The following is a 72089-nucleotide window of genomic DNA, read 5'->3' as shown; positions in this document are numbered from 1 at the left end:
TAAGAATCATAATAAAACCAATAAATGGCTTTGGTTTAGTTGATACCAACTCTTCTACTTAGTAATTTTTGTAATTATTGTTAATTTATTAATAATAATATTATTATTAATACTAATATTATTACTATAATTATCATCATATTAACAATATTATAATAATAATTATTATTATTATTAATATTACTATTATTGTTATTATTCATATTATTATTAATAATATTAATATTATTATAATTATTACTATTGTAATTCTTAATAATTTTATTAATATTAACATTAGTATTATTATTATCGTAATTATTATTAATTTTATTAATATTATAATTATTATTAATTTATATTAACAATTATACTTTGAATAATATGAATAATAATAATACTATTATTAATATTAATAAAATTAATAATTTTTAGTTTTGGTTTTAGATTTGTTTATATTTTTCATAGCATTCATTATTTTCTTGCATTAACATTCATTATTTTTTGTTCTTGCATCTGCATCATTAATAAAAAAAAAGTGTCTAAAAGGTTCTCATCCAGGTGAATTTCATTAATTTGATCCAAAAAAAGGAATAGGCTAGCTAGATAGTCTAGGTGTCATAATCTTTTAGCTAAAAATGTCTAATTCATCCCATGTTTCACTTAATTCCGATTCTGACATTGATAGCCTGGTTAGCATGGTTGAAAGAACTTTGAGAGAGCTTGTTGCACCTGATGTGAACATCCAAACTCTTTGTGCTCAATATCTTGAGTTAGATATATAGTGCGAATTTAAATATGATTTGATTCACCTTTTGCTAAAGTTTCATGGTCTTGTAGGTTAAGACTCACACAAGCATCTAAAGGAATTTCACATTGTGTGCACTACTATGAAACTAGTTGAAGTCTTAGAGGAACATATCAAGATAAGGGTGTTCACATTCTCCCTCCAAGATACAACAAAGGATTAGTTTTACTACCTACCACTAGGATCAGTGACTAGCTACGATAATTTGAAAAGAATGTTTCTAGAGAAATTCTTCCCTACATCTATAGTGATCACAATTCAGAAGGAGATATGTGGCATTATGCAACTGGACAGGGAGAGTCTATACGAGTAATGAGAAATATTCGAGAGACTCTAAGTAAGTTGTCCATATGCTCTTATGTTTTTTCCTCCTTTTTCGTGTTTCCTGTCATACCCTTTTTCTTTGATTCAAACATGTCCTTGTTTACCACAACCAAAATAGGTGAAATTAGAGGAACAATAATCAATATATTTTCTTAAGTTATACCTTTTGTTGACGACACCTTATCCTTGCCTTTCTTTTTCGGGATTTTACCAAACTTTCTAGTTATGAAATTCAGTGTCTCTATGTCATTGCATTCACGGGAGTCTTCCTCACTTTTCTAAATATAAAATTTTAGAGCTATTCATTTGGCCTTCTTGTCTCCACTTTCCTACTCATTCAATTTGTTCATTTCAATCTCGTGCTATCTCAGCTTTCCAAACAAATTTGTTGTTGTTAGGGTAGTCAGATCTCGTGATTTTGAAATAGTCATGACCTTGGGTTGCCATGTATTATCCAAGCACTTCAAAACCTTGATATTTAGCCCTTCTTTGTCAAAGGTCTTCCCAAGACCAATGAGATTATTTACAATATGTGTAAAACGTTTCTACACATCTGCAGTTGTCTCTTGCTTTTGCATTTTGAATAGTTCATACTCTTGTATAAGAGCGTGTTTTTTTGGCTTTTTTAACATTTAAAGTTCCTTCACGAGTTACTTCCAACATGTCCCACATCTCGTTAGTCGAAAAACATTGTGATGCCCTGAAAAATTCATCCAAATTCAATGTAAAGGTTATAATATTCTTTGCCAAGCAAACATATTAAGCATTTTTTTTTTAGTTTCAATGAGGCAATTGATGAGTTAGGTGGGCAGTCCGGATGTATTAATGAGGTAAATGATGAGTTAGAGGGGGAGCCTAGGCGTTTTATTAAGTTAATTAAAGAGACCCACCTCGGCCTCCCGCCTTGCCACATCATCCACGCTTGTTGGAGCTGGAGGTTCAGTGGTGGTGGAGACCCCTTCGAGGTGTGGAAGCGATTCAGCTTCTCTAATGGTCGCTCGTTCCTTGGGTGTCGTCGTCGTGTAAATTGGGAGCTTCACCACCTCGCCACGTCGGTCCCCGGTGCTAAACAGAGGGTGTTGGAGGTTAGGGAGAGTAGATACAATAGTGAATCATAGGTTGTGGGATATGCACGCCTTGACAGAACCAATGAGCAATCTCGCAAGATGGATGTAAGGTTAGATTCTCTAATAATGCTGTTAAAAATTGCAATCGTATATTTTGGTTAAAAAATGAGACCCTAGAAGCAACTAGAATTTAGAATGTAGGAAAGGAACTGGGTTTCTCTTGGTTGGGAAATGAGGAAGGAGTCTTAGATAGTTTAAAGTGTATGGAAGAAAGGGACAATAGGAAGGAGGTTCTAAGTAGGGGTGGACTAAATGTTTAGATGAAGAAACTAATTAGTATGAATAGTAGGGGTTTGGGAGGAAGGATAAAAAAGAACTATATTAGTGATCTTATTAGAAAGGAACAAGTTGGATTTATTTGTCTTCAGGAAACAAAATGTGAACAAATTAGTAAGGAGGGGTGTTATCAAATTTGGGGGTCAAATGAAATTGATTGGATTGAGAATGGGGCATTCAATAATAGTGGAAGGCTAGTCACTATGTGGAAGAAAAATTGCTTTGAAATGACAAGGTACATAAACGGGAATAAATTTTCAATCATTGAAGGACTATGGAAGATAGGAACGTCAATAGAAATAACGATAGTTAATATATATATTGTGTTGGTTACTTAAGGGAAAAGAGAATTATTTGGGATGAATTAAGTGAGGTAAGAAAGAGTCATCCAATAAATGTGGTGTGTAGCTAGAGATTTTAATTCTATCAGATTTGCTGGGAAGAGAAGAGGCCAAAACTCTAATGTTAGTTATAATAGTGAAATACAGAGTTTTAATAATTTAATTGAAGATTCATGTAAAAATTTTACTTGGCATAAATCTAACGGGACTGTTAAGAGCAGAATAGATAGAATTTTAGTTTCACATGAATGGTTAAAGAAGTGGCCAAAAAGTAAATAGTTTGCAGAAGGGAGATCGGTTTCGGATCATTGTGCTTTAATTTTAAAAGATATAAACATTGACTAGGGTCCAAAACCATTTAGATGTCTTGATGTATGGCAAAAAGATGTCTGTTTTAAGGAGCTCATAAGGACTAAGTGGGAAAACTATGTTATTAGGGGAAATAGGGGAAATTGTTTGTATGTTATGAAGGAGAAATTGAAAAGGTTAAAGTTCGACATAAGGAGTTGGAAAAAATCAGCCTTTGGAGATGTTAATTAAAAAAGAGTGGGTTTAGAAAAGAGAATTCAATTTCTGGATGAAAAAGATGATGAGGGGGACCTGAGTGCGGAAGGCAGAGAAGAAAGGAGATGGCTTTTAGCTGACTTGGGGCAAGTCAGAGTTAAACAAGAAGCAATTTTGCAGCAAAAAGCAAGGTTGAATTTGTTAAGTCATGGTGATTTGAATACAAAGATTTATCATTCCAATATTAAGTGGAGGAGGATGCAAAACGGGATTAGTGGTCTTAAGATCAGTGATCAATGGTGTGATGACCCGGTTGAAGTAAAAGCTAGAGTGAAAGATTTTTTTTAGGACAGGTTCAGCAGAGGGAAAGACTGCAAGTTAGATTGGATAATGTTCATTTTAAGGGTATCACAAGAGAGGATAATGAAATGTTGGTTGGAATTATTTCTAAAGTTGAACTTAAGGAGGCAGTTTGGAATTGTGACAGTTCTAAAAGTCCTGGGTCGGATGACTTTAATTTTGGCTTTATAAAATTTTGTTGGGATATTATAAAAGGAGATGTTTTGAGTGTGGTACAAAGTTTTGCAGAGGTTGGTAGTTGGCCGAAAGGTACTAGTGTTTCTTTTATTACTCTTGTCCCAAAGGCTGTAAATTCACAAGTTTTGGATGACTTTAGACCGATTTCCATGGTGGGATGTGTGTATAAAATTGTATCTAAACTTCTATCCTCAAGGTTTAAAAGGGTGTTGGATAAAGTCATTGGCCCTAGGTAGTCTACTTTCTTAGAAGGAAGGGGGTTGTAGGATAGTGTGCTAGTAGCTAATGAGACCCTTGAGGAAGTAAAGAGAAAAAAGAAAAAAAGTGTGGTGTTTAAGGTGGATTATGAAAAGGCTTATGACTCAATAATTGGGAGTTTATTTATTACATGCTAGGAAGATTGGGATTTTGTGGAAAGTGGATTGAATTGATAAAAAATTGCTTAGAATCTTCCTCGATATCTGTGCTTGTAAATGGAAATCCAACTATTGAATTCAAACCAAAGAAGGGCTTAAGGCAAGGGGATCGTTAGCACCATTTCTCTTCCTCATTACAGCTAAAGGGCTTGCATAGGTGGTTAGACAGGCGAAAGAGGAGATATTATAAGAGAGTATTGAGGTCAGGGAAAGGCAGGTAAATGTGAGTATGCTACAATATGCAGATGATACCCTATTTATTTGTAAAGCCACAACTCAAAGTGTTGTTACCTTAAAAGCAATGCTAAAGTGTTTTGAACTTGCCTCTGATCTTAAGGTTAACTATTCCAAGAGTAAGGTTGGTGGAGTGGGTGTGAACGTCAATCAGATGATGTTTTATGATTCTATTCTTAATTGTGATATTATGAAGGCACCTTTATTTATTTGGGGGTGATGGTAGGAGGGAATCATAAGAGGTATGTTTTTTGGGAAGGGGTGCTCAATAAATTATGAAGTAGGTTGGGGTCTTGGAAAGGGAAATTCCTCTCTATGGCTAGCAAATTATGTCTTATCAAATCTGTGCTTACATTTTTACCGCTATTTTATATATCCTTGTTTTGTATGTCAGTTATTGTGGTGAAGGAAGTGAAAAGGATACAAAATATTTTTTTGTGGGATTGGGGCTCAGGGAATAGAAAAATTGTTTGGGTGGCTTGGGACAAGGTTTGTGATTTGAAAGATAAAGGTGGCTTAGGGGTTATTGATATAAGAAAGTTTAAATTGGCTCTTCTGGGGAAATGGATTTGGCGACCTAAGTTTGAAAAGAGAAGTTTATGGAAGGATATCCTAGATTCTAAGTATAGTGGATGGAAGGGCTTAAGGTCCCACATTCAGAATAGTAAGGAGTCGGTGTGGTGGTGGGACATTAGGAAAGTTTGGAATCTAGAGGAGTGGGGTAATGACTTTGATGACAGAGGGTGGTGGGAAATAGGGGATGGAGAAGAAATTAAGTTTTGGGAGGATAAGTGGGTGGACAATGTTCCTTTAATGCAAAAAAATCCCTAGGCTATTTTCGATCTTCTTAGATATTGGTCACACTCTGTCACAAGTTGGGGTTTGGAGTAATAATACATGGTCGTGGAAGTTGAGATTGAGAAGGGGTCTCTTTCTGTGGGAATCTAGTCAAGTGATGACTTTTCATGGCAATTGCATTGCGTTGTTAGAAGTAATAATGTTTCCCTAAGAACGGATATCGAACCCACAAGGGACAGTTGAATAATCAAGTAAAATATTTGTTAAATATAAAACAGAACAATAAAAGTGTGTTGAAAGTGGTTGTGTTGGCAATGATTAATTAGAAAACATACAAAGAATTAGTTGCTTCAAGTTAGAAAAATAGGGATTAGGATTCATCTTTCTCACTCTTATGTATTTTGATTAGCATGATTCCTCGCATATAAAATTATTGAGATGCTTCCTAAGTATCTATTCCTCGCATATTTATAAAAACAACTTAAAATCAAACTCAGACATTGATAGCAATTAATATTTCAAGTTTATTCTTAGCACTCAAATATGTTAAGTATTATTGTTTAGGTCAAAACCATAAAAATACTTTCCAGTCAGATTTAAAATTCTAGATCAAGAATTAGAAACAAAACAATAATACTAATAATCAATCAAGAACATAATATTATATTAAAATATCACCTCAATACATAAGAGTTTGAATATATTACTCTCAATCTTAAAGGATAGAATTAGCCACACATCTTCTAACACCTTTTATTCTCTCAATTGGATTACAATTCACTCAATGGTGTTTTCCTCTCAATCATGCACACTAGGGTTGTACCTCAAGCCCCCTATTTAACCTAATTTGCTTGAGCTTAAGTGACTTCTTGCTTGGGCACCTATGGGTTCACTTGGGCAAATAAAACGTAAAGATGCCCACGTTACTGGCGCTATCTGCTCAAGCGAGATTCTACTCACTTGAGCGAGATCCACTGGTGGCATCTTAGAATTTTGTGAATTTGGGTAGCTTTGGTGAGTGTTGATGCATTCCAACTTTCTCTTTTTTAGCTTTGTATATTTTCCTTCTCTCCAATTATCTCCACTCTCCCCTATAATCCTGAAATTAACACCAAAATTGGGAATAAATCGTTCATATTCAAATTAAAATCATAAAATGTGTAAAAAGATATAAATTCATAAATTAAGGGTAATTTTATACTTATTTTAGCAATTAATACTCATAAGTGTTTATATTTTAAGTGCCTATATTTTAATATAAAATATTACTAAAATTTGGCACTTATCATCAAGCTGAACTTTTATTGCAAGTGTTGGATAACAATAGGTTATTAAGAAAGGGTGAAGGTACGACCGATAAATGGCTTTGGAGGGATATAGAATCTATAGAATTATTTGTGAAGGCAGTTTATAATATTCTTTTGGGGGAGGAGTTTGCAGTGTATGAGGACTTATTCGCAAAGTTCTGGAAACTAAATACCTTACCTTCGGCACAAATGACGACTTGGAGGGTGTTATCTAATAAAATTGTCACTAAGGACAATCTCTTGAGACGTGGTATTTCTTTGGTCTGTGAGTGTTGTCCCCTATGTGGTGTGGAAGAAGAGACGATAAGTCATCTCTTTTTTGGGTGTAGAATTTTGGGGACTGTGTCTTGAGTGGTTAGGGATTTCTTCGATATTACACTGTGATGCACAAATGCACTTTAAGTTGTTTAAACCTATAGGTTTGAAACATGCTATTGTTAGATGTTGGGGGGATTTGGGTAGGTATTATAGGTGAAATTTGGAATCATAGGAATAGGGTTGTTTTTAAGAATGGGCGAGTTGATCTAGTTGAGGTTTTTACTATGGTACAAAGGAAGACTTGGTTTTGGGTTACGGTAAAGGAAAAATTGGCTAATTTCTCTTACTCGAATTGGTGCTTGCAACCTTTATGTTGTATGAGATATTTAAGAGATTGATGTTTGGTGATTCATGTTTAACATTTTGTCCAGGTTTGGAAGTTGTGATGTGTTTTTGTGCAGGTTTTTTAGCTTTTGTATCTTCCTCGCAGGGTCGGTTTGATGTTTTGGTTATTGGGTGTTTGGATTGTTTTTGCTTGCTGGCAAAGATCTTGTTTATTTGTTGGAATTTTTTTGTCTTGTTTTGAGAATGAGATTTCTTTGAAGGGTTGATGTAATTCTATTTTGTTGTGTTCTTGTTCTGTTATGTCAATTTAGTTGATGTGTTAAAATGTTTGTTGGATCTCCAACTGGTTGGGTATTAAGAAGCTTGATTTGAAATTCTTGATATAAGGATTGGGACACCCCTAAAATGTCTCATTCTATTTTATTTATTCTTTGCCAATAAAAAAAACATTCCCTGCATATGCTAAATAAAGTGTACCAAAATACAAAATCTTAAACATCCAACCATATTGAAACTTCCCACGAAACCCTAGTTAATGATTAACAACCATGACTCATACACCAAATATTCGACTCGTGGAGCTTCTATTATTATACTATTATGAAGTCTAAACCTTTATGTTCCACAAATGAAAAACATGACATTAGAAATCATCATTTGCGCACTACCAATTTAAAACTAAGTTCATGTAACAAATGTGCATGATTGCTTCTTCTGAAATTGTTATTTCATTGCATACTCGAAGAGTTGTTGAAATTGAATCACAAAGCTCTTCACCAACCAAAATAACAAAACCTGACTTATAATTCAAAATTTTAACTATGCATGTTTGATATCTTTTTTTTCTTTATTAATTCTGATTACCTTTCTGTGACAATGCAGTGTTTTCCTTTCTCCACAAATGAGACCTTTTAAACAGACTTGTCACCAAGATCTTTGTAACTTTACAAAACGAGCTTACCAAATTGAATTAGGTTTTAATCTGCTTTTTAAAATTATATAAGAGGCTCTTTTAGATCCTTAAAATTAACACTCATTATATTATATAGTGTTAAGTTAAGTGCAAATGTTAGGATAAGAATGTATCAAAATAAATAAAAAACTAATTTTACATTTTATATCTATAATAGTAAATAATGAAGGTTTTCATTTAATTTATAAATTTAGTCTTTCCATTTTACTCTTGAATAAATATTAATATAAAAACGTTATCCTTTAATTACTTAGAAATAATTTTAAAGATAGATTTTTTAAACTTAATATATCACACTAATAAATATTTAACTTTCTCTAAATATATAATTCAAAATAAGGATATATAAACACGCTTTAACACATATTTTTACTATTATATATATAAAAGTGAAAGGTAAATCCTAGTTTATAAACTTGTTAGCTAAATTGGATAAAAATTCAAATTTCAAGACTCCGAGGTGGTAATTATGTTGATTGATGAAATGATCTCATATATAATTATTACTATGAATTAAACAAGAACTAAAAACTTTCTTTCAGTTTTTAACATTATAAACATAAATAATTTGTTAAAGTGGTTGCACACAATCACATAATTGCTCATGGAAAAGACAAGAATAGTGAAGAAGTGGGTTTTGTCCCATGATTGTGTAAATTTCCTATGTCATAAAACAATCTTCTTGTCCTTTCTCATCTTGCTAGTTTATTTTAGACACTTTCATGCACCGTCTGGAAAGTCACATCATCATCACCTTCAAATAATGGGTGTCTGTTCCCAACAAACCCTAAAAAATTTATATTGTTCTTGTACATAATGGGGTGGGAGAGGAAACTGCTGTGAATTCAGCTATACTATTGTATTTGTCTCAAAACTAAAAATACATATTTACTTTTTTTTTTAATATTTTGAAAGGTAAGAAATTTATCTCTTATTTTTTATAATAAATAAATTTTGAATAAAAAGTAAAATTAAAAAACATAATATCATGAAAAATTTAATGTGAAGACATGAAATAAAAATATTTTACCATTAGCTTTGCCCAGGTGGATTTCCAATGAACCTTTTCCTTTTCATTTATTTTCCTTTTCTCTTCATAACATTGCCCTGTGTTTTTTCATTTCCCTCTGACAAAATGTATGCTTTCTATGCAAAAGGAAAATAGAGGAAAGGAGCAGCAAGCAACTTCTAATTGTGCACAGGTTATTGATTGTTTATGTCTCCCTTCTTCTTCTGTAACGGTAAACATGTCACACAATCAAGAATCGTGTCACATTAGCCAGTTTTATATAAACTCCCTCGTGGATATCAAAATTAACCTAATTCTTTCTATTTACAATTAACAACTTCTCAAATATGAACTAAAAATACTTTATATATGTTTGATATATTTAATCATATTATTAGTGTGTTGCAAAACTTGAAAAGAAGGAAAGAATCACATTTGAGATGTAGAAGTTAGAAATAATAAGTTTTGAAAGTTGCATTATTAAGGAATATAAGTAATTTTAGTGGGGGTACTTTTCTGTGGTTGTTATGGTGAATTGTATACCAATTAACAATAATCTCTCCTAAAGAAATGAAAATTAAGGAAAGTAATTTATAGAAGTAAGTGTGAGTGTGGTGGGAAAATAACCCACCTAGGTCCTACCAACAGTTTATGTCCTATCATGGCGACAATCACATGCTATTCTGTGTTATATTAAAAAAAACTACTCCATTCATTCAAGTGAAGAATCCAACGCAAGTCCAAACTAATTTAAGGATCTTTATCTCTATAAATTAGGTTTCACGCTTACTTCAATGATGATGTTAATTTTTACATAAAGATTAAGATTAAAATAAAGAAATGGCCGAGGTGGCGCAGCCCTTTCCCTGCTCCGTCTCGAGTTCATCTGATGCCGTGGCGAGATCTGGGCCGACCCCCTTCGATCTCTTGGGGCGCGGCCATCAATTCACACGAAGGGTTCGTGTGGCGCTCCCCGATGAGTCTCGGGATGTCGCCCCGACAGAGCTCTTGAGGAGCGGCCTTGAGCTCGTGTGTCGCTCAGTCGTACTCTTCCAGCACGGTCTCCAGGGGCAAGACCGACACGTGGAGACCGTGTCGCAATTGGAGCATCAGCTCTCGGAGGCCACCCAGTCCTTGGAGCAATCTTTGGCCGCCAATGCTGACTTATCAACCAAGATTGCCAAGGAGTCGGCCGAGAGGGAGTTGGCTCAAAATGAAGCCGTCTAGGCGAGGCGGCAGCTCGAGGCCGAGAAGAGGAGGGTGGCTATTGAGGTTGCCCAGTTGAAGAAGTGGGCCGACGAGAAGCTCGCGGAGTCAGCCGCTGAGGTGCTTGCCCTTCAGACTGCCAAGGCCAAAGTCGAAGCTGAACTCGACGAGAATTACGACGAGGCCGAGGAGTTATTGAAGCAGTGCTTTGAAAGAGCCGTGCGTCAAGCGCACGTGCTATATGGAGGGCCGCCGGCTACTGGGGGGTTTGACCTTGATTGTGAAGTCTATCAGGGTCGGATTATGCCGAGTGCCAAAGTGGCCGCTCTGACTGCTCGAGGGGCTGAACCGGCCTAGACCGAAGGAGGGGAGGCCGAGGTTCAGGGTAGGGAGGCGGAGGCCAAGGAGGGTGAGTGTGTTGAAGTGCGGGATTACGTTTGTACCCCTGGTCGGGTTGTGGCCTTTTCCCTTTTTCTTTTAGCATCCTCCGAGGTTGGGGCGTGGCCTTCTTATTTTGTGTTTTGATGTATCGCCCAGTATTTTATTAATATATCGTCCGACTTTTCCTTTATCAGTTTGCTCATAAAAATTGACAAGTTAACTAATCAGGCTCCCATTGACTCAGGCGGTCAGCCATAACTACGAATGTTTAAAATATGAGCAAGTAAAACATGGGCGATCGGCCATTAGTTGCGAGTGTTAAATTCGAGTAAGTAAAATATGGGCGATCGGTCATTAATTGCGAGCGTTAAACTCGAGCAAGTAAAATATGGGCGATCGGCCATTAATTGCGAGCGTTAAACTCGAGCAAGTAAAATATGGGCGATCGGCCATTAATTGCGCAAGTTTGGTGAGCGGTCGACCGGCTCTTGCGATGTTAATCGAGCAAGTGGTTAGTCGATTGGCCGGCACTTGCGATGTTAATCGAGCAAGTGGGCAGTCGGTTGGCCGGCACTTGCGATGTTAATCGAGCAAGTGGGCAGTCGGTTGTCCGGCACTTGCGATGTTAATCGAGCAAGTGGGCAGTCGGTCGTTGCTTGCTTGGTAGAATATTTTCGCGAGGTGGTGGCAAAATATTTCCAACACTTTAATGAAAACGCCTCGTTAAAACCTCCCTGGTTGGGTGAGGAAAGAGTGCGTAATTTTATTGATTTTAGCTGTAATAGAACTTGAGGTGCGTGGCATTCCACGTCTTCGGTACAATTTTTCCTGAAAGTCATTCTAGATGATAAGCTCCTCCTTGTGCGATTTCCCGGACTCGGAAAGGCCCCTCCCAGTTGGATGAGAACTTCCCTTCATTTTTTCTTGCGTCGCTGCGCATTCTCCAGACGAGATCGCCCTTCTGGAAACCTCTCGGCCGGACTTTGGTGTTGTACCGTCTGGATGCCCGGGCTTTGCAGGCAGCCTCCCGAATCTTGCTTTTGTCACAGAGCTCACTTACCAGGTCGAGGGTTGACCGCTAGGCTTTCCTCGGGGTGAGATCGAACATATGTCGTCGTATAGTGGGTTCGGCCACCTCAACCGGGATCATGGCCTCGGTCTCGTATGTCAGGCTGTAGGGTGTCTCCTGTGTGGTAGTTTGGGGGGTGCACCTGTACGCCCAAAGTACCTCGATCAGCTCCTCAGTCCATCGGCCATTTGCTTTGCCCAGCCGCTTTCTCAGCTCGTTGAGTATGACCTTGTTGGCGGCCTCGGCCTGCCCATTGGTTTGCGGGTGTTCCACCGAGGCCGTGATGGACTTGATACCCAGGTCGTCATAGAAGGACTGTAGGCCTCGGTCGATGAACTGTCAGCCATTGTCAATTACTATTGTGTGCGGGACGCCGAATCGGCAGACAATGCTCCTCCATACGAAGTTTTGTACATTCTTTGCCGAGATGGAGGCGAGGGGTTCGGCCTCGATCCATTTGGTGAAGTAGTCGACTCCCACCAACAGGAACTTGGCCTGCCCTTTCCCTGGGGAGAAGGGGCCGATGATGTCCATCCCCCAAATGGCGAACGGCCATGGGGAGATGATGTTGTGCAGTTCTTTCGGCTTGGTGTGGTGGAGGGGACCGAACTCTTGGCACTTTGCGCATTTCTTCACGTATTCGGCACAGTCGCCTTGCATGGTCGGGCAGTAGTAGCCGGTCCTCAGAACCTTGGCGGCCATCTTCCTCGCTCCGGCGTGGTTGCCGCAGACTCCCTCATGGATTTCGACCAGGATGTACTCGGCCCTTTTGTTAGTGATGCATTTCAACAGGGGAGTCGAGTAGCCTCTCCGGTACAAATCTTCGTTGATCATGGTATAACGGGCGCATTGTTGCTTCATCGCCTTCTCTTGGTTGGCCTTGCATGTGTCGTCCGTTAGGTATTGGATGACGGGTGTCATCCAATTGTCGGCCTCGGCCTCTTCTTCTTCTATAGCCAGACACTCGGCCTCGGCCTCCGTCACACTAGGGTGTCTCAACCATATTTGTATGACTGACCTCTGATGGCTCTTCTTTTTGGTGACCGAGAGCTTGGACAGGATGTCGGCCCTTTTGTTGTCCTCCCTCGGTATGTGTTGCAAGGGTGCTTTGCTGAAGCGGGCGATACTGTTTTTGGCCGCGTGATAGTACCGTTGCAGCAAAGGCTCTTTAACCTCGAAATCCCCATTGACTTGGTCGACCATCACCTGGGAGTCGCTTTTACATGTAACCTCGCGTGCTCCCATGTCATAGGCTAGGTTCAGCCCGGCCAGCAAGACCTCGTACTCAGCCTGGTTGTTGGTTGCCCGGAATCTGAACTGGAGGGCTTGTTCCAAGAAAAGGTCGCCCGACCCTTCCAGGACGACTCCCGCTCCACAGGCTGTTTTATTTGAGGAGCCGTCCACATAGAGAGTCCACCCGCTCGAGAGGGTGGGCAGCGGTGTCAGCTCGGCCGAAAAGTCGGCCAAGCATTGAGACTTGATGGCGCCCCTCGGTTCATATCGTATGTCGAACTCAGAGAGTTCGACTAACCATCCTATCATCCTCCCTGCAAGGTCTGGTTTAGACAATATTTTAAAAATAGGGTAGTCGGTTCTTACAGTTATGGAGTGATTTTGGAAGTAGGGGCGCATCCGTCTTGCCGTGAGGACCAGTGCGAGAGCCACCTTCTCAATCATCTGGTATCGGGTCTCGGCCGAGTGGAGGGTTCGGCTGACGAAGTATACAGGTCGCTCCTCACCCTCGGTTTCCTGTACTAGGGCAGCGCTGACTGCTTCTTCCGAAACCGCCAGATACACCAGGATTGGGTGGTCGGGCCTCGGCTTCTGGATGACGGTCGGGGATGTGAGGAACTCCTTGAACTGTTTGAAGATTTCCTCGCATAGGTCGTCCCAGGCGAATTTTTTGCCTTTCCGGAACAGTTGGACCATCGGCCTCGTCCTCTCGGCCAGGCGGGGGACGAACCGGGAGAGGGCGGTCAGCCGTCCTAGGAGCTGTTGTACCTCCTTTACGCTGTTCGGACTTCTCATGTTGAGTATGGCTTGACACTTATCGGGGTTGGCCTCTATCCCCCGGTGGGTGAGCATGAAGCCTAAGAACTTCCCTCCCTCGACCCCGAAGGTACATTTTTCGGGGTTGAGCTTCATGTTGACTCCCCTTAAGGCCCTGAAGACCTCGTCCAGGTCTTTCAGATGCTGATCAAACGAGTCGGACTTCACGACTATGTCGTCCACATACACCTCTACCGCTCGGCCAATGAGGTCCTTAAAGACTTTGTCCATGAGGCGTTGGTAGGTCGCCCCTGCGTTCTTGAGGCCGAACGGCATGACCTCGTAGTAGTAGTTGGCATCGACCATCATGAAGGTTGTTTTCTCCTTGTCCCTCGGGTGCATGCTTATCTAGTTATAGCCAGAGTAAGCGTCCAGGAAGCTCATAATTTTGTGGCCGGCCGCCCCATCCACCAGTCGGTCAATGCTCGGGAGGGGGTAGGTGTCTTTCGGACATGCGCTGTTGATGTTTCTGTAGTCAACGCACATCCTCCAGTTACCGTTTGGCTTGGTGACCATGACGACGTTGGCCAGTCATGTCGTGTATCGGGCCTCCCTTATGAATCCGGCCGTCAGGAGCTTGCCGACCTACTCCTTCGCCGCGAGTCGTTTTTCGTTGCCCAAGTCCCTCTTCTTTTGGGAGATCGGGCGGGCTTCCTTGAATATTGACAATCGATGGGTGAGGACATCCGGGCTTACCCCCGGCATGTCGGCCGGCGTCCACGTGAACATGTCGAAATTCTTTTTCAGCGCGGCGTGCATGATCTCGGCCTCGGCCGCTGCCAAGGTTGTTCCTACAGCCGTGCTGTGTTCTTCGTCGAGGAGGGGGACTCTCCTCAGCTCTTCTCTTGCCTCTAGTCTATCCTCGGTCGCCCGGGGATCAAGGTCTACCAACACCACGGTTGGCTTGATCTCCCTCGGTCGATCCTTCCTGGGGGAGCGGTCTTTTCGGGAGGACTTCCTCACTCTGAGGGGAGAGGTGTCGGCCCTTAAAGGTTCCACCCGGAGGCTCTCGGCGTAGCACTCTCGTGCTTCTTTTTGGTCTACGTGGACCCTGAGAATGTCCCCTGTTCTTGAAGGGAACTTCATTGCGAGGTGAGGGGTTGATACTATGGCCATCAGCCGGTTGATGGATGGTCGGCCGAGGAGGATGTTGTAGGAGGTGTTGGCGTCAATGACCAGATATCGGATTTTGATGGTCCTGGTGTTCTTCCCCTCTCCGAAGGTGGTGTACAAGTCGATATACCCTTTGGTACCCACCCTTTCGCCCGAGAATCCTACCACGTGGTCGTCGTATGGCATCATCTCGGCCTCGGTCATCCTCATAGCTTTGTAAGTTTTCCAGTAAAGGATATCTACCGAACTTCCTTGGTCCACGAGGGTCTTCCGTATGGTGAATCGGTCTATGTCGACCGCTATCACCATCGGGTCGTCCTGCTGGCGGTAGTCTACGCCCTTGAAGTCCTCGTCCGTGAAGGTGATGGGTGGCATCCTCGGTCAGAATGCCACCACGTTCACCTGGTGTACCGCCCGGAGGTGTTTCTTCCGAGCGTTGTTTATGCTTCCTCCCCCGGCGAAGCCGCCGGCTATAGTGTTAATAACCTCTCGGTTACCTCTCTTATCGGCCTCCCTAGGGGATCGGCCCTCTCAGGTTGTCGGTCGCCTCTGTTATCTCAGTCATTTCGGCCGCGTTGAGGAGACCTCGTCCGCCTAGGTGGATCCGCCCGGCTGGGTGGGTCTCGGCCATTCCTGACGAAACGTTGGAGATGCCCAGCCTGGATAAGCTCCTCGATCTTATCCTTAAGGGCTTGGCACTCCTCGGTCGAGTGTCCGGTGTTCTGGTGGTACCGACATTGTTTCCTCCAGTCTGCATTATTTGGGCTAGCTACCTTCCTTGGAGGAGGGATCAAGTCGGCACTGAGGGCCTCGTCCAGAATCCTCCCCCTCTCGATCGTCAGCGGTGTGTATGTCGAGAACCGAATTGGTCGGTCTCGGTTCTCCCGTCGCCGGTCAGTCCTCTGTATCGGCCGTGCCTGGCGATCCTTCTCTTCCTTCCTCTCTCCGCCGGCCTCGGCACGGGCCTGGTTGCATAACTCTCTTAGCTCTTCCAGCTGCATGTACTTAGCAGCTCTTTTTCTCAGCTCGTCCAAGCTGTCGGCCGGTTGCATGCACAGGTTGTCGGCAAAGGGTCCCGGACGAATGGCCGTCAGCATGTGGTGTATGGCAACGTCCGGGCTCAGATTCCGGATGCTCATTGCCACTTTACTAAACCTATCCACGAAGGCCCTCAGTGACTCTCCCTTCTCCTGGCGGATAACTACCAGAGCGATGGAGGTCAGATGGTGCGGCCGGCTGGTCGCGAATTGAGTTTCAAACTTTGCGACGAGCGTGGCAAAACTATCGATGGAGTTGGGTGACAGCTTCGTGAACCAACTAAGGGCTGCTCCCTTCAGGGATGTGGGGAACACTCGGCATAGGACGGCGTCGTCCGAGGTGTAGAGGCTCATATGGGTGGTGTAGGCATCCATATGCTCGTCCGGGTCGGTCGACCCGTCATAGCGGTCTCGGTTGAAACCCTTCCACTTCTCAGGAAGTGGGACTTCGATGATGTTGTTCGTAAAGGGATGTCGGCGGTTCGGGTCGGCCGTTAGGGTCGTCCGGGTAGACCTGATTAGGCACGATTCATCGCCCATCTCGGTTTCTCGGGGAGGGGGTCGGCCTCTCGTACCCTCGGCCACATCCAGGTTGGGGGGAGAGGTGTAGGATTTGCCGACGACATTTGTCGGTAGGACAGAGGGTCCTCCCTCCCCCAGCTTCTTCTTCATCTCGTCGTTCTCCCTGCGGAGAACTTGCAGCTCTTACTCGTTTTTCTGAGCAACCTTCTCGGCTCTTCTTTCCATCTCGACCATCTCCCTCTGGAGAGATAGCAGCAACATCGTTTGGTCGGCTTCAGTCATCCTTTCCATGCTTCTTGTTGAGACCATCTACTTTTTTCCTTCAGCTAGTTTCCCTCGGCCCCACGGTGGTCGCCAATTGTTCCTGCTAGGGAGATGTGACCTAGAGAACTATTGAAGTCTTCTTCTCCTTCCTTCGGTCGGGCAGGTGACTGGGTGATGAACTGTGATTCTTCTCGTCTTCTTGCTTATCCTTCGGTACTCAGCACTCGGTCGCCGGGCGAATCAACGGATGGTGGGGGTACCTGCGAAGGCACTCCGACGCTCAAGTCAGTAAAGCGGGTGGTCAGCTCTCAGGTAGGTGAACAGTAATAAATGGCATACCTTACTCCTTGGGATGCGCGCTATTTATATTATTCTAATGGGCCTACCTTGTTGGGCCCGTTTATCGAGGTGGATACTGCTTAGGGTTGCATTACCTAATTCTTGATGATGGATTAGCTTCACTGATCTCGGTTTGAGCGTTAATTGTAATGGGATTCGGCCATCGGCCATGTTCCTATGATATGGGTCGGCCATCGGCCAATTCATTGCGGTTTCGGTTGCCTCGGCCAAGCCTTCTGAGGTCTCGGCCAAATGGGTCGTCGGCCTCGTCGTCTCGGCCAAAGCTCTTTGGGTCTCAACCAAGTGTCGGTCAGGTGGACTCAGCCTCGGGCAGCCAAGTGGGTCTCGGCCTCGCCCCATACCAATACAAAATTAAATTTAAAAATTACTTTTTAAAATTGATTTGTTGTTACATCATTATTAAGTTATCTATAAATAGTCTCAGATAACGAGTTGACGCAAAGAAAATAAGTGGTTGCGATTCTTAATAGATTTTACAACAATTAACAAAGCAAGTGAAATGATTGTCACTTTTACTAAAATTTTGAACATATAAGTATTGGTTTAAAAGCTGGAAATGTTCATTGTATATGTACCTGTCTAAAGAGTTGAAGAATTCTCTTTTCTCCTGAGATGGTGAAAGATAAACAATTGTGAAGATTTTGAGTAAGGATAACAATTCTTTCAAGTAAATTATAAAGACAAAAGAACAATAGTATTGTTGAATTTGATTAATAATAGACTTATCAAACTGAAGGGTAGAAAAATGTAGGAAAATGCACAAGGCAGAATTTCAACTGAAAATAACTGTAGCTTCGAAGGCTTTGGCACTTGGCAGAGACTTAAAAACATAATTTGAGCAAAATTAAAAGGATATGCCAGAAAATAGAGTCAACAATTCATGCACATTATACAATGCTTTTATACTATTCTGCAATTAAAAACTTTCATTACTATATCTGTTAATTTTGCAATAATCACATTTAAAATCATAATTTCTAATTAACTGAAGTGTAAACTTTTTAGATTTGCACAAAAATTACTCATAAAAAAATTGAATACATTACAACCAAAAGTGGTGGCAAGGAAAGAAAAAAATACTTCAGGTTTGATTTTGAGAAAGGAATTTTTGAACATTTATTCTTTTGTCTTTTTACCTTTTAAAAAGAGTGTATTTTATTAACTTAAACCAAAATTTAATAATGAGTCCAGTACTAGTATGGTTTTATTGTTCTATGTAATTTCAAGTAAAAAAAAGTGAACATCATTTGTGATACATGATACAATTGTTGATGCATGGTATATTGGGTTCTAAGAGGGTGTAAATAAATGAGGCTATAATTGATTATATACGTGGAAGCATAATCAATTATATAGCCTTGATCATAATCCTTTATATATAATCTCGTTCATCATATCTTTTTAATGAAAGCTGATTTTTTTTTAATGTTTAATCTTGTTTTTATGTTATTTTATCATTTTTAAAATATTTTAATTTGGTTTATGAAATGAATTGAACTAAATAATTTAGTCTATAAAAGTTTATATTTCTTTTTAAAATTACAACCCTTTTAATGCACTTTTTACCATTTTATATTTGTATGAGAATAAATTTCAACTTAATTTCCAATTCAATTTATATATATATATATATATAAATTTCCAAAAGGTCAATTTTTTAAATATTTTTATTACATAAATTTCATTGCTTAATAACTATTTACTATTCAAATTTAATTTATACTCATTTTTAATAAAAAAATACAATTAAAAATATTTTTAGTATTATATGACACTTTTTTTTAAAACACATTAATTATATTTATCACAAATTTTTCACTCACTCTCCATCAATCAACAATTATACTTTTCAAATTTTTTTATGTTGTTTGTATCCATTTTCACTCACTTGAATCAAAACATAGTATTATAGATGAAAAGATCGGATAAAAAAATAAATACTTTTTTCAGCTATATGATGTATTATAACACATCTTAAATATTTATCATCTACAACTACTAGACCAACTTAATATTACATCATAAATAATAAATTTTTCAAGCACAACATGCAAATCTAATATTTCAAAGTGATAATACAAAAGAATCAAAACCTTACTCTATATTTCAAAGGAAAAGTTATAAACAAAAGCATAAAAACATCGTACAAAAGCCAAAAGCTCAAACCGCAGCTACAATGTCACAATCACCGCTTTACATGTTTTCTTCAACTTTTCATCTTTGAATTCTTTTTCGTTCCAAAACTTTTGATAATATTTTACAAAAAGCAAATACAAAAAAACTCCCTCCAACCAACAAAATATAAACCAGAATTCTCGCGTAATCAACAACTTGCAAGAAAAGAAGTAAATCACGGTCTTGTCTGAAACAAATCAGAAAATATTATTCCATAAAGAATAGTAAAAAAATCACAACTCAATTACCTTTTCTAATATATCTCTTACTTACCAAACACCAATCTCAATAAAAAAAATCTATAATATCTTAAAATATAAACTCCTTTACTATAAATTTATTTATTTTTATATTATTTATCTTAAAAAAATATACCACAAATACTTTCTAATTAATTAAAAAAAAATCTTAATTGACTTTAATAGTACATACCTATTAAAATTTAGTGTCTACCAGAAAGTGTGTTAAAAAAAATTTGGTATTATCGATGTAAATTAACTTCGCACCTTTAATTTTTCTGAAATGATATAATAATTTTACCAAGAATAATTGATCTTTTGACATTATTATTTTACCAAGTCAAATAACAAGTCAATATTAGTAAATGTAAGCATAAAACTTCTTATTCATTACTCATTTCGTTACTCTTATCTTTCTTAATTTTAGTGAAAAAATGTCCTTTTTCCCTATATTTTCAATTTTTCAAGAACATAATTATTATTATCTTCCTTGTATATTCTTATGCATCTTCAAATGAATTTATTTAAAGAAAGAAAATCTATTTATTTTTCCTGCCAAACAATGTATATATATAAAGAAAAGGAACAGGGAGCAAACTGTTAAGAAATCTATCAGATTCAGAGAACACTCATTCAAATCACGTACTTTGAAACTTTCAACAATAATACCAAACATGCAACAGCTATTCTTTTTCAACCACTATCTTTTCTTGTTACCAAAAGTCTATTTTGCTTAACCAAATCCAGGGAAAAGGACATGAAGTTTTATTTAAAATAATAAATGAACTTGACTTGCAAAGCTAAAAGGCTGAGAATAGCCTCTGATGTTGCTAGCATACAGAAAGCTTACAAAAAACCAACTTGAACAATTATTATGACTTCAAAGTCCAAATATTTCTTTACTAGATGGAACAACATTAATGCAGTAGAGAAGGGTCACAACTCACTGGATAAATATAATATAGTGTGAAATTAAGGGTTGAAGATTGATGGAATAACCCTGATATGGGGCCATACACTGCCCTTATTCGGAAAGAAGTGCCCTCTTATTCTGACATTCTTGAGCCTTGAACCAACTTGAGTCAGGAAAACAGTAACCATGTCTGCCCTTGGCATCTGGTTCAGGATCATTATTGACCACTCTCTAAGTTGAGACGGTTAAAAATGAGTACATAAAAAAAATCTTGGGTCATATACAGAGCTAGTTGGGAAAACATAGAGAAATGGGAAAGACCCACGATGCTAAAAAACTAAAGCTACAATTTTGATTTGAAAAGAAAGGATGTACACTGAAACTATCTATACAGATTAATTTAGTCATTGTACTAAAAGGGAAAGTGAAAAGAGGATAAGAAAAAATGGTAATGCTCAAGGTAGAGAAGAACAGGAAAGAGCCCCTTCTTGCTACTTTATTAGATACATTATTGGATAGCATCAAGATTGCTTCCTGACAATCTTGACACTGCTGTAGAAGCGTTTCAGATCTTTAATAGCCTTTTCCTCAATTTGAATAGAACGAATTGAGGATGGTGTTTCTACCTCAGGCTTAAACCAGCGACTAACTCCAGTTGTTTCCGACGGCGAGCCGCCTTGACCGGTAGCAATGGAAAACCCGGCTGTTCTAGTCTTTGGACTGTGTGAAAGGCTTTGTTGTTTCTTTCCCTGTATGTAAAACAACATCCATGGTTGAACAAAAGTATACACTAGAAGTAGAATAATGCCAAAAATGCAATCAAAAACAAAAATAGGCCAAAATGCACAATGAGCTAATGATTCAAAGCAGGCATTACACATTTACAACAGTGTGATGAGAATAAGAACATGAAAGGAAGAGTTAAATCCCAAACCTGTTGCATTTGGATGTCCCTTAAGGATGGCCGAGAAGGATGGGGAGGGGTTCCTGAAGCAGCCCAAGGAGGGGTACTTATTTCTCCATCAGATACCTGGGAACTACGAGTTGTGGTAACAGGTATTGGGCTGGAAAGAAGAAATGAACTCAACTTTATTTTAACCCCACTGCCAAAATCAGAAAGATCTTCCACCTTATCTTTGCTCCCGGCTGGCTTGTTTATCTTTATTTTGCCTTGTTCATCCTGGATTTCGCGAAGAGAAGCAGAACCCTTCATGAACTTGGCCCCACCCCATGCAGGACCCTCATTTTTTGGTGCTGGGGGAGGAGGAGGAGCTACCTCTTTAGGGGCTTCATCAAGAGCACCACTCAGAAACATAGAAAGACCACCCTTCTTGCTCTTCTTCTTTGAAGCTTTTGGTGAAGGACCCTTGGCTTTCAGCAACTCTAAAGCATCATTCTTCTGCACTACAAAAGCTATATCTTTTGCACCTTGGTCTACTGTGATTTCTTCACATACAGCATCATCCTCTTCCACCTATATAAAATAAAATATAGAATTTTAAGCATTACAAGGAACTGTGCAACTAATTCTAGTTCATAACAGGAAGTAAAAGACAAGAACTTCTTTGAGAAATATTCTGCAAAATATAACAGCATTCGTTTTTAAGATGTTGAAGGTGTTCCTTCAATGAACAATCTCTTCAAACAGGAGTTTCTTGAAAGGTATAACTGGTTAATTAAGACAATAACTTCTATTTAAGTATATCTTAAACAACTAAAAATCTGAAATTGCATATACCCTATTCTAAAATGAAAGTTGTACAAGCCTCAAACCTGATTGTTTTACTAATGAACTACCCAAGCCAGGTACGTCAACAGATTAAAGACTATATGGAGCACTCCGAATTAACAGTGTTCAGAGTTCATATTGCATATCTAACCCAGAGATGTTCATCAAGACAAATACTCTTAAAAAAAGGTCCAATCTAAAACTACAAGTGATCAGTCTATAATTGATTTCATCTAGTACAAGTTACTTCTCTATGCTGAAAACCTTTGAGCACAAAAAATTATAAGCAAGAAAATTAATTAAATGGAAATATAATTTCAACCAATGTTTTCAAATAGTATGATAGCACATTGGAAACCAACCTTTGAATCAGAAACCCCCATGATGTCAATGTCCAACAGGTCCTCCGAGTTGGGAATGGCTTCACTTTTAGAGTAAACAGATTCTATTTCTGTCTGACCTATGTTTGATTTGCCACTCTTTCTCCTTTGTTTCTTTGATAGTTTACCCTTCTTACTGCCCTTTCCTTCTGGTAACATAGAAGACAATTCTTTATTTTGTGACGTCTCAACAGGAACACCTAGCTCTGCAAGTGAGCTTTCAAGTGCTGACTTAGATTGAAGCTTTGCAATCTGCTGGTCATCAAGAAGATGTCCATTAGACAGCTTATCTTCGAGCATCTCAATCTGCTGCAACTTCTTCCTTATAGCTCGGACTACTTTTGAGATTTCTTTATCAGAATCATCCTGGGGCTGTAGAAAAGAATCTACTCTTTGGACTTTTTCCATTTTCAAGGGCTTGTCACGAGTCCTTTGAAACTCTATCTCACTATCATCCTCTTCACTGTTAATGATGGCAGGGAAAGTAGCAGTTGGAGTAGGAAGCCGCCGGTGACTCCATGGCTCAGATGACCTCTGGTCTAGCAACCTCTCGAGGTTAGCCAGAACATCTAGTGATGCACTTGCTATGGTATGTGATGAAACTGTAAATATGTAATCAAGGTTGCGCATGACAATCTCCTGTAACCAGTAAATAATAACAGCTTTAGAACACTTACGATGTAGGAGATATATATGCAGCTATATATATCAGCAAAAAAACAATTAAAGTACAGGGCTAATTACATGGTGATATAATTATACAATGTGTGCAATGCTAGAAGATACCACCCAACATTAACGCCAAATATCTCATAAAGTATACCAGTACAAAAACACTTGCAAAATATGGAGTACAATAAAACACTATCTCTCAAATATTAGCTAATAAATTTAGTAAAGAAAAAAATATTTCTAGTAAACAAAGCATAAGAGACAAAAAACAATGAAAACATGTGACAGTGGAGGTTCAAATCAAATAAAGCAAAGCATAATTCTTCCTACATTTGTCATTTCACTTTCGTCTACCAAATGTGCATGTGATAATTTCAGATGCAAAATACACCATAACATTTTCCCTATTTCTATGATTTAGTGATTCACTTAAAAATGAAGTCACAGTAGTTATCTTTTTTTTGTCCAATTTCAAAAATAATACTTATTCACGAATACTTTGCAAACAATAATATTTAATTACAGTGAATGAAACAAACAATAACCAAATCTAACCAACATAAATAATGCAACTTTGTAGCAAATGAAGAACGGTAGTAGCCATAATTTCATGAGAAGTATTTTTCGTACCATCTCTAGACAATATTTCTGGATTTTTGTGAATGTAGTTTTTTATATTTTTTTATTGATATTTTTTTCAGACAAGTTGGACTCTTTGCCACTTCAGACATATTCATTCATATAAAACTTTCAAAAAAAAATTTGCATTACCATTTACTATGCACTAAAAAATAAACTATGTCCACCAGAGCTATTATGATAAAGAGAAATATTATTAACCGGCAAAGGTTGTACCTAAATATGAATATGTTCTAGAAATTAATGGTCCCAAACCCGAGATAGTACACCTATCCACTTTTTTTTTTAAATTAAAGAAATTAATTATTAATTATATCTCAATAAAAAAATAATTTCATATCAAGTTCTCATAATACTTGACAGAAGTTTGACTATAAAACAATATTGTGATGTACAAAACAACAATTATGTGAATGTGGATAGAAGGAAATCTACTTTTTTACCAAACAGGAGGCCGCAGATCTTGTTTCTGTTGCTTAATTAAGAGAAAGCTTAATGAGAAATAATAAGTACTCTCTTTCAATTTAAGTTTATATTTTTACAGTCTCTGTTTATTAATTGTCTGCTAAATTTATGCAGTGACTTTTGAAGTCATTAATTATTTTCAACTAATCAAATTCAGTTCATGTTACTTTCTTTAAATGCAAGCTTGTTCAAGTTGATATCTTTAAGATGACAAATGTCAGCATTTTATTCATGGTCTTAACTGTTGTGTGTATGTGTGCATCCGCATGTTGGATGCAATGTATTTGAAAACTTTAAGCAATAAATTATATAACGAATAGAGAAGCAAGAACAAAGACAATTTATTTGAAACATTATATACATTGCTAATACTTTGTGCAGTAGACAAGACCAGTACCTCGCAATATTTCTTCAAATCATCTGCTCCAAGAGAATCAGCAATCTCAAGCAGTTGTACTGCATTCCGTGGCTCCACTAAACACTCTGCAGCTACTTTTTCACAGAGGCTTTTTAAGCTGGGGGTAGATCTCTGCCTGCTAGTGTCATTTTGTACACTAGATATCATTTTACTGGAATCTATATCCTCAAATAAAATGTCTTCATTTAACTCTTCCATATCATCCCTGCTATTCAATGTGGTCTGAGAATTCTCAATCATGTTGGGAGGGTAGACAGGTTGATAGAGTGAAGCCACAATTAGTAAATGTGTTTCACCAACTGAAGCTGATGTAGCCTTCTTTACACCATGCAACCGAGTTGCAACAAGGGGCTTATCCTTACCTTTCTTCCCATCCCACATGTAAACATCACCTGTAGCTGTAACAGCGGCAGTCCAGTACTTTCCAGCTGATATGTTAACCATATTTCTTCCACACATAGCATATAACTGTTAAAATTAAACAAGAGGGGAAGTGTTTTTAGTCAACTTGTTTGTCTCAGGGAAATGAACACAACTGAAGAGAAAAGTTTAGAGAATTGGAACCTGTTGGCATCTAAGATCAGGATCAGAGGAGACCCAATAAAATAATGCGCCATCATCTGTAAGGGCCATGCTGTGTACCATTCCAGCAGCTATAGAAACCACATTAAGCCGTTCTTTGCGGTGAAATTTTAAAGGAGTGCTTCCACTTTTCTTCAAGTTCCTACTAACTACTACACGTTTTGGAGTAACAAGTCGATGACCCCAGGTAAATACCTTCAAAAAATGGAAAATTAGAACTTAAAAGATGTAGAAAGTACTGTTATCTCCCCAAAAAAAAATGACAACACCTATATATAACAGTTTTTTATAAAATTAACAAGGAAAACTCTAATGTTTCATATCCATGTTATATGAAAAACACAAGTTGTTGAACTTCAGTATAATTTTGGTATAGAACAAAAATAAACTAATAAAAGCAGGTCTTATCCCTCCCTGTAAAATGTGTATACACCAACACTGTATATGCAGGAACCACAGGAAGAAAATAATTAAAATTGCAGTTACCTTTATAATTTCAAGCGTTCTAATTAACTTTTGTGGCTTCTTCTGTTTATAGGTCGTATTTTAGGCCAAATCTATGTAAAGTGTTTGGTGTCTTACTTGCAAGACACGAGTCCTAAGGTCCTAAGGGAGCCTATAACTGTACCTCAAATATGAAGATGGTAGCTAGAGTTTCTTACAATTAAAAATCTTGAAATTTTAACAAAATGACAATAGTCCGAAATTAGTTACCTCTCCATCAGATCCTAATACAATTGTGTGATATTTTGCAGCAGAAACTCTGGCCAAAGTCTTTCCCTTCAAGGATTCAACCACATGTGGGGTGTAATTAGATGCTGAGTTTGAGGTGCCATAACCAAGCTGACCCTCCCTGTTACAACCCCAAGTAAAGACTTCACCTAAATCAGAAACTACAGCCGTGTGTTTATTTGCTGCAGCAACAGCAACAATTTTTGACCTCAAAGAAGATACTCTACGAGGTGTGGGTTGTGTATCAACAGAAGGGTACCCAAGCTGTCCCTCTACACAACAATGAAACAAGAAAACACATGTCAATTATGTCTTTCTCATATTTCACACTGCAGAACAAAGAATAAAGAAAGACTAATTCTTTCTCAGTTACACAGTGTTGATTTGTAGAAAATCACAAGTACACTTTATAAAACAAAAGGAGGGATGAGGGGAAAAGACCATTTTGATGCAGTCCAGTAAAGTAGTTTACTTTACACAGTAACAACACACAAGACTTAACTTATATAAGCATGAATATCATCAAGTTTTACCTCTATTGGATCCCCAAGTGAACACTTCCCCGCCCTGAGTAGCAATAACCGTATGATGCTTAGCTGCAGCAATTGCCATCACTCTACGGGAACCCAGACCAGAAGTCACTTGGCGGGGAGTGATGACAGCAGCTTGACCACTGCAATGAGTATAACAATATAAACTCTGATTGAAAATTGTCCAAAAGCATGAACAGAACAATGACATACCCCCTCTCCATCCCTCATCCATAAAAGGTTCAAAAAAGCATGTAACTATTTGCAAAAACAATAGCTAGCAGTAAAACTGGAATAAGTTCCCATTTACTTCTGCTGTGAAATTTCTAATATAACAAGTTAGCAAAATGAAAACAAGGCAGCCTTTTAGTAATAATCAATAAAAACTGGGGAAAAAAGTGAACACAACTTTTTTCAAATCAAATGGCCCTCAAAGAACTCAACATTATTAAGGAACTTACTCAACCAACTTCTTTTTATTCAATGTTCATAATCAATAAATAGTGACCAATACACACAAAAAGCATGTTCGTCTAGATTCACACTAAAACAAACCACATACCTGTGTATATCAAAATCAGGATGCCCTAGACGGCCACCCCTTCCAAATCCCCAAGTATACACTTCTCCACGAGCAGTGAGCGCCACACTATGGAACTTCCCTGCAGAAATGAGCTTTATGAATGAACCACCAAGTGAATCAACTTTGCATGGTAACTTCTGAATATGCGCATTTCCAGTTCCAAGCTGATAATTTGCACCACTGCCCCAGCTAAAGACCTCAGTTGCCACTAAATAAAGATACAATAAAATCAGACTGTCATCCTATATGATCACTTTAATGGTGACAACAATCTAAAGCAGTCAAAAAACAACAATCTATACCTGAACTTTGTTCATTTCCAAGAGCCTGAAATACAGAGCCAGATAAGAGATCTACAGGTATTCGAGATTTAGAGTCCTCCAATGTAATAGAGGCACCATGCTGAAGAAGGATGCTTGCTGCAGCAAGATGACCAAAATGCAGAGCCCTGTGAAGGCTACTCCATCCTGATTCTCCATCCTAAAAACAACACAAGTTTTTTAATTAATGGATTCAGAGAGATAAAGCCATAGTTAAGGGAAGGAACATCAGCAATTCATTCCAATCCTAAGCAGCCACTCTCCACTCATTGGGATAAGTAAAACTGAGATGGTTTATCCTTATACAGTATACGTTGTGGATTACACACCATAAAATAATAAAGAACCTCAATTACAAGAAAGCAATCTCAGAAGGACATTTCATTTCCTTACAAGTTAGGTTTCTTTCAGTCCCTAAGTTTTGCAGCTCAAAAAATCAATTAGACATCCATCACAATAATGCCATACAATACAAGTTAAACATTAGAAAACTCTAAATAGAACTACCTTCGTAGGAAAATTTAAAGTCATGTTAAATTATATAGACATTTTTACATTTTCTGAATTCAATTAAGAGATCATTTTAGTAGTTTAACAATCAACTAACCACCATTCACTTTTTGATGTGCAGGGGTGATTCTATAACAGAGAATTACCAACACAAGGTATAACAGAGAAACAATTGCACTGTATGGTCTTGACTCTTTAGAACAAAATATGAAGGAAGTAGCAGAATCAATGTTATAAAAAGGGTAAGCAAATAGATGCCAAACTTGATAACTAGAAAATGCTGAAAAGAGAAATTATCTTACCCGGGCATCAGGATCTGCACCAGCTGCAAGAAGCCTCCTTACAATGGGAATATGGTTTCTCCAACTTGCAATATGAAGAGGAGTCAACCCAAAGGTGTTCCTCAGATTAATATTTCCCCCACTCTTCTTCAATGATGCCAAGGCCAACTCTACATCATTTAGAGATCCTTCTCGCACAACAAGCCACAAATCCTTCTGGGATCCAACACATAATATTTTGCGGCCTGTTATATGCAAATTCTGCTTTTGTATTTGAAGGGAAAGGGCTACTTCCATCACTACCAAATGTGATTAGTTATCTTTGACAATATTATATCATAGATCAGAAAGATGACTCCAACGGCTCAGCACTTATATTCCGCTCATCCACCACCTGATATGTCAAGAGCTGGATTCTCGAAAACTACTTCATCTCCAGAATACACTGGAACATCCAACAAAAATAGTCCTGAACCCAGTCCACCAGTCGATTTTCACAAATCCATGGTAATGTAAAATAGTAACCAAAATATCAGCTAGAGATATCCAATTATAAGATGAATTGGCTCTTTTTAATCTATCACTAACATCAACATCATTGCAGCCACCGTCTTTACTGTACTCTCAGCTAGCAGCAACCATTGATAAAGCCCAGTATGGTTCACATGCTACACGGAAATCTGCCATAAATAGAAACACTAATAATGTAATTCGTCTATTGGCAAGACAAACGCTACAGGAAAACACTAATTTTTTAGGAAAAAAGACATAAGCATGCACAAGCAAGTAAAGTCCCTTGGAACAGACAAGTAAAGTCTCAGTATACAAGCAGCTAAGAACAAACAAAAGACATATTGAACAACTAAATTGATCCTTTGAAGGAAAAAAAAAGCATAGAGCAAAATGTACTATAAACGTAACTTCACAACAAAATTACATCAACACAACAAAATAAAAATTGAAACCATTTTTCTACAAATACAAAATCCACTGGCCCAGTAATTCACAAAATTAAAAACCATCATCCTGATTATTATAATTCAAACACAAATCATGAGACAATGATGCAACCCCCTTATAAACCTAACTTCTTTGGAAAAACGCTACACACATACTTGTAAAACTGTAGATCTCTCTTCTAACTGCATATACCTGTGGAACCTGACTTGTGGGGTTCCCATTTTCTATAAGTCTTCGTGTGATGCACCTAGGCTCCTTTCACGACTCTTTTTCTCTGCGATCTTCTTTTTCTTACTGCATTTCTCCCTTTCTGTTCTCGGTGTTCTTATTTCTTCCCTGTCAAAAACAAGTAAGAATGAAAAACCAAATGCCATGAATCTTCATTCAAGATAAGCTTCACAATTGATCCGTGCACTCAGAACCCAATTCATCACTCTCCCACCCAACCACCATTTCCATAGTCTATATTAGTCCCAAACACTGAATCAGGAAATGACAACAACCTCAAAAGAAACACCATCAAGCAGCACATCTCGAAAATCATAACAAGAGCAAAATCCAACCTTTCAACAGAAATCACAGGCCCAAAATTATCTCAACAGCAATGTAACACCAACCCACACAAAACATTTCGCTGGATCGTCCCACCATACCCAGAAAATCATTTTACACAAAAAAAAAATGAAAAATTGAAGAAACCCAGATGGCGAAAAATCAAGTAAAGTGATACCAGAATCAGAAGTGAAGAAAAATGGTAAAAGAATGGAAAGGTTACCTTACCTTACCCGATGACGTGGAGAGAAACAAACCCAGAACTCAGCAAGGAATAATTAAAGAGAAGTACGTCACAATAGTTAAGCTGAAAGAACTATAAATGGTGATGATTTTCGTTTCCAAAGAGTATCGAAACCCAGAATATACCCTCTCTCTCTCTCACACACACACACACACAAACCGTGAGACCAAAAAAATGGCATAATAAAAATAAACTATTTTTCTTTCGTTACAAAATTTGTATGAAGAGAGAGAAGACATTGAGAAAGGGAGAAGAAGCGGTCCCATCCATGACGGGTAAATTGGGAATTTCAGAGGGCCTTTGTTTGGACAAAAACACCCCTGACTTGCGAGACTTTGATTCCAACGACGACGTCTGGTCTGGGGACTAGGTTGTTGTGGCTTCTCCAAACACTCAATTTTTTTTCCGCAAAACAAGTGTTTCAAAATCACACGTGGCAGATTTCTTATCTGACGCGTGGTTAGAAAACCTGAGCTGTAGGACCAAACAAGAAAAAAAAATTATTTTTTATTTTTCATACACATAGACATGCATGCTTTGATTATACCAATTTAAATTAAACATATATTCGCCAGAGTTGATTTCAAAATAAATTATCATATAATAAAATAGTATATGATTTTATAGTAATTAATTTAAAATCATTTATAATTAATTGAAAATTTAAAAATTATACAAATTAATTATTGTATTAGCCGAAAATATTTTAGACAAAGTGTTTTGTGTGATTTCTGAAGTGATGAGCTTTTATATGCTTTTAGAGTATGTTTTAGACAAATTATTTGTATTAATTTACAAATATTAATATAAATTATAATATTATTATATGTTTGCATCGTTCAAATACCTCAACACAATAAAAGTAAAAAATTCAACCTATTTTCTATTTTAATTTTTAATTGAAAAAAGATACGCACAGTCAGCTTGAGATAATAACATGTCGTGTCTTACCAGCTTTACCCTCCCTAATCAAAATGTATAATAGTTTTACAAAAATAATTTAATATAAATGATTAATTAACATTACCCTTAAATAAATATTGAAAAATATCTGTTAGGAAAAAATCTATTTATGGTATTAAATTATAGAACAGTTAAATATTATTTTTAGCATTTAGTTCTTATTTTACTATTTCAGTTTACTGGAGCATTAGTTAACACATAACATCATAGCAAAAATTATTAATAAACAATTTATAATTCAATAGGTTGGTGTATTAGTTAAGCGAAATGTACTTATAACAAAAATCATAGTTAAAATTGCTAACGAATTAGTCTCTGTTAAAGAAAAATTGTGATAAAATAAAAAAAGATTAACTAATGTTTTAAATATATTTATTATCAATTTCCTTAAATAAATGGAAAGAATATTCTGAAGTAGATTCTAAAAATGCAGAGGAGATGTTTCTGTTTTAAAATATATTTAATGTATTCAATCTTTTAGGAATATTTAGAATTTATAATATCGTGATCTGTAATACATATTGTAAGAATATATGTTGACTAGAAAAGGTATAAATTGGCAGTAATTAAAATTTTTAAGAGAGAATTTTTTTAATAGAACTTCCTGTCTTTCTTTAGACAAATTGGTTCATAAATTTGAATTCAATAATCCAAAGAATACTTAAAGAACTTCAAAAATAATATTGATTATGATATAAAGTATTTAAAGAATAAAAAATGAAAAAAAAAAGTTAAGAAAAGAAGATCTTACAAATTATTTATACTTGTTAAAGAAGTTAAGATGTAAAGAAATCACTTAACATTCTTATCTAATGATTCTATTTAAGATAGCTCACCTCAAACATAAAATCCTTTAAAGTTCATGCACAAAATTTTACATTTGATTTTTTTACACAAGTTTATTAAAGTTGAAGCACAAAAATTTACATTTGATTCTTTTACACAAGTTTATCAACAAAATTGTATTAACTCTTTTCTTAAAAAGTTACAGTTAAATAAAAAATTTTCCTAGTTTAATTTCATAAAGACATTTTTCCGTTTTAATCACACAAAGACATTTTTCCGTTTTAATCACACGTAAATCTTGAAGATTTTAAGAATGTTTGTGTACCGACCAGGCAGTCGGGAGTAATGACGTGGCAGCAAGCGATAATATAGGCGTGTTGAGCGGAACACCTGGCTAACAGAAGGGCAGGAAGTCGGGGAGCTCGCGTAGTCGCCAATCATTAAGTTGGCGTGCTCCGATCTCTAGCATATCTAAACTGGCGGTCACCGGGTTTGTGTCGTAATCGCCAGATGCGAACCCAGGCGACTAAGTGATCAGAGATCGCCGAGAAGAGGACATCGCCGAAAGATCAGGAAAGCTTGTTCAAGGCTTTCAAAGGGCACAAGTGCGAAGGATGAAGTTATCAGATGATCATTCCCTAGCTAGCCAGAGGTTGAGGCCAGGGAACAGCTTACCAGGACATGCACGGTGAAGCAAGTGAAGCAGATCATGATGGCGGCCGGCGAGAACACAGGGAAGGTGTGCATGGTGACACCCCGTACTCGCCACACAGAAGAGATCGCGCTCCAAGGCAGCTATACACCGAGTTGCTCCTCACCTGAGTAACTTAGTCGAACAGCCTGAAGAGTAAGAAGTGACGCTCAAGCAGAGGACGTTCCAGATGGTGACACGTGTACAGCTGGATGCGAGCCACGTGTCCAGAGGTGTAACCGTCAGGAGAGAGAAAGTGCACAGGTATATAAGGGATTCTAACGAACTTCTGAGGTACGCGCGTTTAGAACACTTCTTTACGCTTGTGAGAACTTGAGTACGCTGAGAGAGAACATTGCACGGTTCCTGGAGTTCTTAGTTTTTCTCTTAGTATTTTGGTGGTTCAGTCACTGACTTGAGCGTCGGAGCGCGATCGACCGCAGCGGCACCACTTTGTCTTTTGCAGGTTCTTGAGGAGAATCGAGGTGCGAAAGACGGAAGCAAGCGTGGTGCAAAGTCGATCACAGAGGAAGATACCTTTGACGTGGCAAGGCTCTTGCTCTCTGGTCAACCGGCAGGATCAGTTTGAAATATTTTGTAATCTCTTATTATTTTCAAAAGGCACTCTTCTTCTTTCACAATGAGATTGAACAACAAAATGATAAAAATTGTGTAATTTAGTATTGAAAATTCAAAAAATAACAAATGCATAAAAAATTACATAAATGGGTAAGTCACCATTAGTGAGTACAATCTCAAACACTACAAGAAAATCATGAAATAGAAACCAATTTTTAGACACCAAAATAATTAGTTACAATAAAAACTAAAATAGAGACCATTTTAGAAACTAAAAAAAAAATTGGTTTCTAAATTAGTTTCTATTATTTTCTATTATTGTTAAATAGTTTCTAAATTGGTATCTATTTTAGTTTCTAAAATGGTCTCTAATTGGTTTCTAAATTTGGTAGCAAAAATCTTGGTTGCTAATTAGATACCAATTTAGAAACTATTTAACAATAATAGAAAATAATAGAAACTAATTTAGAAATCAAATTTCTTTTTAGTTTCTAAAATGGTCTCTAATTTAGTTACTATTGCAACTAATTATTTTGGTTTCTACAAATTAGTTTCTATTTCATGATTTTCTTGTAGTGAAATATTCAAAACAACAAAAGATGTATAGTGTGAGTACAAATTTCAGTTTAAAACAGATATTGTCAACAAAAAATACGACTTTTATGTAAAATTTGAATAAAAGTAGTCATCATTCATACGACTTTAATTAAGCTCACTAATTTGCCTAAATTATTTTTAATAGAAGTCGCAAACTTCAGTTCAAATAAAATACAAAGAATTTGTACTTAGGGTTGGCAACTTTAGTGTATTTTATTTGAACGGGAGTTGTCATCCTAGTTGACAACTTCAGTTGAAATATTTTTTTTCCTCTACAAAATAAAAATATGCATATAATAATTTAGAAATTAATTTAAAATTACATGAACTAAACAATGTTGTGTAGAATTCCATTTATAGTATATAATTTCAAATTTTCAATTTTATTTTATTTAAAAAATCATAAATAAAGTTGAAGAATTAAAACTATTTTTATCTTTCTAATTCTTTTGTTTAGTTTTCATGTGGAAGGTTAAACTCTTATGGGTTGATTTCACAATTAATTTTGAGGTTATGTGGACTAAAGTTTTATTCTTCAATATTTGTAATAAGTTACGCCAAATGGTGTAGTCTTTTTTAGTTCTAATTTCTATTATTGGAATTATTTTTGAATGCATGTTAATGACTCAATTTTGTTCTTTAATTACAATTCTTGTTCAATTTATGAGCAATATCTATCTTTTTAATTTAAGAGGTAAAAGATAAAATCTTACAAATAGACGCATGGAGATGAATAAAGTACTCAATGAATTAGTGGACGCATGTTTCATTAATTAGATTCTATTGAATTGATTGACTTTGGTCAATTCAATCTTATTTGGAGATTGAATGAATAATATATATGTCCACTGATCAAGGATTCACTGCCAGATGAACTTGAGACTCGACCTTTTTTTATCTTCTTACTTTTATCTTTTAATTTTTTGTTCAAACAACCACATAACCACCTTTTAATTAGTTGTTCTTATTATCTAACAATTATTGTAGATGATATATGAAATGTGTCTTACTAATATTATACTTAATATATGTTCATCTCTTTTTGCAGACGATCCATTATAGAGTCTTCTACTGGAACACTTTTATTTGGTTGAAACCACATCAACCAAACTCACTTTAACTCAATCTCTTAATATTATAATTATTTGCTTATTATTATCTAATTCACTTACTAGCTTAAACATTAGAGTATTATTTATATATGTAACTTGATTCAAATCATTCTTAATTTTTTTATCAAACTGAAGTAATTTCTTATTGCAATTCATAACTTAACTCATAAAGATAAAATACAACAAATATTGTTTATTTATAAGGCAGTATTTAAGCGATGACAACTTCCTGTGATATATGTGTGTATGTATGTATGTATATATGTATGTATGCATATATTTTGAATGTCATGTTGCTCATTAAGTTTAGTCTTGGCTTTAGCAAGTCTTTCCTATGGTGATTTTTTCTTCTTCTGAAAATTTAATCCACTGCATTAAATCCTTGGGAAGTCCCAAACTTGTGTAACTATTATTTTCTCAGGATGATTTGGAGGATGAGAAATCACCTTAGGTTTCAGCGAGAAATCAATATTCACATGGTTATTGAGACAATAAAGAACTATGTCAAACTTTCTGGAAACTCCTTTAAGAATGACATCTTCGATTTTTCTGTTTTGAAATTCTTTAAAATTAGTTCGCGACTAACAAAAATTTTGCAGCCTATTCAAGTTGTTTGGAGTTTTCATCAGGTTAGTTGGATTAAAGTCAATACAAATGGTGTAACCAAGGTTTTTCGGGCCTTATTGCTTCTGTTAGGATTTTAAGAGGTAGTATGAGAGAGTTTGTTGGTGCATTTTCTTCCATCTTGGTGTTCGATCGTATATTTATGTTGAATTCATGGAAGCTATCATTTCTACTAAACAAGATCAACATGTTGGATATTGTCGCTTTTGGTTAGAGAGTGACTCTACCTTGGTATGCCTTACTTTCTCTTTTATGCATTTTCATCTTGTTCCTTGGGTTATACGTAGTAGATGGAATCACTACAACATTTTTTAGTTTAGGCAACGCTAAACTAGACCAAGAGTATAAAATTGTTTCCTCAACATAGTAAATGTCACAGTTTTAAAGATGTGGCTTAAAAATTATAAGAAGCTACAATTTTTAACTCGTTGACACTTTAAGCCATAGTTATAAAAATGTTAATATTTTAAGTCACGATTATCTACGCGTGGCCTTTGGGGTCTAAGAAAAAATTGAAATAAAATATAATCTAATTTTGCGTTCCCGCTCTCGTGAAAAAACGAATGCACTCAACACACAATACATTGTGTCTCTGTTTCCCTCGCGTTCTTTGTGTTTTCTTCCTCGCTCTTGCGTTCTTCCTGCTTTCTTCATCACTGTCTTACGGTCTTTCTCACTCACGTTCTTCCTCACTGTCTTGCATTCCTGTCTCGCATTCTTGTCTGACGTTCTTCCTCACTTCTCATCTAGACAACATTGAGCTTTGGTAAGTTTGTTTGTCATCTTTCTCACTCTTTCATCTATATAATTTAGGGTTTTTTTTGTTAGGTTTTTTTGAATGAATTTTTTTTATTGTTTGTTTGGGGTGTCAAAGATTTTTAGGGTTTGGAGTGTTTGGAAGTCTCTGACCTCACAACACCGAAAAAAACTTCATATTCAACTTTGGTGCTTAACGCACCACTGCTCAAGGTGTTGTTGCTCCTCAAGACATTGCTTTGGTTGCCTTTGATATTAATTCTTTAATTTTTTTATTATTTTATTGCTTTAATTTTTACTTTTCCTTTTGTTATTAAGTTTTTATGTTATTAGTTTCTATGTTTCTACCGCTTACTAAACTAATTTGTCAAGAATAACGTAGAATTTTGTTCTAGATATTATTATAGCTATATATTAATATATATTTGAGGGAAAGTCAATTCTTCAAAACAAAACCTAAAAATTGTATCTAACTTTTCTTCCAATTTGATTTCATACTGTTAGGCAATATAAGCAATTATGAATAACTCATTAGTTAGTTAGCATGCAGATTAAACATTAAAGGATTGGTGGAGTGGTAGTTGGAAAGAACATATTATAATTTATAATTTCTTCTATATTTAAGTTCATTTGTTTTAATGGATTAACAAGAGCTTATAATCACGGTCCTCGTTCTAAGCCTAATATTATATATAGAGACAGATTCTCGTCTCCTTTAATGTTTAAATTAGTGCACTAATTCATTGACTTGTACCTATGGAATAAATCTATAAGGGAATGTGGAATATGTAAATGTTCTCTGTTGCTCTAAAATTAAGCTCCATGCTTCTTTGTCAATGGGAAAACTCACTAACCGAAAGGATTGAGAATGTTACAACTCAAATTTATTTTTAATGGTTTTAATTTTTTAGCATTTACTTTTGCTCACACTATAAATTTTATTCACTAAATTAACTAATTCAATATGAGAAAGACTAAGTGATTTGTCATTACTTATAGGCTTGTTTCAGAGGTTTTATTGTCTCTCTGAATTCAATTTTTCTTATTGTTATTGTGTAGGTTTAGTTCTTATTTATTTCTTTGAAAAATGATTATATTTTAGTGCCATTCAATGACCTCAAATATTCTAGGTGCCATATAGTTAAAGCTCACATTCGTGTGAAGCCTGAGTAGTTTAGGCATGCAACATACCTCTAAATACAACATACCTGACTCTGGCTTTTTTTATTTATATAAAAGTTTGATAGCTTTTTGTGCAAGTTATTTATTGGGTCTTCATTGCTCAGAAAAGAAAAAGAAAAAGAAAAAGTTGCCTATATTTAGACGGTTGATAGCAGAGTTTCAAATTCAATGGGTTTTTTTTTTATGAAATCAATAAATAAAATCAATAACAAAAATTAAAGTTTTACAATTGAAATTGAAATGTAAAGGGTAGTTCGATGAATTGTGCCTTCATAGCCGATTGAAATTCTTTGAATGTTGAGATGAATTGTGGAAGCTTCAATGGAGGAGGCGTGCAAGGAGGCGTGCAAGGAGGCTTATTTGAAGCTATGGATTCCTTGAAGGTGCATGCTAGGTATGAAGAGTGACTGGTTGGACCATATCACTTGAGCTAGGTAGAGAAGAAGACTAAAGTGTCTATCCTAAGGAGGCAAGACAAGAGTGAGAATTTGGCTAGCAACTTTGGCAGCAATTTCACTCATTCATTAATCTTGTAAAAACATGAGCCAAACACCTCAATTTATAGGAGTGAAGGCTGAAAATTTTGGAGCCAAAATTTGAAAATTCAAAATAAAACTCTCCAATAAGAAGGTGTCTTGTGCAGCAGTCATGCTTTCACTACAAGAAAATCATCAAACAAAAACCAATTTTTAGACACCAAAATAATTAGTTGCAATAGTAACTAAATTAGAGACCATTTTAAAAACTAAAAAAAAATAGTTTCTATTATTGTTAAATAGTTTCTAAATTGGTATCTAATTAACAACCAAAATTTTAACTACCAATTATTTAGTTTATAAATTTGGTAGCAAAAACCTTGGTTGCTAATTAGATACCAATTTAGAAACTATTTAACAATAATAGAAACTAATTTAGTTACTATTGCAACTAATTATTTTGGTCTCTAAAAATTGATTTCTATTTCATGATTTTCTTGTAGTGTTTCCATGTTTAGCTCACACCTTCCATGCTAAATCATCTCCACTCCTAGGTTGCCATATGAACGTCCATGTGCTCCATGCCAAGGTGATTTTCGTCCTCCAATATACCCTAGACGTTTTAGGGTTACATTGGGCTCAAAGAAGCCCAATTGTTACCCTGACTAGTCAATTTTAACCCTAACTATACCTATTTTACTATTGGCCCAAATACAAGCCCAAAACCCTATGCTACTTGGCCCAAATATTTGGTCCAATTATTTTATACTACTAGGCCCAATACATGTCCCATGAAATCCTAAACAACTTTATACAATTTATTTAAGCTAAAGCTTGACCCAAAAATAATGTTGCAGCAAAAAATCAATCTTCTTGTGTTCTTCTAACCAAAGCTCTAGTTTATGTTTTGATGATTTGGAGGTCTTCTTGGATATGTTTGTACATTCCTTCACCCTAGAGTTGTCCTCTTGATTGAGCCTACAAAAGCCCAATTAGACCCATATTTGCAAATAAATCAATAAACAACCTCTAGGTCTTCATCCTACTTATTATGTGGTTGTGTGTGGCTGGGGGCTCAACCATCAAGTGTGTCATTCACATTGTCTTTTTAGGAATTGATCAAGTAAGTATACCCATTGGCTCCATGTATCTTCACATCATCAAAGCCCTGAATAAATGATTAGTTCAATAACCTTTTGTTGACTTTGTCTCGTTATCATATTCATTAATATGAAGTTTTTAGTAACATTATATTTTGGTCCTTTATTACATCCATGAAAGATGCCACTATGATGAGAATGTATGCAAACTATTGTCTAACTTTCTTGCCTATAGAGAGATATTTTTATTTTCTCTTAAGTAAAACATCTATACTTTATTCTATATTATGAATAGTTTAATTCGTATGTTGCTGTTATGGTAATGTTTTTTGAAAAAAATCAGCATCCAATTGGAACTCTTGTAGATACAGGATATTGGATGACTTCATAAAAATTAAATTCTTTAAGTTTCATATATTCATGTGAATGTAGCTCTCTGTTTTATGTACTACCTTTTAGATTTCTTTCTAATTCTTGGTGTTGTTATTGATGAAACTAAGAAAGAGACATAACTAAGGGAAGCAAATAAAAGTAAGAGTGCTTAAAGAAATTAGGATTGATTTACTACTGACATTTTAATGACCTTTTTAGAAATCATCTTTCCACATGTTCAACTATATTTTATCTCAATCTTTGTACGTCTGATAACTATTGAAAGAGGTCAGTTGTGTGATAAACAAACTTAACTCATTTATCATTTTAAATATTCAAAGCATGTTTACTTTTTGTTTATTTAATGGTTAAATATATGCTGGAAATATTTAGATTCATGGACCTAAATGTTTTTTGTTTTTATTAATCCTTATTGATAAGTTTAGGCATCACCTTTATAAAAGTCTATTTTAGTAACGATTTTACCTTAATTAAATTATATTAGTTTTTAAAATTTGACTCAATTCAATCAGTGTACAATTATATTTAATTATTGTAATAATCGAGTTAGTATGATGTATGGTAGGTATTAGGTATTGCAAGTCTACTCTACAATTCAGATTCATTTATTTGTTCCCATTTTCTCTCACCAACACACATACTAGTTATTCCTCCAAGAACTCCACTTGCTAGCTCCAAGTCAAGTTCTATAACTTGTTATTAACTCATATTAAATTGGAGGAGAACAAGTATTTATCATCTTTTATTCTTATTATTGTTCAAACTTATTAATTATTTTGGAGACATTTACAATATATGATGATTTTTTATCTATTAGATTTAAGATGGTGGACAAAGAGTGGACTAAATTTCCAAGGTTTCGTAAAGAGTATATTAATGGTGTTGAGTTATTTTTAGATTTTGCATACACTAGTGGAAGACCTCAAGGAATGAGATTTTGTGCTCTTGTTCTAAGTGTAGAAATCGTTGTTGGACAAGAAGAGATGTAGTCTATGATCATTTAATAGCTATATGATTTCTAAAAGGATATAAAATTTGGGTAAACCATGGGGACGAAATATCATAGTTGCCTATTATAAATGATGATGACATGGAAGATGATATTGACAGCTTATTGCATGATACATTTAGAAATGTGATAGAAGAAAATGGTGGAAACGATGGTCCTGACGAGGAAGAAAAAAAAATCTACAATTTGATTAATGAGGCAAAACAAGAGTTATACCCTGGATGCGAAAGTTTCTCTACTCTTTCTTTCATAATTCGATTGTATCTCTTAAAATGTCTTCGTGGGTGGAGCAATGCCTCATTTTCTAACCTATTACAATTATAGAAAGAAGTCATGTCGAATCTAAACATTCCTGAATCCTTTAATAAAATAAAGGCCTCAATTAAAGATTTAGGCCTTGATTATAAGAAGATTCATGCAAGTCCAAATGATTGTATGTTATATTGGAAGGAGAATGAAACTGACATTTTTTGTGATAAGTGTAAAGTTTCAAGGTGGAAGGAATCTTGTGATGTAAATTTTGACTTACAACAACAACAAAATCAGCAGAAACTGCTTTCAAAAATTTTGAGGCACTTTCCATTAATTCCTAGACTTCAAAGGCTATTTATGTGCTCAAACACTACAGAGTCAATGAGGTGGCATGAAGAAGAGCGGTCAAAAGATGGTAAATTGAGACACCCTGCTGATGGTGAAGCTTGGAAAGACTTTGATAGACTTTATTCTAATTTTTCTTCTGAGACACGAAATGTAAGACTTGGTCTAACAAGTGATGGCTTCAATCCATTTAGGACTATGAGTATATCACATAGTACTTGGCCAATCATGATGGTGGTGTACAATTTTCCATCATGGTAATGCATGAAACCCGAATACACTGTGTTGTCACTATTAATTCCTGGACCACAATCACCAGGAAATTATATTAATGTGTATTTGCAACCACTAATTGAGGAATTAAAGGAATTATGGGAAATGGGTGTAGAAACATATGATATCTTAAGAGATCAAAAATTTCAAATGCATGCAACTCTTTTGTGGACTATCAATGACTACCCTGCATATGCTATGTTGTCAGGTTGGAGAACTAGAGGAAGGTTGGCATGACCATGTTGCAATCATGACACATTCATCTTACTTGAGACATAGTCATAAGATGTGTTATATGAATCATCGTGTCTTTTTACCACCAAATCATGCATGGAGAGTTAATAAAAAGTCCTTTAATGGAAAGAAAGAGTTTGGATTTGCACTAACTATGTTAGAAGGGATTGAAATCCTAAAAATATTAAAGGATTTCAAAAATTATTTTGGAAAGAATAAAAAAAAGATGGCCCGTGGAAAAAGAGATCAATCTTTTTTTAGTTTCCCTATTGGTCACAAAATAAATTACGACATAATCTTGATGTAATTCACATTGACAAAAACATATGTGATAATGTTATTGGAAGTCTTTTGGACATTCATGAAAAGACAAATGATCATATTAATGCACATTATGATTTACAAGATATGGGAATTAAAAAGAATCTTTATCCTAGGGAGATTGATGGAGGTCGTGTACAATTTGCAAGATCTTGTTTTTCAATGAATGCACATGAAACGTCAATTTTTTGTGGTGTTTTAAAGGCTTCCAAATTACCATATGAGATTGCATCAAATATTTCAAAGTGTGTGAATGTTAGTAAAAAAAATTAGTGGTTACAAGACTCATGATGCACATTTCATGCTACACTACTTGTTACAAGTTCCAATAAGAAGCATAATGCCTCATGTAGTGGCTAACCCTTCAATTCGTTTGGGGTCCTTTTTTCCCTCTGTGTCAAAAAGTGATCCATGTGCAAGATTTGGATTTCTTAGAATCTAATATTACAGAAGTACTTTGTCAGATGGAGACAATATTTCCTCCTATTTTTTTGACATAATGGTTCACTTGCCTATCCATATAGCAAATGAAATAAGGTTAGGTGGGTCGGTGCAATTTCGATGGATGTATCCAATTGAGAGATATTTATGCAGACTTAAAAGTTATGTTCGAAATAAAGCTTACCCAGAAGGTTTTATTGTTTAAGGGTATTTAGCAGAAGAAGCTTTGACACTTTGTTCAAGATATTTGCATAAAGGTGTAGATATAAGGCTGAATAGAAAAAGGATAAATTATGAGGGTAATGATTTATGTGATGTAGATTTGTGTGATTACTTTTCAAGTAGTGGTCTTCCTTTGGGGGGAAATAAAAAAGGTAAATCATTTTCTTTGGATTTTACATCTAAAGATCAAGCACATCGATACCTCTTATTCAATTGTTACGACTTAGACATATACATTAGGTATGATAATAGTTTTTTTTCTCATTTTCTCAATTATAAATTATAATTCAAATCACTAACAAAATGTGTTTGTATTTATAGAGAGTGTGATGATATTTTAAATAGGAAGACTAAAAGAAGAAAGTGGATTAAGACGGAGAACCAAAATCAAGATTTTAGTGAATAGTTCAAAGATAGAGCCATGAAAGACGACATATCACTTCCACTTAAAGAATTCTCTTATGGTCCTAATAGTGTTGCAAAGAGATTTTCAGGTTACCTCATCAATGGTTATAGATTTCATACTACAAAGAGAGATGCAACACACAAAACTCAAAATCCTGGTGTAACTTTGGTTTCATTGACTCCAAGTTATGCAAGTTCTAAGGATGAAAATTCTAGGATAGAACATGTCACTTATTATGGGGCAATCAAAGACATAATTGAGTTACATTATTATGGTCATTTGAAATTTGTGATGTTTAGGTGTGATTGGTTTGAGGGTGGGGAAGACAAATATGGACTTACATGTATCTACTTTAACAAAAAATGTTACCAAAATGACCCCTTTGTGTTGGCTTCCCAAGTCCACCAATGATTTTTTGTTTAAGATCCTTTTGATATAAATAGAAACTATGTTTTGAAGACAGTTCCAATAGACAGTTCCAATATGTCTGTCACTATAGCTGAGAAACCTTCTAAACATTTGGACAGAAAATTATTCTGATGATCTTGATTTTGATGACACTTTGTTTGACTACATGGACTAAGAGGAGGATTGTTAATGCTGATAGGATGACAAATTGTCTGATGTGAGAATTCTTGAAATTTAAGTTATAGAATGTATAATTTTTGTTTATCTATCCTTATTATTATTTTCAGTCCACTTAAATTGTATTCTTCATTGTTTGTTATAATAACAAACAAGCAAAATGAAGGAAAATTGGAAAACTTTTTGTGAATTTGGCTTGTTTTCTGTTTTCATTTTTAATTGATATGTTTTCTCAAAACTGCCATATTGTTTTCTATTTTTTCCTTTTATATCATGTCTTCTTGCATTCAACACTTTAAAATATGCATTCAAAAACTAAATTTTACTTTGTGGTCTTGTTATATTCTATAGTTACATTCTCTTACATTGTGGTCCTTCATATAGCATGTTAATAAGATGACTAATTATGTTTTGCTTTAACTTCCATGGTGGTATATCAAATTATTGTTTTCACATAATGAATAAGGAAGCAAACTTAAAACGACATATGAATGCTCAAGACAAGATTCAAATGAGTGTTGCAAATTTGGAACCTCCTCTCGTAAAATCAAGCAAAAAATTGCTAAGAAAAATGCAAATCAAACGTGAAAAAATGACAAGTAAAGAATGTACCACTGCACCTACTATTGTTGCCCAAAGACAAGTGAGCTTGCCTAATCTTAAGGTAAGTGACTAAATAAATTTGGACAGGATGCTTAATTAACAAAACAAAATGTTGCAGTTGCAAGTACTGTTCAACATAAAATTCATAGTCAAAACAAACATTGATTGGAAGAATTGACATCTAAAAGCATCAAACATAGACAACTCCCAGAACCAAATATGAAATCCACGAAAAAGACAACAATTGCAAGTGATAAGTCAAAGGAAAGGCTACAAGCACTTGAAAGAGCATTGACTCAACTTAGTAATTCTAGTGCCAATGAATAACTTGAGCAAAAGGGAGTCTCACCAGAGGAGAATTCTAAGAAAAGACAATTGCCTATGAAATTAGTACAAGTTGAAGTTGATAGTTCAAAGGTAAAAGGTCAACTTAGAAAAAAGACAAGAATGATGGATGACAACTCAAAATCTAAGGAAGGAATAGTGATTGAAGATGTTGAATCAATGACAAAACAACAACACGCTCCTAATAAAACACAAACAAAAATTTTGTCCATCAATGTCAATAAATCAATTTCTTAAAGAAAATGGAAACAATAAAAGTGAAGAAAAAAATGTTCAAAATGGAAGTGAGGATGAAGAACAATATGTTGGAGAAGAAAATGCATACCAAGATGAAGATGGAGTGAATACGATAGAAGGTAAATGTTTATTATTACAAATAGACAACATTTTTTTTCCATATTTATGTCTTCTTTATAATATTTCATTTAATGAGTTCAATGTTAAAATAGGAACAAGTAAGAAAAAAGCGCAAGGTCAAACTCAATGCTTAGTATACACATGGAAGATCTAGTCAAGAACGTCCAGAAGTTATCTTAGACATTGATCGAGAACCAACTGGTCCCACTTGACAAGATTTTAACTGACTTAAGTTATTTCCTTGGCACGATAACTAGGACTTCTTCCTTTTGTCCCTTGATTTACACAAATTTCAAAGCTTTTCTCAATGATAAATATAACAAGGCTCGTATATGAGCATATGTTATGGTATGAAAAATAAATTTACATTGATTTAATGATCAAATATTTATGAAAATACAATCATTCTAATTCTCTTTTATAAGAAAAGTTCATCATTAGTGATAAAGGAGAGAAAGCGATATTTACTCGGATAAATGATGCATGGAGACACTACAAGAGTTTTATCAATAAAAGACACTTTTTAAAGTACTACACATTGAAGGATCGCCTCAAATATCGTCCATTATTCAATTCTGAAGATCATTTCAAACAATTGTTGAAATATTGGAACACTAGCATTATCAAGGTTAGATAATTTAATGTCTTATTTCTTTAAAATTGCATTATTATCTACCTTCATTGTTATTTTTATCTTATTACAATGTGGAGTATTAGTGAGCAAAATGTTGCAAATAGGGCACAACAAAAGTACATTCATCGCTTGAGACCAACCAATTTAGCTAGAATTCATGTTGAATTAGTAAGATAATTCTAATTATGTCTCAATATTTTAAATCCAATACAAAAACATCCTTTTTCTTATTATTGTTTTTTAATATATAATTGTTGTAGCGTGCCAATAAAAAGGTAGGAGAAAAAGTTACCCAAGTTGAAATGTTTATTACAACTCGTCAACATCAAAAAGGCCGAAGAGGAAAAGAAATGGATGAAGAAACATATAATATCATTGTAAGTTTACAAATATTTATGAAGTACATAAAAATATGTTCTTTTTAATAGTTGAAATTCATTCTCTTTTATTAGACTAAACTTCAAGGTTCTATTCAAAACTCAAGTGAATATGCACACTACAAGAAAAATTGGAATTATATACCGCCAAAATCTGTATGTAAGACCCAAAATTCGTATGTAATGTAAAAAAAATTATTTTTAATTTTTTCATTATTACTAATTATTATTTTATCCCTATTTAATTTTTTTTTAATAATAGAGGCATTCTACAATGGATAGGACTCGAATCAGGGAAGCATTAACCACTAGACCAGACAAGTTCTTTGGTCATATTATCATTTTTATTATACTTATTATTATTAATATAATTTATACATATTAATATAATTATTATTAATAATAATAAAATAAATTATATTCTATAGTATTAATATTATTCATATTATTAATATTTATTAATATTATTAATAATAATATTATATTATTATTATTAATATTAGTATTAATATTATTATTAATATTATTATTAATATTATTATTAATATTAATATTAATATTAGTATTAATATTATTATTATTAATATTATTATTATTAATATTATTATTAATATTAATATTAATATTAGTATTAATATTATTAATATTAATATTATTATTAATATTATTATTAATATTATTATTAATATTATTATTAATATTATTATTAATATTATTATTAATATTATTATTAATATTATTATTAATATTATTATTAATATTATAATTAATATTATTATTAATATTATTTTTAATATTATAATTAATATTATTTTTAATATTATAATTAATATTATAATTAATATTATTAATATTATAATTAATATTATTAATATTATAATTAATATTATTAATATTATAATTAATATTATTAATATTATAATTAATATTATTAATATTATAATTAATATTATTAATATTATAATTAATATTATTAATATTATAATTAATATTATTATTAATATGATAATTAATATTATAATTAATATTATAATTAATATTATTATTAATATTATTATTATTATTAATATTATTAGTATTATTAATATTATTAGTATTAATATTCATATTATTAATATTATATTCATATTATTAATATTATATTCATATTTTTATATTAATATTGTTAATATTATTAATAATAATAAGTATAATAAAAATCATAATAATATTAAGGAATTTGCTTACTGTACTTGTAGTGTGCAGAACAAGCATTTCAATCAATATTTGGAAAAGAGAAACCTGGAAGAAAATTAAGACATAGAGGCAATGGTAAAATTTGTGGTAAAGCAGCAAAATCCAGATTTAAAGGAGGATGACACATGTTTTAACTAAAGAAAGTAGTGGAGTGAGGCTACATTCATCTCCATCCACCCATGATTTTCATTATGAGCAGGTATATATAATTGAAAAGTATTTACTGGACTTTGAGAAAAGTTTTCAAGTTACACATGAAATTGCATTGATTTGTAATGTTGGAGGAGTACATTTAAAAGTTACAATTTTATCCTTAAGTTTTTTTTTTTGCTTGGATCATGGAGATATAAACACATACATAATCATATTGGAATTTCAATCATGTTAATAAGTTTAGTGATATGGATTAGAATAGGTGGTACTCTTGATTTTGTGTTGTAAACACATACATACAATTGTCTAGTGTTACGTCAAAGTTTAATGAATTTGATTAAGGCATGTTATTGATTATTTATAAAATTATATTTTGGTAGTTGCTATATTTATTTTGTTTGAATTAGATTTAATTAGTATATATTTATGTACTTTTTTTTAACTTGAAGTCAATGAAGACTATGAAACCAATATTGAAGAAGAATGAACTTATTGATATGTGTAGTAATGAAACAATAGATTATGTTTTTTAGGCAATGGTTTTAAAATTGTTGTCTTTATAAAAACTGTGACCTATTACAAACGGTCACGCTCATCTTGACCACGACCAAAAAACCATTGCCTAAACTTTAGGCCACGATTTTTATGCTTTAGACCACAATTTTATGTTGTTGTCTAAAGTAATAATTATTGTAGTGAATAAATGTTTATCTTTTTGTACAAGGATTGAGTTTAAAGTATTACATATTTTTAGGGTCAAGTAACTAATATGCTGAGAGTTCTACATGTTTGCTTAATTAGCTTGACTTTGTTTAGTTTTTTATTTAGACTTTTTCATATTTGGTATAAACTTTTTATGTATAGTTTTGAATAATTGAGATATTAAATATCATAGTAATAGTAATGTCTAATATAAGTTGATTAAAAAATAGATGAATTAGTATTTAGTATTATGCATGAGTATTGATATATCACCGTGAATTAATTAAAAACATTAAAAAAAAAAGTTCATTTAATTGCAAAGAATGTTAGGTGTTTGATCCGAAAAGGACAATCTAGTCTTTGGCTGCCCGAAAAAGGAAACGTAAAATCTTCTTAACTTTCCATTATTGATTCGTTTGCTAGAATTTGAAGGAAAGGGAAAGAAGTTAGTTATGCAAGGAAGAAATAATTTAATTTAATATTTGACTTTCTCATTGAAAGAAAATTCCAGAGAAAAAGAAAACGTTTCAATCAAATTCACAGGATAAAAAAACTTAAGGTATATTAGGACAAGTTTATCTTAGAATTTACTTATGAAACAGATCTTATATTAGGATTATTTATTTAGCTACAGAGTTTATAACGGAAACTTTTTAATATAATATGGCTTTTCTCTTATTTTTTATGTGAAAAAAAATCATTATTAGTAATTAAAGAAAAGTTTTTAAGAATGAAACCCACATATTTTTAACCTATCCCTAACACACCTATGAAGGGTTTGAACTCTCATTGACTTTAATACATTCTAAGCAAAATAATTATCACATTGAACATCCTTTAGTTTTTATTTTGGTAACAAAACATCCTTTAGTCAAGCATTTTGCATACAAATTATTTTTAACATGCTAATATTTGATCTTAAAAGGGCGAAATTGAAAATAAAATTAAGGTTTAAGACATCACTTGTTCGAAGTTCAACTTAAGGCATACATTCATTAAAGATAAATTAAAATTGATACTTGCCTTTATTTTATTTATGAGGTTGATTGGTTTAACATGGTTCTCCAACTTCACTATTTAATTTTTTTTCGAGATATATATATATATATATATATATATATATATATATATATATATATCGTTGACAAATGTGGATTGAGAGCCAAGAATGGTTGGCTTCTTCCTTAAATAAAGGGTGAAAACAATTGATGGGCAAATAAGCACTTTCTCAACTTCAATTCTCCATTTTCTTACGAAAACTTGTTCTTGACTTAATTTGAGATAAACTATTAATTTGTATTCAATTATCTGTCCTTGTATTTAGGTTGACACTAAAGTGCACATGTTCTTGTTTCTTTTACTAGGGATGATCTTCAATGCATTTTTTTTTATATAAGAATGTAATGAAAGGTTATTTATTGAAGGATATAAGTAAGAAAAAAAAAATTAAAATAGCCTATAGTTAGTTCAAGAAAACTATTTTTTTTAGTTTGTTCCCATACAGAATCTAATATTTTATCAATATAAGAGGATTGTTTTTATAACTGTACACATTTTGTTACTAATTATGCCTTTATCAATATAATTTATTTTATCTTTATTATTTTATAAATATCTTCTTAAATTCAATTAATTATTTATAATAAAACTTATAATAATTATTTTAAGTACATATTATTTATAAAATTTAATAAAAAAATTATTTTAATAATTACGATAATGTTTTTATTATCGTAATAAAAAGATAAACACCCGTGTATACTTCTATATATATATATATATATATATATATATATATATATATATAAAGAATACATATTTTACTCTTAATTATTTATAATGTGATGATTATATTTAAATATTTATAATTAATTTATATAAATATTTTAAAATATATTTATTTTATTGAATTAAAAAAAATAAACGCATGCACTCACGAGTTTTCTATATTATCTAATAGTCTAATATAGGAGGAGGATTCTCATCTTCTTATTTATATATATATATATATATATATATATATATTACAATTAATGTGTTATTTATAGTGTAATAATACTATAAAAAAGTATTTAAATAATCAGATACACAAACATCTCACGTCATGTTTCCACCAGTAACATAATAAGAGAAATTGATAAAAGGAAAGTTATTCTCGTAGAGAAATAAAATAATTTTTTTTTAAATAATAGTAATAATATATTTTAATACTAGTAATAATATATTTTAATAACTAATTATAAATGTATAATCCATTATAATATAGACTAATGCTAAACTGCGTATTATGATTATCAATTACTAGATACAATTTCATAACTGTGTATACGTTTTTTTTTAATTTAAATAATATAATTATAAAAGAATAATTTAAAAATTAAGAAAAAATGTATGTTTATATTATTTTAAGTGGAGAAACTAAAAATATATCCTTTTTTATTAAAGGATAAACTTGTTAAATAAACAGATGACACTAAAGAGGTTACAAGAATTATCCTCATTATATAATGATGACATAAATAAAATAAATATAATTAAAAAATTAAAAATATAATAATTATAATTTATAATTATTAAAATAAAATTATGAAAACTGTTTTTGTCGGTTGACTCTGATTACAAGTTCTAGCTCCGTCTGTCTCTGCTGGAATCTACTATTCCCTTTGTTACGTTAGAATATGTGGCTCCGTTGAACACGAAGAACCCTACCTGTTGATTGCACTCCGACGATCAAGTCAGTAAGGGCTTATAAGAATTAAGAAGTAACAAGTTTCAGTCTTAGAAACCGCATCCCTTAATGATGAGAATCAAAAAGATGTTATCAATAGAAGAAATGGACAAGGGCCAAAGCATTTAAAGTTCTTATTATTAGTCTTTGCAAAAGATAAGGCCCAAGCCCAAAGCCCAAGCCCAAGCCCAAGAAGGCCCAAGCCCAAGAAGCCCAAGTCCAAACCATGAGGGGCAAGGCCAAGCATTAAATAAAAGAGCATCATTTGAATGACTCTTGTAGGAGGTGTGGATATTAAATAAATAGGTGTGAATGTATTAGAGAGAGTCACTTTGTCCATGTGACTTAGTAGGGGGTGTAGGTGTAGTTTTTAGGAGGTGTCATAGTAGAAAAAGGTCACACCTCCCATGTGACTTGTTTTTGGTGGGAATTTCAAATGAGTTTTATTTGAAATTTCCCACCTATTTTTCAGCACCTCTAGGCTATAAATAAAGGTGCTTAGCTTGTACAATTCAGATTGGAATTTTATAGTAGAGAGACTATACTCAAATTTGGAGAGAAATTGTGAGTCTTGAGTCTTCTTCTTCCTTTGCCTTATCTTGTGAGCTATGGTGAGCTTCAAGTGGCGGCACTCCATCACTTATCTTGGATCAAGGAACCAAGTGGCGTGAAGTGTTCTTCCAATTCTCAAAGTCCAGCAAACTCCTTCTATAAGTGTTCTTCCTTCATGTTCTTTCAATTCCATTCGGTAGATTAGTTTTGTTTGTTGTTTCTTTTCATTTTTACCGTTTGAATTTCTGTTTTCCAGCTTTGCTTCTAGTTTCTGTTCGGTGCAGTAGTTTATTATTTCAATTCTGTCCAGCTTTCAATTCTTGTTCTTCATTTCTTGTGTTTTGATTCCATTTGACAATATATGGACTTCCATATGAGTCTTGGTTGGTGCTAAGTCTTGGTGAGTTCTTGAATTAGAACATTGATCCAATTCTAAAGTAAGGTGCCATTTGTGACCAGCTCAAGTTGCTCCTAAGAATGTCAAAGAATCATGTATTCTTGTAGTTACATTCACATCACTTAACCTGGACTCTCACGTCCCTTTTAATAGTTTACCTCTTGTGGCACCTTTCTATCACGAGAATATAATCTCAACTGAAAGCGTACTCAACAGGAGAATATTCGAGAATATTTTGTTCAAGGGCTCACTATCACAGTGCAACAACATAACGAAATCTTTTCTCCAGGGAGTGCATAAAATAATAACAAAATAACCTCCAGGGTACCAACTCATGTACTAGCATCAGGGGTCAATTTTGTTTACGTAGGCACCCACAGCGTGGCGCTACGCATCATATATGCAACCTAAACTTTATGTGCCCTAGCACACACGCACACTAAGCGCATCCCTAGGTCCATAAATACCCCTTACTCGCCACCTATACCTTATGCACGAAGGGTTACACTAAACATACAAAAAGGACTAATACATGCACTCGAGCCCAATCACATGGCCCGCCAACTTGGTCCAAAAGCCGAGCTGACCTATCTGTGGCAAGTGCTGAGGTCCGACCTCCGAGTATTGAGTTCTGAGCACTTTGGTCCAATACAAAAACATTATAAAATAAATACTTTTGTTAATTTTATAATTATATAGTATTTGGTGATAATTATTATTTATTATAAGTATTTTTTATAAGTAATAAAGTTAATAAAATAAGTTATCATTATAAGGATAAAATTTGAAATAAACTGTGCATATTAAAAATAGTTATAAAGAAGATTCCTCTTTATTAATAAATATAATATGCTTTCTGTTTTTGTTACTTAGTTTTAAAAAAGGTGTGAGATCTATTTTTTTTTATTCCTTTGCTCACTCATTTTAATCAAACCAAATAATACACATTTTTAATGTTTTTTCTTTTCTTCATTTTTCATCGCTTCTCTCTTTCACATGTGAAGCAGGATATTAATGATACCAAAAAGTTAATTTATTAGTCATGTGTTAATTTTTTGAGTAAAAAACAAAAATTAAAGCATTATTATCAAAATTATTAAATTTGGTGTAAAAATGCTCTTTACATTTATCTCAATAATTCAGTAATGATTTTAGTTTCAGTTATGCGACTTTTTTTGAGATTTCGTTTGTTGAGGGTTTTATCTTTTAGAAAAAAACACAACTTTAAGACTGAGAAATATTCCTTCACTCCAACACATTGTGAATGTTGTCTTTGTCGAAAGTTTTTCTTCTCACTTTGATTTTAGCTTTTCAAAGAGAAACTATTTCGTCAAACTATTCATCCCAAGAAAAAAAAGAATTACTTTCACCACCATCGACATTACACTTCAAAAACAGACATTAGACTTCAAAAAGAGTGTGGCTGTACACTTACAAAACATACCATTTCAAGACTTTAATACAATTGCTTTTAACTAGGACAATGATCACATGGTAGTTTGTTGTCCTCGTTTAACAAAGTGGACTAAAATTAAAAAATAAATATAAAATACTCATAGCTTTTTATTGAAGGAATTAAATATATAAGAGCAACTTCAAGGACTTAAAAGATTAAAGAATGTGTATTTACAATAAGAGTTAACAAACAATAAAAGTCTCAATTTCTTTTTTTGAAAAGAGTCGAGAAGATTCACCAAAACTTTAAGACAATGTATGAGTTTTTTTTTTATATACTATTTTTTCAAGTTCATTCTTAATTAAAATGGGACCAAACTCACTTGAATTCTTAAATCTCATACTTGTACTGTCGTTTTTATTACAATGAGACACAATTATCTAAAATCCTTGTTAGAAAAACTTTCAATACAAGTAATCTTAACAATACAAGATTCAATCATTTACGTGTTTGTTCACGTTCATAACATCATTAGTTGTGTTCTTCTTAGAAAAAATACTAGGAAGATTCGTCACCAATGCACCATAAATATTCTATATAAAAAAAGTTTAAACATTACCTGTAACCTTAAGTTGATGGATATGCAGATTTTTTTCTTATATACTATTCTTCAAATTTATTCCTACTAAATATGTGACAAAACTTATACTTAAAATCCTAACACAAAGTTTGCCTGGATGTGAAAAGATAACGAATTTTCATGTTATAACAGTATAAGAGTAAAAATAGTAACTAGGTAGTTGGTAGAAGATTATTAGTAGAAATATGGAAGCGCATTAGTTTAAAAATAGTTCAAATAATCTCTCATACTCTGTTACATTGCAGCATTGGTTTGGTTCAAGATTATTAGTAGAGATTTGGAAGAGGCTGAATAATGAAAATGTATAACTTAATATAGGAAGTTGTAGTATAGTAGAAGAGAAATGGACATAAATTTGTTGATATATGTGTTAACTTATCTTTCTATATCAGCGAATTCTCCATGTAAGTTATTCTTCCAATTCATATTTTTTAATCAATTATTTTAATAATGATTTTGGCTTCCATATTAACTAAAATACTAACAAGATAAATAGTATATAAAAAAATAAATCTATAATTTTTTAATCAATTATTTTAACAATGATTATGATATTAACTAGAATTAACAAAATAAATAGTATATAAAAAAGGAAATCTCTAATTTTTTTGTGTTAATATTTTAGGTTGAAGAGGTTGTTGAGTGTGAAGGCAGGACCAATTGGGGTGAACTGACTAGACACCGTATTTTAGTGAGTGTGCTTAATTATTGTGTCCCATCTATAATATTTAGTTAACAGATTTTTGTGCTTGTAATCAAATTGTAACAAACAAAATCTCCTTCAGATTAATTACTAGTAGAGAGAAGGACCGAATGGCGATTCTGAAACGGAGATAGAAAGATAGGGTTAAGGAGGGATGGTGGAGGTGGAAGAGGGAAGAACATTGGAGCAGAGCGACAGAGCATAAGGAAGCTTCTCCGAAAAAAGAAATCATGGGTTGAAAACTCCTCTACGCTTTTCTTTTCAAACTTTCCATACAATCATGGGGAGTATGATATGTTTAGGGTCTTCCAGAAATGGGCTAGAGTGAAAGAAGTCTTCATCTCCAAGCGTCTAAATAGGTGGGGAAGAAGGTTTGGATTTGTGAGATTTTTTCCTGTCCCAAATGAGGGTAGACTTGAGAAGCAGTTAGATCAAATTTATATTGGCAATCTAAAACTATATGTAAACCTTCCAAAATATCGGAGAGCAGAGGATGAAGATAAGCATGAGAGGCCAAATGCTTTTAGAACTGAAAATTTTCGAGGGGTCAATCCTCGGGGTTAGCTAAAGGAGAAAGAGGTCTGACGTGAAAATACTAGGAGAACGTATTAAAGGGGCAATACCTCGAAATCTAAACAGTCTTATGTTGAAGCTGTTCGTCAATCCTCCCAAGACCTATGGAAAGGCCCTGTTTTCGAAACGACGTCAAACACTCCGTCATGGCTGGTCCTTAGTGCAGTTGGAAGGATGTCTTTCGAAGTCTCCCTTGTTACCTTGAGGGAAAAGTTTGTTAAAGGGGGTATGAGCAGGGTTAAACTGAGATTATGGGAGATAATCTAGTCCTCCTAACACCAAAAGAAGGAGAATGGTTGGAAGAAACCATTAAGCTTAACAATGAATGGTTTGGTTCTTTGTTTGAATCTATTGAACCCTAGACTGAATCATATACAACAGGCCATAAAATTGTTTGAGTTGTTGAAGATGGTTGCTGCCCCTTCAAGATTGTGTTTGATGAAGACTTCTATGTACATTTCATTTGTATTTTGCTTTGCTTTAAGTGTGTCTTAGGTAGTGCTTAAAGGTTGTCTAAGAGTGGGCTTTTTGCTGAGTAACTCACCTCATAACCACTGGCCATGTGATAAGAACAAGCATAAGTTTTCTTAAACTGTTTTTCACATGTTTTACAAAAAACACGTTTACTGCATAAAAATAAATCTGTTCTTTTCTAAATAAACAGATTCATTTTTTCACTGATGCCTTGGCTAAGTCTTGTAAAAATTAGATTTTGTGCATCATGTATTTTGACTAAGTCTTCTATCTTTCAAAACGATTGAGTTTTAAATAGTTAAACTTTCTCTGTTTTCGTTTTGAAAAATAAATCTGTTCATCTGTAAATGAATAGATTCTTTTTGTCTCTGGTGCCATGTCAAGCTTAAACGTTTTTAGTTTTATCTCAGCACCAGAATGGTTGACTAAGTCTCCTCACTTAACAAATTCTCTAACTGCTTTTGAAAATAAATCTGTTCGTTTTATTTTCAATCTGTTCATTTTATAACAGCTTTAACTGTTTTTCAAAATTCTGTTATAAGTTGGTTTTCTATAAAATGAAAACTTTTCTGAGTTTAATAATCGTTCATACATTTGCAAAAACAAGTTTTGACAGCAGAGAATTAAGAGTTTACAAAGGATTAGCATTTGTTCTTCAAAGATTTCAAAAATCACAAAGTGCTTGTTCTTGGTTTGGTTCCAAAAGCTTGGTGTGAGGTGCAACTACTGTTCTAGCAATCTTGCCTACTGGTTTAAGGCAGATCTTTGTATCCTCAATCAGGTGTAGTCGTTTCACTTCTCATTTCTTGTAATAGTTTGGTTGAACACTCTTCTTGATAGGTTTTCTTGAAGAGTGGGTGTGTGCTGAAATAGGTTTTTTTCAGCAAGAGTACCTAAGTTCTTGTAGGTTTCAAGAACAGTGGGAATTGTACTTGGTTGTACTTTGTTTTGGTGATTTCCACCTGGTTTTGGTGAAGACTGGATGTAGCTCAGTTGAGTGAACCAGTATAACTGCTTGTGTTCATTCTCTCTCACTCTCTGCAATTTCATTTCTGCATAATTGATAAAACAACAAAGAAATAAATCTGTTCAATTGAAAATAAATCTGTTCTTTCTGGGCGCTGTGCATACTGTTCTTAATTTCTGGAAAACTGTCTGGTTTCAATAAGAACACTGATAATCTGTTAAAGGCTAAGAAAACAGGTTGAGTGTGATAGATTGTCTCACTAATTGTCAAGCCCTTAACTGAACCTAAATCACATTAATTGGAATTAAGGTTTGCTGTTTTCTGTGTTTCACTGTTTTTCAATCTGATATCTGTGTGTGTGCATCTGGAAAATCTATCTGCATAATCTTGTGATTAACCTTGCTGTATAAACGTTTTTCAAACAAAAACAGTGCTGAAATAAATCTGTTCATTTTTACATAAATTGATTTATTTTCTGTAAAACTGTGTTAAACACTGTTTTTGCGAGAAAGTTTTAAAAGGTCAATTCACCCCCCCTCTTGAACTTTGGCACTATTAAACCCAACATGGGTTAGGTGCTATGGATTACCGCTAACTTTGTGGAACAAATACTGTTTTTCGAAAGTGGTTGGAGAAGTAGCGTCATTGGTAGAAGTTGATGAATCAACCCTGTCGTGGGAAAAATCTGGAGTACGCCCGTCTGCAGGTTAGATTGCTTAAATCTTGCAAAGCGGAAATGAGGAAGGGTTTTAGGATAAATGGGCATGTCTATAACATTACCATCATCGAGGAGGTTCTTAACCAAGAGAAAGGAGAATGCACATGCACTCATTATCACCTCGATTCGTCTAATAGCATATCGTCTTCGGAAACTGTAGTGGAGGAAACCTTCTTCTCCGCAAGGTCTATAGAGGAAGGAGACGACTATAGCCACAGTGGGAAGCAGTGGGACGCAGTTCCCAAGGGGGAAGATGAGATTCAGCCCCTCGTAAAGACAAAATGGAAGCATTTGGAGGAAAGGGCTCAGAGTGATAGGGGGTGTCAGAATAAAGGCGAATTCTCTTTCACAAATGAAGCAAAACATGCGCATGGAGTGTCTGAAGGAGGGACAACCTTACTAGCTATAAACCAAGTCAAAGTTGCATGTAAGATGATTCAACAATCACTGGTTAACCTAATGGAAGGGGTCCAGGTGTGCAATTCCCTTCATTTTGGGCCTAAGCAAGGTGCAACCCAAGTAGTGAATGGAGGTGTGTGTAGTAAAGAAGTTAGTGAGGGGGGCCCAGTCATAGGTTGTAATGGGGAAATTGTTGAACGGTGGTGTGCAACGGAACGCTCCGTAGCCAAGTCCTCTTCTCCGTTACTCAACAAACGAATGAGGGAGACTGGTTATGGTGAGCACCTTAGAGGATTGAAATTGCTGGAATCCAACTCCGGCGTGTACCCATGCTACGCAATTCACTGATGTAGTGAGGAAGAGGGCTCTTCGTTGGGCTGTGAAGATCCACAATCAAGTGACACCTCTAAGTGGCGTAAGGAAACGAATGCAATAGAGTTAAATGCTGTGCACGAGGAACCAATTCAAATTGTAATGATCAGTAAAACATCACCAGAAATCCGAAGGCTGCGAGATCATGGAACGCCAATCACTCATCCGAAGTGGAGATCAAACGGGGGTGTGGGATCACTCCATCAAGGGTTAAATTCTTCTTCCAGGTTAAGTCACTGCTCCTTCGCAGAATCGAACAATGACATTAATCTGTGTAACAATCGGCTTAAGCTAGAAGATAATGCCGCTGAATCTGCCAGAATATGGGATTGCAGTGTTCAGGGGTAGTGGGGAACGTGGTTGGAGAACTGGACCATATGGAGGTAAGGGACAATGATGTCAAAAAGGGGTCTAGGGGGAGTGTTTTAAAGAAGTTATCATGATAATTTTAAACCTCAACATTAGAGGATTGGGAGGAGGGGTGAAAGCACGTATCTGAGTCATATTGTGGCTAAGGAGAAGGCAAAATTTCTTTGTCTACAGGAAACGAAGACTTCCTCGTTTACGGACGTTAGATGTTATTCGTTATGGGGAGATAACAACATCGGTTGGATTCTTAATGAAGGGATCAATGGGACATGGAGCATAGTAACAATGTGGCATAAAAAAGTTTTTTCTTATGCAAACCATGTAGTAGGACCCGGTTTTATAGCAATTATGGGGTACCATCTTAAAGCAAATTGTCAATGTGTGGTGGTGAATGTATATGCAGCGTGCACCCTAAAGGACAAGATCGTTTTGTGGGAAGCTTTGACGACTTTAAAGCAATCATATTGTAATTTGCCTTGAGTTTTATGTGGTGACTTCAATGTTGTAAGAAGGGAAGATGAAAGGAAAGGGATCAGAGGTTGTTCAAGCCAAAAGAAGGAGATTGACGGTTTCAACAGGTTTATTGAAAATAATGGTTTGTTGGACATCCCTATTGTTGGTAAGAAGTATACATGGTTCAAAGCTAATGGCACAGCAAATAGCATATTAGATAGGTTCCTAGTGTCTAAAGAGTGGTTACAGTTATGGCCCACGACTAAGCAGTATGTACAGTCGAGAATGGTATCAGACCATTGTGCTCTAGTATTGAAATTGTGCCCCAAGGATTGGAGCCCTAAATCGTTTAGATCGTTTGATGTGTGGCTTAAGGAACCAGGTTTTAAGGTTATGGTAAAGGACAAGTGGGAATCATATCAGGTGCAAGGTTATAACATGTCCATTTTCAAAGATAAGCTGAAACTCCTGAAGGCTGATATTAAAGAGTGGAATAGAAATATCTTTGGTTGTGTGGAGTCCAACAAAAGACGTATTTTGTCTTAAATGGAGGCGCTAGATGATAAGGATGACTGTGAAGGTTTAGATGATAATGGGAGGATGCGAAGGCTGGAATTGCTTAGCCAACTAGGGTTGGTTGAAAAAAAGCTAGATTCAAGTTACAGACAAAAAGCAAGAGCAAATTGGATCAAGCACATGGATATGAATTCTAACCTTTTCCACAAAGCAATTAGATGGAGATGCCTTAAGAATGAAGTCAAAGGTGTAGAGGTTGACTCTCAATGGTGTGAGGAACCGCAAGTAGTCCGTAGGGAAGCAAAACTAATGTTTGAAAAGAGGTTCATGGCTACGCAGGACGTCGGTGTAAATTTGGGTTCAGTGGAATTTAAATCCCTACCATCGGAAATGAGTAGGAATATGATTGTTAGCTTCTCTGAGGAAGAAGTGAAGGATGTTGTGTGGCAATGTGAAAGGTCAAAGAGCCCAGGCCCGGATGGTTTCAACTTCAATTTCATTAAGAGTTGTTGGGATGTGATCAAATCGGATGTCATGGCAGTTGTGCATTTCTTTCATGATACTGGGTCCTTCCCGAAAGGTAAGAAAAGATGGCTTTAAACTAGAGGGGGGGGGGTGGTGAATTGTTTAAAGAGGGTTTTCGCAAACTTTTCAAAACTAGAATGAATTTATCTCAAGAAACAATTGATTCAGAAATTCAGTTCGCCAAAACAGCAAGCAAAAGCTGTAGTACCAGAAAAACAATCGGTTGTTTCGTGAAAACAATCGGTTGTTTATACCAGTAAACAACAAAATAAACTGAATTTAAAGAGTTAGAGATAGAGAGATTGTACACAGTTGTTTATATTGGTTCACTTCAAACCCAGAGCTACATCCAGTCTTCTCAGAAACCCTGAGGAAATCCACTAAGCAATCACACCTTGATCACTTACACAACAACCAAGAGAATGACCTTGAACACCTCAAGAAACACACTCTCATTGGTCAACACACCAACACTAAGATTGTTGATCTTGATCCCCTCAAGAACACACAACCAATCTCAGCAAACACAGAAACGAATACTTGTTCAACAGAGTACAAGGATTACACTTGTTACAGAAGATAATCTGAAATCAATACAAGCAGAATCCTATTCCATACACTTTGATCAATCACAAACTCTTAGCAATCTCAGCTCTTTGAAAAACTCAAAAACTAAAAACTTTTTTCAAAGATTCTTAAATCTCAAATCTGTTTTTCTGAATATATTCAAAGATGTAGTTTGTTATCAAATCTTAACAAACTCTTAAATTGCATTAAAAGATTGGTCAAAGCATTTAATGACTGGAGCGTAAGCAGTTAAATCATTTAAAGCTCAGTCAAACAGAAAATAGTTTTTCTGTTATGGTCCCAAAACAAACAATTGGTTGTTTCCTCAAATCAATCGGTTGTTTTGGTACTTTAACAGTTCAACCATTTAAAAACAGTTTTCAATCTTTTCCTCAAAACACCTAAGTACAAACAATCGGTTGTTTCGATAAAACAATCGGTTGTTTTAACTTAGTTTAAAAACATTTTACTTTCACAAAGATTGAGAATGCTAATACTTTAGATTTAATCAAAGGGTGGATTAGAACATATAAACTACCCCAGAACTAAGCTAAACCAGCACAGCAACATCAAGCACAACCAAGGCTTCAACATCCTTCAAAGGATTTGGATTCTTCAAAACTTGAACACCACTTGGTTCAACATTATGGACAGTGTTGTTATGGAAAACGAAATTCTAGAGGAGATTAGGAGGAAGACGAAGAGCGGGGTATGTTTCAAGGTGGATTTTGAAAGGGTGTATGATTCAGTAAGGTGGAGTTTTTCTGCTTGATATGTTGCGGAGGTTGGGTTTTCATGACAAATGAATATTATGGGTTAAAGGGTGTATGGTCTCGTCATCGGTATCTGTACTGGTCAACAGAAGCCCCACTGAGGAATTCAAACCTTCTAGGGGGTTGAGACAGGGCGATCCCTTGGCCCCTTTTCTGTTTTTAGTGGTTGCTGAAGGTCTTGCAGAGACGGTGAGACAAACTCTGAGGACGGATGTACTTAGGGGTGTAAAGGTGGGAATGATAACACACTTTTCATGTGTGAGGACTCTTTTGATAATATCTTTGCAATCAAGGCCATACTCCGGTGTTTTGAACTTGCCTCAGGTTTGAAAGTCAACTTTCATAAATCAAAGTTGGCAGGAATTAGTGTGGATAGTTATGCCATGAGTACCTATGCGAAGACATTAAATTGTAATATCATGAGCCTTCCTTTCCAATATTTGGGGGTACAAGTGGGAGGAAACCCGAGGAAGAAACAGTTCTGGGAGCCGATAATAAGGAAAATTGAAGCTAGACTTAGTTCATGGAAAGGGAGATTCCTCTCCATGGCGGGTCAGATTTGTCTGCTAAAATCGGTGTTCACTGCCATACCTTTGTTCTACCTTTCTATCTTCAAAGCCCCTGCAACAGTGTGTAACAGAATCAGGAGTATTCAAAGAAAATTTCTTTGGGACCGGGGAAGACAAAATAAATCGATTTCTTGGGTTAGTTGGGACAATGTGTGTAAGCCCCTACAAGAAGGAGGTTTGGGAGTAAAGGAGATTATGAGTTTTAACTCAGATGTTTTGGTTAAGTGGAAATGATGGCTTATGACTGGAGAGGGAGGAAAATGGAAAGAAGTTATTGTATCTAAATACGGTACAACATCAGACAAAAGTCAGGTTAAGTTGAAGTACCAATCTAGGTGGTGGAGGGATCTAGTTAAGATATGTGACGATGGGAATGAAAAATGATGGTTCCAAAAGGCTTTTGAGTGTAAAGTAGACAACGTGATCACAGTGCGGTTCAGGGAGGACGTGTGGTTACAAACCACTACTCTAAAAACATTGTACCCTAGACTCTACTCCTTGTCTTGTGATAAAGGTAAGACGGTGAGGGAGGTAGGAAGATGGGAAGAGGATAAATGGTGGTGGGGTTTGAATTGGAGAAGGGATAGGTTTGAATGGGAGTCTAATTTGGAGTCAGAGCTGCTATCTATACTGAGTATGGCGACTATGTGCAAGGAAGCCTAGGACCGTCTTATTTGGAGAGGGGACCCGAAAGGTATGTTTACGGTTAAATCAGCCTATTCTATTATGTGACGGGAATGAAAAATGATGGTTCCAAAAGGCTTTTGAGTGTAAAGTAGACAACGGGATCACAGTGCGGTTCAGGGAGGACGTGTGGTTACAAACCACTACTCTAAAAACATTGTACCCTAGACTCTACTCCTTGTCTTGTGATAAAGGTAAGACGGTGAGGGAGGTAGGAAGATGGGAAGAGGATAAATGGTGGTGGGGTTTGAATTGGAGAAGGGATAGGTTTGAATGGGAGTCTAATTTGGAGTCAGAGCTGCTATCTATACTGAGTATGGCGACTATGTGCAAGGAAGCCCAGGACCGTCTTATTTGGAGAGGGGACCCGAAAGGTATGTTTACGGTTAAATCAGCCTATTCTATTATGGCCAACCATGTTGATACAAGGGGAGATGTGTTTAGTAGTTTATGGCAAGCAAAAGCCAAACCTAAAGTACTTACCACCGCTTGGAGAATCCTTCTGTACAAAGTTCCAACTAGAGCTAATCTCATAAAAAGGGGAGTGATTGTGAATTTGTCTATGTGTCTGTTATGTAATTTGTCTGAAGAAACTTCTCAACATCTCTTCCTTGATTGTGTATTCGCACAATGTGTCTGGTCAAAGTGCTACCGTTGGATTGGTGTTTTGGGGGCCCAAAACAAGGGTATTAAAAATCACTTGATGAACTTCTACTTAATTCACCTTTCTAATAAACAAAACCAGGTGTGGGTAGGCTTGTGGGCGACAATTGTTAGTTGTATTTGGGATCAAAGGAACTTGGTAGTTTTCGAGGAAGGGGTCTCTGATGAAGATGAGATTTTTTAGAATGCTCAACTACAGTCATGGTTGTGGTTAAAACACAAGGTAGTTGGTTTCTCCTATGCTTTCTCTGACTGGCTTTTGAACCCTAACCAGTGCCTTCTAGCAGTGGTTTGAGTGTGCTAATTCCTGGGCAGTGAATGTAGTTCCTCTCAAGGAGTACTTGGAAATGGTCTAGCTGTTATGATGTGGTTTTTCTGTCAAGGGAATTGCTGCAGAAATAGAGCTGAGAACATCGGGGAAGTAGGCTTAATGCTAGCTGAAGTTGTAGAAGTTAGGGGGGCAGCAATTTATCTCTGACATTTAAATTCTAGAAGTAAAGTTGCAGTAGTGTGTAGTGCAGTTGGAAGCAGATTGTGAGGAGGGGTTAGCAGGGTGTTAGGACAATAAGCATAAGGTTGCTGGAGTATGGTCTTAACAGTAATGAAAAGTGGAGATGGTACAAGGTTTTGGAGTTAGTAAGAGGGACTGTAGTGGTAAATGATCAATCTATCATTTTGGCTGCTGAATTAGTGTGCAACAGGGGCTTCTTCCTTAGAGTTTTTTTATCAGAGCAAGCATTACCCACAGAAGCATCCCTTCCTAAGTGCTAAAACCTGGTAAACCTTATAAGTACTGATTATTGCATAGTGCTTTCGAAAGTCAGGCAGTTTGGTAATCTCAATAGGTTGCTGCATCCAGTTTTTCTGGTTTTTAGTGTTGTTTTCTGTTATGCTTGGTTCCCTTAGAATGTTTTTTTGGTTTAACAGGTTTTATATACCCTGAAAATTGCTTCAGGGTTGTTAGTTTGGTTTGTTGTTCAACACATGAGGTTGTAGCCCTCTAGGCTTTTTGTATACGGGTTGGGATACCCCTGAAGTATCCCTGAAATTTATTTTATTCATTGTTGAGCAAAAAAAAAAAGAATGAAAACCTAATTAGTTGCCCGTGGACGTAGGTTGCAGATTGGCGATCGAACCACGCTAAATCATGTATTGTTATTTTCTCCAATTGATTCGTAATTGTTTGTGTTGTTTCCTCGTGCGTTTTTTTCCATCAAAGTTCTTATTTTTTTATATGGTTTGTTTATAATTTATTAGTTTTCAATTTTTTTAAAAACTTAATAAATTGATTTTCTTTTCTAGACTCCTAAATAAGATAATTATAGCTTGATATTTGGCATTACTATAGAATCATGTTGTAATCCTTTTCACAAATATAGTTTACCTATACAACACGGAAAATAGTAATTTTGAGACGATTGTGTGATTATATATCCATTAGTTTTGAACTTTAGTAGTTAATATTTTTACTAAATTCTATTGAATTCTTAAAGGGTCCAAATAAAACTAATTCCCCGTAGACAATGATTTTACTTTAGGTTTAGGATTTGTAATTTAGGTTTAGGATTTGTTAACTGATGATTTTGGCTAAGTTTTAAAAAACACTCCAAATTGCAACTTGAGAGTGTATATAAATAAAGTTATGGTTTTATATCCCCGGAAATATAATTTACTTATAAAGTAATATTTTTTAAGAAATTACAACAAAATGACAATAATTTTAACTTAATGAACAAGGGTGTGAGCAACCATTGTGGTCTCTTTCTCCAGATGGGACAAATTATTGGCTTCCTCAAGAATACACTCCATTTTAAGGTAATAATTTGTATGTTGAATATAACATTGAAACCTATTTATCATATTATGAACACAATTTTAAGTAACTTTTTACCTTTTCCCGGATTAAAGTTTCCAAAATTTTAAGGAATAAAGTTTTTATATCAGGGAAATACGAATAAGATGAATAATAAAATTTTGTGGTGTGAAATCTTTTATATAAGTTTCCAAAATTATATAAGTTTTTATAGAAATTGGTGAATGTGGTATGAAGCCTTTCTTGCCTCTTGCTCATAAGTTGCCAAAATGACTTGTGGTTGGAAGCCATGCAAATAATTTAGGATGTTAGTGGCTTCACAATAGAATGGCTAATCTTTTCTTTCTTTCTTAAACTCCCGTCTCTTATTATTTTCCTAAACCATTTTCTGTATCTCTATCGAGTAGAAATACTAAAAAATATTATTAAGTAGAAATTAATTTTAAAGATAAAAATAATTAGTTGTATATTAATTAAATTAAATAGTATTTTAGAGATTAAAAAAATGACTGGTATAAGTTTCTAATAAATAGTTTCTAAATTAGTATATAATTAACTACCAAATTTGTAACATGAAAATTTTTATAAAAAAAAACTACCAAATTTTAGTTTCCAACTTTATAATTTAGAAACTATTTATCAATAAAAACTAGTTTAAATATAATAAATTATTTAGTCTTTAAAATAATATCTAATTTAGACAATATATAATTAATTATTTTTTTATTCTAAAATTAGTTTTTATTTAATATTTTTCTAATAGTAAAAAGTATGCTATTGTTTATTTTATTTTATTAAATTTCAACATTTTTTAATTATCACAACTCACATCTTGAAAAAAGCTGACAAAAACAGGGGAGATTAAGTTACTATTAGATTAACTTTTAAGATGATTATTCTTCATTGTTATTTTTTTTTATCTTCTTTTGATTCAATGATTTTAATGAGTAATTCTTTTTTATATTGTTAGACTTACAAGAAAATATAATATAATACAAGGATGTAGAGTAACTATTTTAAAGTTACTCTTATACTAATTTTTAGCCTTTTTTCCACAATTTGTAAATGTGGAAAAATTACTCAAAATATAATTTTAATATTTCTAATAAGTAAATCACATTTAATATTTTTCTTAAAGTTGTACAAAAAAATTTCGATTTTTTCAAAATGGACAATTTTTTTTCCAGAAATGAGTAAATCACCAACTTTTTTATCAAAGAGAAATCACCAATCATACCTACGATTTAAAAAAAAATCATATATGCAAAATACGATTTCAATAAAAAATCTTATTTCATATATACCTTTTGTAATATTATAATAATATATAAACTTAAAAAAATAATAACTTGAATTCGTTTATTTCATATGTTTATAATATTTCAATATATAATAATTTTAATAAACATTTTTCAATATTTAAAATTGAAAAAAATTAAAATAATAGAAAATTAGATAAGTTTAATTTACAATTATAACTTTTTTATAAATATAATTAAAAAAAATTATTTTTTTATAAAATATTTTTTTAACTAAATAAATTTTTATAAAATAGTTTTTTATTATACGTTAAAGTTATTTTGAATTCTTAATAAAATTAATAATATAATATTTCAATAATAAAAAATTCTTAATATTAATTCATTACCACAATTATGAAAAACCACTTTATATCCCAACAAAAGTTATTTGTTAGATAGCCTATGTGATGCCGATAATAAAAAAAAAGATGGCCCATCTGATACATGGTTTTCTAAAAGGCTTTGCAAATTTTTTTTATAAATTCTATTTAACCTGCCTTCCAAAACTAACTTGTTACTTAAATCAAATCTCTATAAGATTCATCTAGCAAAAAACAGATACTTAAAATCTCTTGATTATTACATTCTAAAATATATAAATTATTAATTCACTTTTTTTAAAATAAAAACTTTCATGTTAAGCATCAATATGCAACTTAACATCTCAGTTATGCTGACATATCAAGTAACAACAATCATTTGTCATCGCATGAAAAAAATATTATTAAAAAATAAAAAAATAAAAAAAATATGGGGGATTAGACCAAAACTCATATGTTAACAAAAACAATACATAGGTAAACTATACCTATTCATAAAGAATTCTAAGAACAGACTAGTCTATTATACCAATGAAAAGATTCTTTATGAATAAATCCTAAATTAGCCAACTTATCAGCACACACATTCCCTTCATGAAAAATATGAGTAACCCTAAACCTGATTTTCCCACAATAATTAAGATAAGTATTCCATCGATTACGAAGCATCCAAGGAACATTAGTCCTAGCAGTAAACGTAGCACAAACCAAAGTAGAATCACATTCCAACCATACATTAGTAAACCCCATCTTTTGAGTTTCCTCTATAGCATGTATAACTCGATAAAACTCAGCAACCAAAGCAGACTGAGCTTCAAGAAACACAAAGAAAGATCCAATAAATTCCCCTATACTCCCACGGAAAATACATTCACAAGTAGCAAGACCACAATATGCCCTAGCAACCCCATCAATGTTAATTTTCACCCAGCCTGGTGAAGGAAACTCCCATCTAACAGGAAGATGACAAAGAACTTTACCAGTACGAGTATTAATACAAAAAAACTTGATCACATTGAAATCCAACATATCATTCTTTATTGAAGCTTTAGACGACTTACCCACTAGACGAGTTAAATCTTTAATAACTGAAATAGCCGTAGAAACCTCAATCTTATCTTCAAAACGAGCATAATTTCTCATACGCCATATCATCCAATTAGAAAAAGTTATCACAACAAGCTTAATCAATTTAACCAAAGGATTACCATCACTCTTAATAAAAGAGAGAAGATCATCCTTATTAGAGAAATGAGAAGTAGGAAAAATCTGTCGAACCCAACTTCAAATATGCAAAGCATTAGAACATTCAAAAAATAAATGTTGAATAGATTCCTCGTACTTTTCACAAAGCGTACACATAGAACAAATATGCAAACCTTTATTTTGAATACGCTGATCTGTAGGAAACCGTCAGTGAAAAACTTTCTAAAGGACAAGAGTTTTGGAAGACAAAAGATATGAAGACCAAATAAATTTACCCCAACCATAGGGAACTCCTGGATCCAAGAAAAAAGTCCTAGCTGATTTAAGAGTGAAACGACCAGACTCATCTAGAATCCAATTAGGAATATCCTGTTCCACCCTAACCATGATATGACTAAAAAGATGTGGCATCTACTGTAAAGAAAATGGAATATTCCAATCACCACATGATGGAAGAGGCCCCAACAACAATCCTATCAAAGGCCACCAAAATGCTACATTTAAGGCAATCACTAGAGTCATAGTCAAAGAGGGGTCAAGGGGACATTTTTACATGTCATAGACTCTAGTGTGAGATAGTTCTTCTTCCTTTTCTAGTTAAAGTAGCATAGTTTAAATCTTTTTGTAAATGTGATGAAACATACCTAATGGGCATAAATTCTAGACCAACCACACAAGGAATACTTCTGGAATTTACCTCCATTTAGGCGCCACCTCACCCATGTGCCATGTGCTCCATGTGCTTCCATGTGCTAACACTTGCACGTAATTTGGCTAGCATTTCATTTGTATTTGGCTCTTCAAATTCCAGCCCTCCAATCCTATATAAGGAGGTGCTTGGCTCTCATTTTGTAAGATTAAATTGAGTATTGTTATGCTGCCAAACTTGAGCCATACTTTACACCCTTGCCTAGAATTTAGGTCTTAATCTTCAATCCTTTCACCTTCCAAAGGGGCTGGCCAAACCTCCCTAAATTCCTACTCTTCATGCACCTCCAAGGCAGCTACACCTCCTAGGAGGGCCTTGTTCCATCAACAAACCACAAAGCTTCCACAAACCACCAAAAAACCACAAAAGAGAAGAGCTCAATGCCATCACCACATGTCCAAAACTGAGAGATTGTATTCGGAATGCTAGCACTATCAGATAAGGCTACAATATTTGTTAAAGAATTAGTACCATACTATTTATCATTCCAAAAATTAATAAAAGAACCTGTACCAACAGTCTAAGAAGTATAATCAAGTATAGTAGAATAAAACTGTTTAATTCCAGGGCAAAGAGATGAGGATCTATAAACCATTCGAAATTCGTATTTTGATTTAAGAACCCTGACTTTTAAGGGCAAAGACCAAGGCCTGTTGCTATAAGCAAAATTCCAAGCAAGCTTAAGAAGATATGCATTATTTTCATGGTGAAGGTTAATAATCTTCAAACCTCCATTCTCAAGGGGAGAACAAATTGTAGCCCAATTAACAATAGTTATACCTTTTTACATAATATCACCAGTCCAAATAAAATTTCGACACTATTGCTCAACTTGCTTAAGAAGAGAGACAAACCATTTATACAAATTAAAACTATAAGCTAGAAGACTCGTAATCACTGTATTGACCAACTGAACCCGACCCATCATTGTAAGAGATTTACTTTTCCAAGAAGCAAGCTTTAATTTGACTTTATCAGCCAAAGGTTGAAGAAAACGACCCCTTGGAGTACCAACAAAGATAGACACTCCTAAATAAGTGAAAGGAAAACAACCATGACTACAAGAAAAAATACGCTGAATTTTGGTGACAAATCTTACAGAATTATTCATGGTGAAAAAACTACCCTTAGAATTATTAACATATTTACCTGAGAAATCACCATATGTTTTAAAAAAATACTCAAATTTCTAAAGGTGTGTTTGTTTCCAAGTATGAAGAGGGAGGAGGGAGGAGGGAGTAAGTGTTTTTTGTGTCTGTTTCAATAGTTTTGAGGGTGGGGAGTGGATGGGGGAGATGGGGGAGGTCTTTTTTCATTCTGGACAAAATGAAGAGATTTGTGGGAATTTATGTAGGATTGTTGTATTTTACCCAAATATCCTTGTGCATACATTTTATTACAATATACAAAATTAAATATTACATAAATTTATTTATAATTTCAAAAATATTTAATTATACTATTAATAACAACATAGAATTATAAATAATGAAAATAAAAAAATAAAAAATAAAATTATAATATCAACAAAATATATATAATTATATAAAATAACAAATGAATATAATAATAAATATTATTTTCATAAATTTTAATATATTTAATAAATTTATTTCAATTTAACACAAAAATATTTCCTATTATATTTTTTAATTTTTTATCAAAAAATATAAGTAATTATGGATATTTTATATTAGAAAAATTTAATTAATTCAAACCTACAAAAAAAATCATAATTCATTACTCAAATAGTTTTTAATAACAAGGATAAATTTGTAAACTTACAATAAATCATCCTCACAAATTCACTCTATCATCCCTCAATCCAAACAACCTCACATATCCTCATACATCTTCTCTAATCCTCCCAAATCCACCCTCTCCCCTCCCCACAAATTCACTCCTTAATCCAAACATAGCATAAGAGACTTTTTATCTGCCCTACACAAAAGAAAAATGTCATCCGCATATAAATATGAGAGGGAGTGAAAAAACCTTGTGGACTAGCCATATGTAATATCTTCTTATCATTCACAAGCTTTGAGAGACCTCTACTAAGAACTTCCTCTGCAAGATAGAAAATAGAGGAGACAAATGATCACCTTGTCTAACACCTCTACTACAAGGAAAAAAAATCACCAAACTGGTATTTATTCTTATAGAAAACATAGTTGAACGGAGAATAGTACTAATCCAACCGACAAACGAGGGGTGAAAACCAAAGCGTGACAAAACTAATAGTAAAAACCTCCAACTCAGAGTGTCAAAGGCTTTGTGAATATCAACTTTGTAAGCCACATTAGCTCCGTGAACCTTTTTAGAAAGCAAGTTAATAGCTTCAGAAGCAATACCTATACAATCCTAAATTTGTCTGCCCTGCACAAACCCATACTGATTAGGAGAAATAATTCTGGTAGCCACAAGAGCAAGCCGATCGGCCAAAATCTTGGAAATAATCTTAAATTTAAATTTGGCAACAACAATTGGCATGTAATCTTTAATGGATTTAACACCTTGAATCTTAGAAATAAGAGATACCACACTACTGTTCATTCTAGGAAGAACCCAGTTTTGTTTAAAAAATTGTTGGACAACATTGCAAGCATCTGTCCCAATAATTTCCCAACAAGAATGATAGAAAACACCACCAAAACCATCAGGACCAGGAGCACTATTATCATTAAGGTTAAAAATAACATTTTTGATTTCCAAAAAATCAGGACATTAATCAACATCATATTCTCCTCAAAGGAAACCAACTCAGGAATATAACTACCAATAAAATCTTCCATATTGCCTGTATCCTGATCTTGGGAAATGGACTCAGCATAAAGAGTTTTATAAAAGTCCAAAATATGTTCCTCAATGAGTTTAGGATCCCCAATAACAACAGATGATGAACATTCAAACCAAGTTCAGAATGATGATGTTGGCACAGAGCAGAACAAAATCACAAGAGGAGATTGATACTTATCATGCACAATGAACAAAAAACTGGTTTTATCTTTTTGTTTAACTTTACTTTCATTTTAATTTAGTAAGTTGACTTTAGCAGTTTAGTTTAATATTTCTTACTTTAGCTTTTGTTGATGGCAAGCTTAAGTTAGTATAGTGGTTGATGTTTGCATATTTTGTGAAGTGAAATCTTGTATATATATAGATGATGGTATAATTGTTTTTTGGAAAAAGAAATCAAACCATAGTTCTAAATTAGAACAACCAAATGGATTGATCAGGGACTTAATTTGAAAAAAGAATTTGTGGTTGGAACCATCACTCAAATTGAGAAAGGATAGTAATGTGTAAAAGTTGGAACAATGTAAACAATTGAAAGCAATGACTGAGAACAAATGAGGAATTGAAATTAGCCAACCAAGTGAGAGTGTGAAACCTTTAAACAGTTTGAGAGACTTTCACTAGTGAAGAGTTAATTGAGGTTGCCTAATTTTCTAGTCAATTTACATCACAAAATCAAATATTGAGATGATTGAGGCATGTTTAATAAAGTTGGAGGTGAGAAAACTTAAAGCCAAACATCTAACTTTTGCAATATATGATGAAATGTGCAGAAAAATAACCCTTTTTTTAGCCAAATTTGTTTTATTGCACCCTAGCTTCTGATATACATATATTGTCCTACCTTGTGGTATGCTAACAAAAGGAGAGCATAGGTGCAATTCAAATTTCTATAATTAAAAGAATTGGGTTTGGTGTGGCTGTTGGGATTTTGAGAATGAAAAAAAAAAGAGAAAAAAAAGGGAATGACAAAATTATCCAAATTCTCATT

At 34.4% G+C, this 72089-nt stretch overlaps 4 protein-coding genes across 8 annotated transcripts; 1 reads left to right on the top strand and 3 right to left on the bottom strand.

The window, feature by feature from the left end:
* Window positions 1–14526: 14526 nt before the first annotated feature.
* Window positions 14527–15429, bottom strand: LOC137815869 (uncharacterized). The gene has a single exon (XM_068618981.1). The coding sequence runs from the start codon at window positions 15427–15429 to the stop codon at window positions 14527–14529; it is 903 nt and encodes a 300-aa protein (XP_068475082.1).
* Window positions 15430–15611: 182 nt separating this feature from the next.
* On the bottom strand, window positions 15612–16631 carry LOC137815868 (uncharacterized). The gene has a single exon (XM_068618980.1). It carries the CDS (start codon window positions 16629–16631, stop codon window positions 15612–15614), a length of 1020 nt encoding a protein of 339 aa, XP_068475081.1.
* A 3866-nt stretch (window positions 16632–20497) lies between these two features.
* On the bottom strand, window positions 20498–30545 carry LOC137813925 (uncharacterized). Of its 5 annotated transcripts, none has more exons than XM_068616411.1 (12): window positions 30146–30545; window positions 29558–29701; window positions 28427–29085; window positions 27597–27774; window positions 27274–27502; window positions 26715–26854; window positions 26164–26453; window positions 25432–25644; window positions 24847–25335; window positions 22656–23312; window positions 21499–22038; window positions 20498–21313 (listed from the first exon to the last, which is right to left on the bottom strand). In XM_068616411.1, the coding sequence occupies exons 3-12, from the start codon at window positions 28700–28702 to the stop codon at window positions 21086–21088; spliced, it is 3240 nt and encodes a 1079-aa protein (XP_068472512.1). In that variant the 5' UTR covers window positions 28703–29085; window positions 29558–29701; window positions 30146–30545; the 3' UTR covers window positions 20498–21085. The 5 variants fall into 5 exon arrangements, with proteins under 5 accessions (XP_068472512.1, XP_068472513.1, XP_068472515.1 ...); XM_068616412.1 differs by having other exon boundaries at window positions 30141–30383; XM_068616414.1 differs by having other exon boundaries at window positions 29521–29701; window positions 30146–30372.
* Window positions 30546–58135: 27590 nt separating this feature from the next.
* On the top strand, window positions 58136–59202 carry LOC137815867 (uncharacterized). Its single transcript, XM_068618979.1, has 2 exons — window positions 58136–58217; window positions 58685–59202. Exons 1-2 carry the CDS (start codon window positions 58136–58138, stop codon window positions 59200–59202), a joined length of 600 nt encoding a protein of 199 aa, XP_068475080.1.
* The last annotated feature ends 12887 nt before the right edge of the window (window positions 59203–72089 follow it).

This window comes from Phaseolus vulgaris, chromosome 1 (genome assembly GCF_000499845.2).
Source record: "Phaseolus vulgaris cultivar G19833 chromosome 1, P. vulgaris v2.0, whole genome shotgun sequence".
Classification (NCBI taxonomy): Eukaryota; Viridiplantae; Streptophyta; class Magnoliopsida; order Fabales; family Fabaceae; genus Phaseolus; species Phaseolus vulgaris.
Note: the sequence above shows the minus strand (reverse complement) of the source record. Positions and strands in the feature narration are given on the sequence as shown.

Bases quoted from the DNA above. Each gene is read 5' to 3' on its own strand.
- LOC137813925 (XM_068616411.1), bottom strand. From the start codon at position 28,702: ATGGAAGTAGCCCTTTCCCTTCAAATACAAAAGCAGAATTTGCATATA. The intron at 23,313-24,846 runs GTACTGGTCTTG...TACTGGTTACAG, and splicing joins ATTTGAAGAAATATTGCGAG to GAGATTGTCATGCGCAACCT. The intron at 22,039-22,655 runs GTTGGTTTCCAA...TATTTTATATAG, and splicing joins TGGGGGTTTCTGATTCAAAG to GTGGAAGAGGATGATGCTGT.
- LOC137815869 (XM_068618981.1), bottom strand. From the start codon at position 15,429: ATGCCACCCATCACCTTCACGGACGAGGACTTCAAGGGCGTAGACTAC.
- LOC137815868 (XM_068618980.1), bottom strand. From the start codon at position 16,631: ATGGGCGATGAATCGTGCCTAATCAGGTCTACCCGGACGACCCTAACG.
- LOC137815867 (XM_068618979.1), top strand. From the start codon at position 58,136: ATGCCGCTGAATCTGCCAGAATATGGGATTGCAGTGTTCAGGGGTAGT. The intron at 58,218-58,684 runs GTAAGGGACAAT...ATTTGCCTTGAG, and splicing joins GAGAACTGGACCATATGGAG to TTTTATGTGGTGACTTCAAT.